Consider the following 72,089-nt stretch of genomic DNA (forward strand, 5'->3'; position numbering starts at 1 on the left):
TTGAGTTTGGGTGAAAACCTGAGAGTTTATTTATTATACACGATGAGTTTGGGGAGTCACTGGTGGTTTTTAAAGGCTCGGAGAGCCCATTAGTATAGATATCTTAAAAGCCTGTATCAGATAATTTGTTGACCTTCCCGGAGTTCCACCAAGGCCAATTTTGACATGATTTCCACTGTGGACCTAGACTGTCTACCTGTTGTACTGCCCAGGTTTGACCCATCAGACTTAGCTAAGATTTTCTTTCCTTGTAAGAATCCCTTGAGTAGATCTGATTTTCTTTCACTGAGGTAGCTCTTCCACTTGTCTGTAATCCAAACTGAGATCAACACTCGATGCAACCAAAATCACCTGGGCCTGGATCAGCAGCCTAAGGTCACTATGTTGCCATGGTATGACATCAAAGAAGAAAGGGACTTTACATGTCACCGGATAGTTACCGTACCATGATACCAAACTATGACTTGGAGCCAAAGGTCCAACCAAATCACTCCACCATGAGATTTGATGATTTGTGTGGTAGAGTGAAAGGAGTACTTGATGTGGAGCCCGACACACCTGTGAGTTCCAGCTCTGCTCTTAGCTGCTGGGTGACCGGACTTCTGTGAGCACTGTTCCATTATCTGTGCAGTGGTCATCTCAGCGGCAACTCCACAGTTCTGTTGAGAGGGTTAAAGGAGATCAAGCCTTTTAGAGCAACCTGTAAACTGTAAATCTTTACACCTACAAAAGGTGTCATTATGGTACTTTTAGAAAGATTCCCATGGAACATCAATTCACTTAGCAAGCAGTATTGAATGCTTACTATGTACAGACTCTCTGAGCCTAGGGGGATTACAAAGACCAATAAGGCACAGTTCCTGCCCTCAAGGAAGTCAAGATCTAGCAAGAAGCAGGCAAAACCAACCAACCAACTGATGAAAACAAAACTAAACCACCTTGTGCCAGGAAGCACTATAACTTTATGAAACTCTAACCCTTCTAACAAGTATTGGTGGAAAACTTGACTGTGTACACTGCACTGTGCTGAATATTTTGGTGGTGGTGGGAAATCCTGAGAAGTATGATGTAGTCATAAATACTTATAGTCTACCTGGGGAGGTAAGACATACACATATGAATTCCTTTACCTACTAACATAAGGCAGTAAAATATGAATGCCAGATGAACAAAGTGCAGAATAAATAAAAATGAGACAGCCATAATTCCCAGAGAAGATGAGATTTGAGTTGGCCAAGTCCGAGAACCCTTAGAAGTCTCATAGCACTTCATTTTATCTCCTTGAAGCACTTACTCTGTCTACTGTATGTTCATTATAAATAATATTATCATTATTACTGCTCCTGGTAAGCTCCCTGAAAGCAGGTTCTTATCTTACTTTTTTTTTTTATCTTCTCTGATGCTTAGTGAAATGCCTAACACAGAGTAGGAACTCATTATAATAATATTTGTTCAATGAATACAGGTTAGAGGTATGACTTAATAGACAGGATACTGGAGACTTTATTTCCATTTGCGTACCCTCAAATCATTATTCTGGTTCACCTCGGTATCTTTCAACGTGTCCAGAAGCTTTGAATGAGTAAGTACATGAATTGTGAATGAACACACCTGGAGCTTCTCTCTCTTCACAGGCTAACCAAATGCCTTGCCCACACCATTTTTACATCCCTTGAAATCCCGCTTCCTCAGTGAAACCTTTGTCTCTGGACCAGGAAGGTACTCACATCCCTCTTGCACTCCCCACCCCACTCCCCATAGAAAGCACAAGAGGGATTCTTTTGCCTTTTTCTGTTTTCCATTTCTCAAAGAAAAATTTTCCAAGGTATTTTCTCTGATCTCCATTCCAATAATACTCCTTTCCTAGTTCCATCTCTAAAATACTTTGATTTACTTTACCTAAGTAGGGATTTATGTAGTGGGCCAAAGTCTCCGTCTTGTAGCTTTCCCTCTCTACAAGGTGCTGACTGGTGATTCTAAGTTCCTGGAAGTCATTGGGGCCATTTAATTTACTTGTGATAACAAAAGTGCAGTGCTTGGTGCAGTTAGAAACTTAATAAATGTTTGGTTTTTTTTAATAATAAAATGAGTCATTTAATCAATTCTTCCTGAACATTTCTGAGAATGTTAAACTTATGACATTGCTGTAGCTTGAAAAGTTTGGTATTTTGCCTGGTTCCTTTTTTGCTGGAAACTTGCTATGGTGTTAGCAGTATGAATAGTTGACCACACTATGCTATTCTTTTCAAAACCTCTTCTGTGAATGGGACTGGGAGGTTTCTGGGTTATACAAGTTGTAGGTGGTATGCTAATGGCATAGAATCTTCTAGAATTATTTTGGAATGGTTTGTTAAGGTGGTTTATTATTCCCCTATTTACTTTCTCCTTCAGGTTACTCTACGTGCTCAACCTGAAGCAGGCTGACAGGCTGGGAATGATTAATGTAAACAACTCATGCCAGTCAGTGGCCTGTGCTGGTTCATTTAGAACTCAGTAAACACTTTTCTTTGAGTGCCACTGCTCTGCTACAACAAAGTTGACTCTATCGCAGCCTTTGCTGTCTCTGTAATGTAAAAATGTCTCTCTTTGTATGTCTGTTTTTATTTCTCTTGTATTTCTGTTGTCTTCTATCTAGGACACTGTATTTTATCAGACTTGATTTTCTAAAAACTTCTAAGTTACCAGTAATATATGTTAATATCAATGCTAAATAATGGTCACTGAAGTCTGAAACAGTGAACATTATTTTGAGGGGAAAAGAACAAATATCTAACACAACTAGTTCCAAATTCCCTGGCTGGTCTGAGAACTGTGTCAAGCTGTGATGAAACCCCCAGGAGATGGCAAGATGATGTTTAATTGAGAAAGAAAGGCACTTAAGCACTGGGTAAAGGAAAAGGGAAAAGAAATAATGCTGCAAAAAGAGAGCTTGAGGAAGCACTTAGACACTTAAGTATCTTTCATAGACTCTCCATGATGCAGGTCACTAAGACTGCATTCACTGTCACTGTGGGTCTACTGCTCTTGGACCACAGGCAAGGAGGACTGGGCCACAGGCATTTTTGATATTATTAAAAAGAATTGAAAGCCAGCAGGATCAAAACGCCCTAGAATAGTTGTTAGACAGTTACTGCTTATGTAGTTTGGATACAGTGGTCATCCTTTTGGGACTGCTCAGGGCAGAGGTGTTGCAAACCCATGCATGTTGTCAGCTGTGCCTTTGCCACACGTGATCCTCTGGGATTAAGTTTTGCCACGCATGATCCCTTGGGGTTTAGTTTATCACTCAAAATGTGGGTGAGTTTATTAAATTTGATTGGAATGAGGGAACTTAAAGTGCATTGATGTTGGTGATGGAATATATTTCTTTAATTTTTAGTAAAGAATCTAAACAATATGCTAACTTTTATTTTATTTATTTATTTTTAAAATGTTGATTTATTTAGTTGGTTGCATCAGGTCTTAGATGCGGCAGGCAGGCTCCTTAGTTGCGTCATGTGAGCTCCTTAGTTGTGGCATGTGAACTCTTAGTTGAGGTATGCATGCATGTGGGATCTAGTTCCCAGACCAGGGATTGAACCTGGGCCCCCTGCATTGGGAGTGCGGAATCTTAACCACTGTGCCACCAGGGAAGTCCCCTATGCTAACTTTTAAAAGACAAGTTTAGAAGATGAATTGGATGAGTGATTAGTTCAAAACTTTAATCTGTAAGGACAGGGGCTGACCCTCATCCAGTTTTGTACCCTTAGCCTAGAGCACAGGTCCAGCAAAAAGAAGATGCCTGATAAATACTCGATGATTTACATTACATTTGTCTGCTTTGATTTTAACAGAAAAATACCTAGAGGGAAAATGATATGACTACCCATCTGGCATAAAGTGACTTATTTTGGTGAACTTATTAGCAACTGGAATAATTTGGAGCTTTTGGCCAATGAGGGTGAAAGAAGCAGCTGACTCGAGAGCATGATGTGATGGGAGGCTCCCCTGCCCTATTGTTTGAAATTCTCACGATTAACTATGTGCATTTGAGTTAAGGCATAGATTTTAGAAAGCTTTTGTTAAAATGCACATGTGTTATCTGGGATGGGGAATACATTAATTTGTGCACACCCTGTACAGATTAAGTAGAGGAGAGCAATTCCTTGAGTGATCAGGACCCAGAACAGATAGGTTTTGACTGGAGCTATGGGTGAGGAAAGGAGACATGAAATGTATGGCACCATTCACCTTGAAAGCTACTGCATTAGACAACCAGGATACAGACCTGGATGATATAAGGGGTAGGTTTTGGATGCTACGTACCTCAGATTCTGTTTACTCTTTTGATGCTGCACAATTGTGATGTTAACCTTGTAGCCTGAATTCTAAGAACCTAACAGACTTGTCCTTAAACATGCTCCACCACTTTTGATCTAGTTTGTGTTAAATTCAAGAATTTTGACTTTTCTGATAGAGTAAGGGGGGATGAGTCAGACCAGGCGGCAGCCCAACACTATTCCAGTCAGGTTGATTGTGTGTTGTTCTCAGTGACTCTACGTCTTTTTGTTTTGGTGAAATACCATAGAAAAAAGCTGTTACAACACCTATTACAATATTTCCAGAGTGGCCCAGCAGGAGAAAAAACATTCAGGAGAGGGAGATTGGAATGTAGAGACAAAATAGCTGGGTCTAAGAAGGGTTGTAAAAAAATGAGGGGAAAAGGAGCTAAATGTAGCAATTACGTGAAAATCATAGTACCTGTACTGGACTTTGGAGTTCCCACCCTTGCTGGAGTATCAACATTTAGTGGTCCATTAACCTTTGTGAGAGGCAGCAGGGGACGATATGGTTTGAACCTGACACATGAACAGTTAAGACCGTACACTCACTGAAGATTTGAAGAGTTCTGAATAGTCACTCTAATGGCTGCAAGCTGAAAGGTTATGCTTTCTCCCAGTTCCCTCTCTTCTTGAGGTCTAATGGACTCATAGCATAATTGAAAGTGTATACTTTCTCTGCAACAGATTGCTTTACCGATGGAGGAGAAGCGGTGGACTCATATAAGCAAGTATTTATTGAACATCTCTCTAGGTCTGCGTTAGGAGGGGAAGGAGAAGTCTCACTACTCTCAAATTAAGGTGGTGTGGTGTCAGGGAAAGAGCAACAGATTCCGGGTCGGGAGATTGGCTTTGATTCCCAACTCTCCACGTCATGAATACTGTTGTGTCAATAACATCTTCAGCCTCAGTATCCTCATCTGTGAAATCCACAAAGTTCGACGTGGTATATCTACCTCAGTGGGCCATAGTGGAGATAGAGTGAGATAGTGTGTATGGACGTGCTGAAATATCATACAACTATAATATTATTTTTTTATTTATAAGACTGATGTGCATGAAAGAAAAACTAATACTTTTTATACAGTGTGTATAATTAAATATTTAATGTAGTTGGGTATTGTAATAAGTGCAGTAGGAAGTCAGAATAGGGAGATGTTGGTATGAATTGCAGAGGCCAGGAAAGTTTTTAGATTATTTCCATTTTGCTACGTGCACTTATGCATTCCTCATCTTTCTGAATGTCTTCTTACCCTTGAACAAAGCAGACGTAGTTAGCACTGGCTGCCTTTGTTCCCTGACAGTAGTTAAAGCTTCAATTAGGCTGGTATCCATTGAAAGTTGACATACCCATTTCTTTTACGTATTTGTACAGACACAGAATCAAGTCTGTATTTGGGTTGTGTTGTGGCAGGGTTTGAAGTCATGTTCAAAGATCTAAAAGAATTGAATGACTGAGGACACAGAGTAGAATTCTAACCTTCCGCTTATGTGCAAAATCAAAAACATGCAAAGTTTGTGGTATCTGAGCTTCATCTGATCGTTCGAACATGAAAGTATAAAAAGAAGGCCCAGAAATAGGAGTCTTGTCTGTTTGGATGTTAGTTAAGTAAGTACATAAGATAAACAGTTCATGGAAGGTTATGCAGCTGAATTTTCAATCAGAATGCACAGGAGACTATTGCAGTACCGTCTCCTGATAACCAGAGCCTGCTGGGTTTGTTGCTTATCCTACTTAGGCAGACAAGGTTGTGAGTTCTAATGCTGTGAGCTTTAGTACACCCATATCTTCCTCTCTGTGAAACTTTGTTAGATCTGCCGACTCACACCCCACTTTTCTCTGTCTTAACATTGTTTAGGATTTAAGTAACAACACCTTAGTTCAGCCACGCCTCTGCCTCCTTGATATTGTTCCTTTCACAAATTTTCCCCCATGAGTGCTGGAATCAGTTGGATTTCTTGGACAGCTCTTCCCTTCTTAGGGAGAAGAGGGATTTAATCAGAAAGTGAAGGTTCCTGGTGGTCATAGAGTAGGAAGGGATGCTGGACACTGGGGTATTTATGGACTAAACATAGGGAGTCCTGAGAAGTGTCCCTATCTTATGCTCTCCATAATAAGAAAAGGGATCATGAGTACAGTGGTGTTCTTAAGTCCACTGATCTTCAGGTAGTAGGTACCCTGCAAATGTTTGTGGAGTGGGACAGTTTGTGGAGTGGGGAAAAGCAATGGCTCCAGAGTCAGAAAGACCTCAGTTTGAATCCTGTTTCTTCCACTTGCTTGTTGCATGACCCTGGGAAAGTTATTTCACCTTGGTGAGTCCGGCTATTCTATTTTTACAGAGGAAGCAACTTAAGATCTACCATTTGTGGTTGTTGTGAGAGTTCAGTAGTGTGGTGTTGGTAAAGAGCTTTGAGAAATCACTGCTTGTCAGAGATTCAGCGTGCAGTAAATGGCAACTTATCACCATCATAATCATGAATAAATGGAAAATTCTAGCCTGCTGCATTTTCTCAGTTTTAATTTGAGTTCTTCGCTTTTGCCTTGTAAGTATCCAGGAACACCACCCTTGGGAATGAGTCTGTGCTGATTTCAGAAGACAAGGGCTAAGGTCTCTCCCTCTGCAGCTCCTGCCTCAGTGGTTCTGACAGCTGCCTTGTTGCAGTGAAATCCTCTTCCCTACCTTGGGCCTGTCCCAATCTTTATCTTTGTTCTTATTTTTGTTAACCTGTTTCTATCTATCCTTTTCACCCTTCCATCTTTACATACATGCTCTATTAACTCAAGTGCCACTATTATGAACGTACAAAGAAAAAGAATACAAAGTCAGATAATAGGCAAAAAAAACCCCAAACCCCAGAGTGAAATAACCATAACAAACAAAACTTTCCCAAGCACCAAAATGTTTAATAAAAAGATTGCATAAATTATCTGTTTTATTTTTCTGTGTTAAGTTCTTTCATGCCTTTGATATTACAAAGTGAACATCTGCCTCAAAAATTTCTGTACTGTATGATGTCCTAAATATCCATAATAATTATTATTATACGCATTCATGTATACACACATAAACATATACATTTAAAAAACAATTATTAAAGGAAAGCGCAGTAAGAACCTATAGATAAGAGAATTTAAAAAGTAGCTGAACCATACCTAAAATATGCTCCAATTGTTGAATCTGCTTCTAATCCCGCCCCAACTGTGAAGGGATTGCCCATTCCCTAGACATGTTTAGAGACCAATAAATTAGTGGAACAGCTGCCTAAATGGGGCATTCTTTAGATAATGTGATTTTAAAGAGTTTCAGTAAATATCAGTGATAAATGAGAGATTTGGGTTGCAAGTATTAGACACGAATATTGTAGAATGTGAAAGTTGGAAGAGACCTTAAAGATGTTTTAGTCCAATCACCTGTTGTTATGTCTGAGTCACCATTTTGATAATATTTTTGCCACGTGGTTGGCTAGCCCATGCTGGCACACATTCAGTGATGGGGAACTCACTGCCTTCCAAGGAAGCCCATTCCATTCTTAGACAATTGTGAGTATTAGAAAGCTCTTCCCTATATACTGAGACAGTATATTTTTCTCCAGGGATTCTTCTTCTAACCAAGGCATGGATTTTATCTTTCCAGATTTATTGAGATATAATTTTTAAACCATAAAATTTGATCATTGTGTTAAAATTTGACGATTTTAGTAAATATATTAAACTGTGCAGCCATCACCATGATCCAGGTGATGGAGTTTTTCAACCATCACCCCCTAAAATCCCCTTGTGCCTGACTGAGGTCAATCCTTGCTTCCATCCCCAGCCCTAGGGAACCACTGATCTGCTTTCTGTCTCTGTTGTTTTGCTATTGCTAATCATTTTGCATAAGTGGAATATACAACGTATAGTCGTTTGTGTCTGGCTTTTGTCATTCAGCATAATGTTTTTGAGGTTTATCTGTGTTATTACATTTAACAGTGGTAGTTCATTCCTTTTTGTTACTGAGTGGTATTTTATTCTACAGATGTACCACATTTTGTTTATCCATTCACTAATTGATGGATATTTGAGTTGTCTCTAGTGTTTGCCTGTTATAAATAATGCTGTTATGAACATCCATGTAGAAAGCTTTGTGTGCACATTCATTTTGTTTTCTCTTTGATAGATGCCTAAGAATGGAATTGCTGTTGTATGGTAGATTTATGTTTAATTGAAAAAAAAATAACTGTTTTCCAAATTGGTAGTGCCATTTTACATTCCCAGCACCGGTATGTGAGGGCTCCAGTTTCTTCACATCCCTGCTAACATTTCACACCATTATACTTTTTGACTACAGCCATTCTAATGGATGTGCAGTGGCATCTTGTTGTGGTTTTTATTTGTCTAATGATTAATAATGTTGAGCATTTTTCATGTGCTTGTTAGCCATCCCTTTATCTTCTTTAGTGAAATGTCTCTTTAAATCTTTTGCCCATTTTAAAATTGGTGGGGGGTTTTCTTGTCTTCTTGTTATTGAATTGTTCTTTATATATTCTTGATGAAGATTCGTTATCAGCTATAGCATTTGCAAAAACCTGCCTATCTGTGAGTTGATTTTTATTTTATTAATGGTATCTTTTGGGAACTAAAAGTTTTCAGGTTTTTTTTTTTTTTCTTGTGTCACGCGGGCCTCTCGCTGTTGTGGCCTCTCCCGTTGCGGAGCACAGGCTCCGGACGTGCAGGCGCAGCGGCCATGGCTCACGGGCCCAGCCCCTCGCGGCATGTGGGATCTTCCTGGACCGGGGCACGAACCCGTGTCCCCTGCATCGGCAGGCGGACTCTCAACCACTGCGCCACCAGGGAAGCCCAAGTTTTCAGTTTTGGTGAGGTCTAATTTGTTTATTTTTTAAATGGATTTTGCTTTTGGTGTTATATTTAAGAAAGCTTTGCCTGTGTCAACGTTGCAAACATTTGCTCCTATCTTTTCTTTAATAAATTTTAGTTGTAATTCTTATATTTAGGTCTGAAATCCATTTTGAATTAATTTTTGTGTGTGCTGTGACATAAAGGTCTAAGTTCTTCTCTTCATCCTCCTCTTTCTTCTTCAAAAAGATAGCAGTTCTTTGTCGTATATAGATATCCAATTGTTCTGGCACTATTTGTGGCAAAGACTATCCTTTCCACGTTGAATTGCCTTGGCACCTTTGTAGAAATTCAGTTGAACATAGATGTGAAAGTCTATTTCTGGACTCTCTATTCTCTTCCACTGATCTATACATCTGTCTTCATGCTAATACTACACTATCTTGATTGCTGTAACTTTATAATAAGTTTGCAGTCAGGTAGTATAACTCTCCTAGCTTTGCTCTGCTTTTTCAGAGTTGTTTTGTCTGACCTTGGTTCTCCATATTTCTATCTAAATTAACCTTGTCAATTTCTGTAAAAACTTCTGCTGGTATTTGGTTGGGGATACGTCACATTTATAGATCAGTCTGGGGACAATTGCCATCTTAGTGATATTGATTCTTATGATCCATGAAAATGATATCTCCATTCATTCAGATCTTTAAAAAATTCTTAGCAATATTTTGTAGTTTTCATATATTTCACGTCTTTTGTTAAATATACTCATGAATATTTTATTCTTTTTGATGCTATTGTGAATGAAATTGTTTTCTTAAGTTTATTTTAAAATAGTTAATTGCTATTATATAAAATAGATTTTTTTTTGGTATATTGTTCTTGTGTCCTGTGACCTTACAAAGCTTGCTTATTATTTCCTGTAGATTTTTTTTTAAGTTCCTTAGGGTTTTCTATACAAGTTCATTTCATCCATGAAAAAAGACAGGTTTTACTTCTTCCATTCCAATCTGAGACCTTTAATTTCTTTTTTTTTCTTTTTGCCTAATTGCACTGGCTAGAACCTCTAGTACAAAGTTAAATAAAAGTAATGAGAGTAAACATCTTTGCCTTGTTTCTGATCTTAGGGGGAAACCATTCAGTCTTTCACCATTAAGTGTGATTTAACTGTGGATTTTTCATAGATAACTTTTTAAAAAAATTGTATATATTTGACACATAACATTGTATAAGTTTAAGGTGTACATTGTGGTAGTTTGATACATTTATATATTGTAATATGATTGCTGTTGTAGTGATACTTATCACATATGTAACCACCCTTTTACTCTCTGTTTTTTATGAGTTTGGCTTTTTTAGATTCCACATATAAGTAATATCATACAGTACTTGTCTTTGTCTGATTTATCTCATTTAGCATAATGTGCTCAAGGTCCATCGTGTTGCTGCAAATGGCAGAATATCCTCCTTTCTCATGGTTAAGTAGTACTCCATTATGTTATACCACATCTTTTTTATCTATTCATTTGTTGATGGGTATTTGGGTTGTTTCCATATCTTGACTATTGTGGACGATGCTGTAACAAACATGGGAGTGCATAAATCTTCAAAATTCTGTTTTCATTTCCTCTGGGTATAATTGTTGATTGTATGGTAGTTCTATTTTTAATTTTTTGAGGAAACTCCATATTGTTTTCCATAGTGGTTGGGCCATTTACATTCCCATCAACAGTATATAAGTGTTCCCTTTTTACTACATAAGGGTTTTGGAAGCATCCTTCTAGTCTTTGTTGAGTTTTTTTTGTTTGTTTTTGATTTTTGTTTTTTGTTTTTAATTATGAATGAGTTTTGTAAGTGCTTTTTTTTTGTCAATGTAAATAATCATGTTTTTGTTCTTTATTCTATTAATATAGTGTACTCGTTAATTGATGTTTGGATCAATTAAAGCAACCTTTTCTTGGATAAATCCTATTTAGTTATGGTGTGTAACCTACTTTATGTATTGTGGGATGTGGTGAACTAATACTTTCTGAAGAATTTTTGCATCTAAAGTTATGAGGACTATTAAACTGCTATCTGTTGTTTAATTTTCTTGTGATGTCTTTGGCTTTGGCATCAGGGTAATACAGGCCTCATAAAATGAATAGAGAAATTCTTTCTCTGTTTTCTGAAAGGATTTATATTATTTCTCTAATTTTTAGAACTTAACCAGTGAAACCTTTTGGAATTTTTTTGTGTCTGTGTGTGGAAAGATTTTTAAATTCCTTATTCATATTCTTTATTTGATATATGTTGATTCAGATATTCTATTTCTTCTTTCCCATCTTCATTGTTATAATTGATAGATATAAATGTATATGTTTAATGTGTGCAATGTGATGGTTTGATACAAATATACATTATGAAATGATTACTGCAATCAAGTTAATTAACACACTCCATCACCTCACAAAGTTACCCTTTTTTTTTTTTTTTTGGAGTCGTAAGAATACATAAGCTCTTAAAATCTACTCTCTCAGCAATCTATGTATTTCTTCTATCAAGACAGTTTGATAATTTACATTTTTCTAAGAATTTATGTATTTCATCTAGTTTGTCTGATTCGTTGCCATAAAGTTGTTCTCCTATAATCCTTTTTCATTTCTGTCATGTCTGTAATGATTCCCCACAGCTCTATAAAAAACTTTCTTTTGCAGACTCACAGATATAGAGAACAAAGTGGTGGTTACCAGTGGAGAGAGGGAAGGGGGAGGGGCAATATAGGGTTAGGGAGTTAAGAGGTACAGACAGTTATGTATAAAATAAGCTACAAGAATATATTGTACAGCACAGGGAATATAGCCAATATTTTTTCATAACTATAAATGGAGTATGGCCTTTAAAAATTGTGAATCATTATATTGTGTACCTGTAACTTATATAATATTGTACATCAACTATACTTCAATAAAAAATTAAAAAGTAAAAAAATAAGAACACATGAACAAGCAATAAATAAATAAAATAAGCTACAAGGATATATTGTGCAACACAGGGAATGTAGCCAATATTTTATAATAACGATAAATGGAGTATTACCTTTAAAAACTGTAAATCACTACTGTGCATCTGTAACTTACGTAATATTGTACATCAACTATGCTTCAATTAAAAATATAAAAAATTTGCTTTTGCATAGTTAGAAGCCTCTGTTAAGAAGAAAATTCTAATCTTTAAAGAGTAGAGGTTTGACTCATTTCAATGGGGTTAGCTCTTGCTGTGGGAAAGTTTACCAGGTAGTTAAGTTGTTCTTGCTAATCAGGGAGGAAAAAAGGTTTTTGAGCAAAAGCCAACTTAGGAAAACGGTTGCTTTTTAAATCGAAACTTCGATTGAGGAATTCAAAGGCACTACAGTAAGTGGGGGAAAAGGTAAATGGAGAGAACATGGTTATGCCTGATAATATTATAAACTTTTTCCAAAGCTTAGATCTGAACCTAAATCATAAGTTGGATTGAAGAAGCTCTTCTGTATCCTAGACTTGAATGCCTTTGATATGAGAATTATGAGCACAACTTTCACCCATGTAACGTTTTCCTTTATGAGCTCTCTGGCAAAAGCAAGTTTTGTGAAATATTATTGCATTGTTGTATAAATGAAAAATTGCATTATAGATTTGTTTCTCCTACTATAACTTAAAGTAAGAAAGGAAGCGATGCTCTTGACCTGGCTAATAGACCAGTTACGTGAGTTTTAGAGTTTGACTGGGACTATGAATAGATGGGACATAATAGAACAAATGTAAGCCCCCCTGGGGGAAAGGCTCTTCCCCTATTTTGTTCACTGTCCTATCTGCAGTGCCCAAGGCAGTGCCTGGCCTATGAATGAATGAATGTTTATAGCAAATAATAAACATAGGCATGAACTAAGAGCCATGAACATACAGAGGAAAGAGCAATCTATTCAGCCTAGAGTGATGAGAGAAGGTATCCAAAGGAGGTGGTAGAAACTTTTCACTCTGGGCTTGAGCTGGGCAGACCTTCATGGGGGAGAAGCATTTAGGCAGATCAAGTATGAGAAGAGGCACACTGCATCATTATGCCAGGGCCCCCTCCATGTGCTCCTACAGTGTTCTGAACCTATTTCTGTCCCTGAACATATTACACTGCAGTTCTCTTTACCTGAGTAGAGAGATGGCTCAATCATGGCATCCTGGCAACCTTGCACATCTCCACTTAGGCCAAGCAGGCAAGACCTGACCGTGACCTGATCAGAGTCATGGTGAAATAATTCCTCCTGGGGTAATGGGAGATGAGCCAGATGAGGAGGCACCACGTGGCAGTTCCTTACATCTTGTGGGAGACTGCCACAGGGTATTCATCTCCTGAGTTTCACTTGAACACAGGACTTTCCATCTCAGTTCCCGTCCTGCTCCCCTTCGAGCACACATGCAGGCTTCTGTGCAGGTCTCTCAAACTGCTTGTCTGTAATCTAGAGCTGGCTCCTCCACGGCAGAGTGACCTACCACTCGTGCCATCTGTTGTCTGGCCCCTTCAGCTTACTGTCATCCTGCGGGAATAGGGATGCAGGAGCTGACACCATGCTCTTCTTGCTTTAGCTGTCTGTCTACGTGATAAAGTGTCTGAACTCATTTGGGCTTCATACCTCCTTACTCTATGTGTTACCGAGTACAAGCTCGCTCTGCTCGCCACACGACAGGCCAGTGAATCGGAGACGAGGTGTTGAGGCAAGGAATACGACTTTATTCGGAAAGCCAGCAGACTGGGAAGATGACAGACTAGTGTCTCTGAAAAACCATCTTATCGGGGTTTGGACGCCAGTTTCTTTTATAGCACAGAGACGGGGAGGAGATGAGGAAGTAAAGTAAAAAGCCCATAAGTTTTGCAAATATCCCCTGGAATGGCCAGCCTTGGGGAGGGGATGTGTTAATTTTTTCTTCTTCTTTTTTTTTTTTTTTTGTGGTACGCGGGCCTCTCACTGTTGTGGCCTCTCCCGTTGCGGAGCACAGGCTCCGGACGCGCGCAGGCTCAGCGGCCATGGCTCACGGGCCCAGCCGCTCCGCGGCATGTGGGATCTTCCCGGACCGGGGCACGAACCTGTGTCCCCTGCATCGGCAGGCGGACTCTCAACCACTGCGCCACCAGGGAAGCCCAATTTCTTCTTTCTTGTAGCCATCCACAGGTGGAGCAGGGTCCCTGATGTTTCTCTGATCAATGCCACTTTGGTTTAACATTCAGGCAGAGGGGCAGGGTTCCCCGGGGCAGGGCGTTATGTATAGACAGTATCTTTTTAGTGAACAAAATCAGCAGAAAGCAAAGGTTAAAGTAAGAGAAACAGATCCAACGTGTAGTCCGATTTGGCTCTTCTCTGTTACCTGAGCAAGCCAGCCTAGCAGTGGCATTCGTTGCTGCTGCTAATGACTGCTTTCCCATCAGACAACTTCTCTGTCCCCACCACTACACTATGAGCTTATCTGTATTCCCAATGCTTAGCAAAAGGTTTTGCACAGTTGCTTAATGTGTATTTTTTGACAGAATGAATCAAAAAGTGAGTACACCAGCAAGTTTACTTTGTCTGAACTAGAGGGGGAATGTGAGTGTGTAGGGATGGGTAGGAGAAGAAGATACAACAACTGGGTCTGACTGTGGAGGATCTCATATGCCATTCAATGGAGTAGGTAGGGCAGTGCCCTGAAGACTTTAAAGTAAGAGAATAACGTGATTATATCTGTCTTTTAAGAAACTTTCATAGTAAAACGAAGATTGAAGATAGGGAGATCAATTAACCAGCTAATGGACTAAAAATTCATATGAGAAATGATGAGGGTCTAAATTAAGAACACAGTAATGAGACTGAAAGTAAGGAACTAGATTACAGAGGATTGTATTTATTTTTGTTTGTGTTTACTTCTTTGTTTTTTGTCTTTTTATTTATTTATTTTTGGGTATAAGCAGTAGAACTGGTGCTGATTTGCTATAAAGAAAAAACCAGAAAACAAAGATCAATAAATGTAATTTCATAGATGTTCATTTTATTTTATTTTTTGTTGGTTTTACTCTAAGTGCTTACTGTTTAATTCCTTGATTTTTTTTCATAATATTAAAAACAATTTTGTATTTAAATAATTATATCTAAGCATCCTGAACTGTTCTGTTTTAAAATCTGGATTAAACATTTCTGAGGTGACCAAGATATTTAATCATTCCATTAACTTGTACCTGATCACATCTGACAGTAGCAAAATCTACCATTGGATACTACAAGATTACAAGCACCTTGAGGACAGGAATCAAGCATTATTTAAAATTTTGTATTATTTATAGCACCTATTATGGCATTGGACCCGTAGTAGATGTTTAATATTAACTGAATGACCAAATTCACCTATTTAATTATGTAAAAGTCTGACCTGAAAATATCAACTTCTTTAAAACAAATCACAAATATAAAAGTAATTTAAGTATAGAAGTCACGCCTCATAAAGTCTTTGATCTTCATTTTCATCTTCTCAAATAACAGTTATAATATACCTAATCTATTCTCAAACATATCATAAGCAATTCAGATTTAAATGAAATAAAAAAGATCCCTTTCGTTTAGAAACATGGCATTTAGTTAGGGAGGGAAGATATAGCCTTACATGAAGCTGCTAAACGACAAAGCAGAATGAATCTTACTACCTGCTGAAAGCTCTCCAAAGGGAAAGGACATTGTGGGATGATTTCTTAGGGATAGATTTTGCAAAAAGGTGGATCTTTATAATATTTTTATTAAACTGAGCTTTGCATTAGGTATGGATTTTTTCCAGTTTATTTTGGAGGGAAGTAAAAATGCCCTTTAGGTGAGGAAACATCTGAGCAAACATCCACAGAAGGTAAGAAGAGGGAAAGTTTAGAGGCCAAATTTTATATTCAGAGAAGCGAAATCACTGTAGTGAGAACTGTTTGAGAGCTATGTATATAAAATCTACGACGAAAAAGTGTGTGTTGTTTTTAATGATTCACAGTGCATTTACAGTTGTCATGTAAATTACTGAGGAGCACCCAAATTGCATCCACCCTCAGCATCTCAAGAAAACAGGATGTTCTTGAAGGAAGAATCATTGAAACCTCCTTTAAGAGCCTCCTAGAAGAGACTATTAAACTCATGCATTGGGCTTCAAGTAAATGAAAGCTCACTCACTGGACAGTTTAAACTAATTGATAGTTTTCTAGTAATCACAGTGTATTACTGACAATCTCAGGGCACTTTATCTCTTATTCTAGGGATCAAAAGTTGGCACATATGTACCTAGCATTGGAAAAGTGGTTTTAGTAAAACTAATTGTGGTTTTGGGAGAGTGTTCAAGCACTAGCCATGTAATTTTTTTACCTTCGAAGAGCTTATCTTCTTATCTGTATAATGGACTATTACTGATATAGTCCTCTGTCCCCTGGTTTCTCCAAAGCCCAATAAACTTTGTCTTTTCTTATTTTGTTAGTAGCTTCATCCCACATCATTAGATTATTGTTGGCTACTTGAGGCAGAAATGCATTATATGCTTATATGTTACCCATACTGTTTAGGTGCCTGATAAATACGCCTTGACTGACCAACTGACCAAAAAGCCAGCTCTTTTCTCCTTTTTCTCAGTGGAATCCACAGCTGCGCGCAGATGCCTGTTCTTCTGGACGTTGTGTTAAAATGGTTTGTGCTCTTTGTAGAAAGTGGACAGGTGGCAAATCCAAGATGACTACTATTGAAATTGTACCATTATGTAGTGGCTCTGGTTTTATATATGATAAGTTTCTCAATGTATAGAATTAATGCCTATTCTACTTCTGAAAAATATGTCAGGTTTCTTAATATAATATAGAACAATTAAATAGAAATAACCTAAAAACTAGTTAATGGCAGCAGAGGCTCTAGTTTCTAGGGTATTTGGATACAGAAGCTCAAGTTTCTTAATATTGAATGAGAGGTTAAAAATCTGCTTAAGTCCTTATTGGTACAAGTAAACAGAAATATAGGGCATTGTAAAATTGGTCTGTGATGCATTTAAATTCTGAGATGGCTGGAGGGTCTGAGCTGGAAGAAGCAGAAATTTTCTTGGTAGCCTTTTCCTTTTGATTGTGACCCCTCATCCTGGGGAAATGTACCCTGGCCTGAAGGTGGCACGTGCCATGCAGTTTCCACATAAAGAGTGTTTGTTGTTTCAAATCCCTACAAGGTTCTGAATTTTCTCATAACTAGATCAGAATTGTAAAAATGTAAAAATATGCCCAGTGGTTGTTATGATGGACTAGATCAGTTATATCTTATTGTTATTTAAAATACCCAAAGGAAGATATTGAAAAATACTTAAAGTTGGGTTGGTTGCTCTAGCAACAAAGCCAAGCTTCTGAAGATTATCCTTAGTGACTGCAGTTTTGGCGGCAGAGCAGCAGAAAGGAAAAGTAATTAGTCCTGCAACTTTGCTTTCAAAACTTGGCTTTAAGTAACTAGACGAGCAGCAGATAGCAATGTTTATAAGCTTTGAAATAAAGCTTGGAAATCATTTTAGTTTTCAATAGAAATGCAGAACATGTTCTTCATGTAATTTCTGTTTATAGCAAGAAAAATTTCACTGGTATTCAGCCCAAAGAGACGAGTGGCTGTGAACACTAGGTTACTGGGTACCAAATGAAATAGACATGAAGTTGGGGAGGATATGAGTTTGACCATATCAGGTATTTTTACGTAAAGAAGAATCTTTTTTTTCTGCCTGTTAGCAACTTGTTTATGTACCTTTGAACAAAGAACAACTTAAGGCAATTGAATTGTAAACAGTGGTGATTTTTATTGATTATACTCTAAATAATCTAAATTATGGACAATATAAGGAGAAAGCTGGCTAGTGAAAAAAAAAAAAAGAAAAAGAAACAAATCTTTGCTTTAATCTGCAAGTTTAATTTAGTTAGGCCTTGATGGGAAGACTGGAATGTCTAGTGACTGTTAGAGTTATCCTGCTTCCTCCTTTCCCAAAATTGACTTATGGCATTTAAACAATAGACCAAACGTTTTAGCTGATGGATTTCATTTAAGTAAAGCAAGAAAAGGCTGGATTACAATTTGTATTTTTAAAAGTCTGAGAGAGCTGAAGAAAGTCTGATTCATATGATAAAGAATCCTCAGCATCTTGACTTAATGCGAGACATGATGAATTAGATGTTCAGGTTCTGAAGCTTTCTAGGCATTAACATTATGACCATAATCCTATGACTTTCGTTATCTGTTGGTTTGTTTGGTAATGCAGGAAGGTAATGCTTTCAGTCGTACTTTTAGTAAAGCTTCATTAGGTCCTTAGAAATGTTCTCTTTTATGGTTCTAGAATATGCTCCTAGGCACAAAAGATAACATTTGAAGTGTAGAAATGGTTTGAAATGCATTGACTTATATAGAACCTGAAAATCAATGGGAGAAACTGATATCATTTGACCTTGACTTTTTAATGTTGAGGTGAGTTTAATAAATAAACTTTTAGCCTTGGGAACTTTAAGTAATACGAAATGGTCCCCGGGTTTCTCTTCTTGGGGCCTGGGTTTTTACCATTCTATCTGCTACCTTTTCCTTTCCTAATCACAATTATCCAGGACTTAGTTCATCACAGTGGTAGACTTTAGTTCAGCTCATCTTAAACGAGCCACTTCTGTGCCCAGCAGTATGTTAGACACTGTGGGAGTGCAAAGATGAATAAAATAGCCCGTAAGGTGTTTGTAATGTAGCAGAGGAGGAGGAAAATCTGTGTAACTAATTATAATTAATACAAAATAGAAAACTTACAGGAAGTGGATTTTGAACCCTGCCTTGGCAAAGACGAAGCATTATGGCTGAGGGAACAGCAGGAACAAAGCTGTGGAGGCCAGCCATGTCTGAGGAACTGTGTAAATTGCCTATCTTGCCTACTCTATCTTACTATATTACGGTATACTACTCTATCTTATCTGCTATATCACAGTATAGTACTCTATCTTACCTGCTGAAATGCAGTATAGCTGAAGCACTGTGTTTATGGTTAAATGCAGTATTAGTAGAAGCTGGAAAAATAGGTTGAAGTCAGATCATGGAGAACCTTGGTGTGGAAGTCAAAGTTTTTTGAGTGACATAATAATAATGGTAATTTTAATGAGTGCTTTATAACCTGTAAATTTCTTCCACATTCGTGTGTTTTAGGATGATTATTCTGGAGGTAAAGAGTGGGAATAGATGGTAAACAGGAGAGCCAGTTATAAATCTATCTTACTCATAAACTAGCCCATGCTATCTTTCCAGCCTCATCTCCTACTGCTCCGTTTCTTTATTCACTAAATATTTATCACATGTTCACTTTGAGCCAGGTGCTATTTTAGGCACGGAGGACACACTGGTTAGGAAAGAGGACTCAGGCTCTGCCCAGTGGAGCATATGGAAAAATGGAGGAGGAGTTAGAAATTAATCAAATAATAACACACATAAATGTACAATTCCTGATGATTCACTTTGCTGTACACCTGAAACTAACACAACATTGTAAATCAATTATACGCCAGTAAATTTTTTTTAAAAAAGCCAAGAAATATGTATATAATTTTTGACTTTGACATGTTCTAAGAGGAAAACACCTATAGGGAATTCTCAGAATGTATAAGGGACCCTGACTCAGTCTGGGGTAGCATGGGGTGGAGTGGAGGGAGAGATGGTCAAGGGAATTTTCCCCATGGAAGTGATGCTTGAGTTGAAATATAAAGGATATGTAGAAATAAAATAGGACAGGGTGGGGATACTATTCTAGGAAGAGAGAACAGTGTGTACAGAGCTTCTAAGGCTGAGTGGGGGGAGCATTACAGGTGTAAGTAAGAGAAAGAAGGCTTAGCTGGAGAACTACAAATGAGACAGAAAGGGGCATGATATATGCTGAAGAGAGAAGCAAGGGCAAGATCAAGCATGACCTTGTTAAGGATTTTAGTCTTTGTCCCAAGAGCAGTGGGAAGCCTTTGAAGAGTTTTAAGTGGGAGATTAAGAAATGAGATTTGCATTTTAAAATATGATTTTTACTACTGTATAGGGAATTCATTGGGAAAGCTAGTTATGAGGGTACTGTAGACATCCATTGAGAGATAGCCTATCACGGCAACGGTGGTGAAAATAGCAGCAGACTGAAATGAAAGAGTGAAAGTATAGTTTGAGATAGATTGGATATTGGAGGTAAGATCGAGGTGTCAAACACATGTGCTAGGGTTCTTCTGGCTTGTCCAACTTGAAGGATGATGGTGTCATCCCTAGGATAGGGAACTGAAGGCAGGTCAGGGTGGAAACTGGGGCTCTGGGAATTTTAGACATATTGAATGAGAGGAGATATTCAAGTGGGGAAATGTATATATGTGTCCGGAACACCAAGCAAATATACTTTCTGGGAGTCATCAGATGTAACTAAAGCAGTGGAATTAGATATGTTTAGTTAGAGAGTGTACTAAACAAAGAACCAATTACTAAACCTTGCAGAACTCCAGGAGTTCATGCCTTTAGATGAAGATAGGCTTGCAAAGGAGGTTGAGAAAGGGCTGCCAGAAAAGATCAAAACCAAGGGCATCTAGAGCATCCTGGGAATCAAAGAAAGTACTTCTAGAGGAAGGGAGTGATGTGTTTGAATCTTTCAAAGGAGATATAGTAGGCAGTGTTTTTCAAACTTACATATCCATGGAGCCTTTTCTCCAATGAATATGAGGGCAGCACAATTCCAGTGCCATCCAGCCCTCCATTTCCCTACATAAATTCAGTAGGGAATTTATGGAGTGATAAGTAGCATTTATCTGAACAAAGTTTTACATAACACTACTACTAATTTTTAAAATAAAATACTTAGTGACAGAGTTATTGTAGCAGATACGAGAATCTTCTTAGATCTGTTAATAATATCTTTGGATGTGAGATATGTGTGACTTGGAGAGGAGATTAAAATTGAATTCTGATTTGAGAATAAATATTTTCGTAGTTAAGTAAAAATGTAAACCAGAAACCTTTCATTATTTCTATGTTTACTGAGTAAATATGAACAGTGGCTTTCTTATGAAGAAATACAGTTGTCCACTAAAATATTTTAGAGTACAAACGTAAAACTTAAACCCATTGTTGTAAATAATATATATTGTAGTAATATCCTAGATAGATGTAAGGAGTCTCCAGGAGATTTTATGATGTGCTTTCTTTGACTGCCTCTATTACTAGGTGGAATTCACACTATGTAGTGGCAACAACATACAAATGTGCATATGTGTGTTTTTCCCCATTTCCTTTACCGTGTAAAACTTGCATGTTCTCTGCAGAAATGTACACGGAGAGATTGTTGCTCTCATCTGTCCATTTTGCCATATAATTTTTACAGCTGTTCCTCAGTTGTTAATATATTTCTGTGGAATATGTGTAAATAGACATGAGCAAACTGTCTAAAAGTTATTCAGCTAGTCAGTGAACCATGTAATCTGTTGGTTCAGAGACAACAGATAATAGAGTGAGATATTTGCTTTACCATCCACACACTCCATGTAGCATCTAGGCTCCAAAAGTCAATTTGTGTTCTGTTGGGGCATGTCTCATCACACTATATTATCACATCAGGGGTAGGAAATTTGGATAATGACTATCTGATTTACAAAAAAAGGAGACTATTTAGTGAATTGAATATCTGTGAGATGGGAATTTTGAGCTTGAATTTTGTTCCATCCTTGGTTAATTTGATACTCTATATGTGTTTCAGCACTGTTTTCCTCTCTTTTAACAATGTAAGTTAGAAATAACCTTGTTAATTAGCATCTATTCTTAGGTTGATGACATGACACAGCCAAGACAGAGTGGGAACATTCCATTACGACCATAGCACAAGCAGTAAAACTCCTTTCTAAAGGGAAAAGCAACCGTGGACATGAAAATGAAGGGTACCCCTTATAGGGGTATACTTAGAGAATGTACCTGTTTTGAAGAGTCAAAGGAAGTGTTAGACAAGAAACTCACTGGGTAACCATCCTCTTGTTTGGCACATGCACCTAACAATTGGGTGGTAGCATGTCGATTCCCCTCCTTAGAAACTTTCATTTGCTCCCTGCTATCTCAACAATTAAGTCCAATTCCCTCTGCACTACGTTGCAAATTTACATTTGTGTCTTTAACTCTGAATCCCTGTCCTCCTACCAAATCGAGCTAGTCTAACTCCTGTGTGTGTGTTTATGTGCGTGTGTGTATAGCATTTTTAACCTTCTTTGATGGTCCTGTTTCCCCATCATTTCTACCTGTTCCATTCCCATCTATCTCATAAGGCAAAATCATATTCTTTCTTGTTGATGGAGCTCTTATTGACTTCTCCTGGCTAGAAGCTATCCCATAGCACTTCATCTGCACCTCTTATAAGGCAATTAACACCTTACTTTATTTTGATTATGTATATACATGTTTTATTTCTCCTTCTAGACTGAAATCTCCTATTTGTGGAATTGATGGCTGGTGTGCTGAATCAATGAAAGGATGGGATAAGGAGAAATTCTCAGACAGAAGGGAAGGTGTCTGTCCAAGGTAGAAGTCACAGTAGATTTGAACTTCTGGAATAACCTGGAATCCATCAGAATTTTCCCTGGAATCACCCTTAAATTAAGTGTGGTTATAGAGATGTGTTCTGCTTTTCTTTACTAGATTATAGCTTTCCTTGTGCAGGAAGGGCTCAATAGATTGGTTGATAAGTGGATTGAACTGGAGCAGTACTTGTCAGATTGGGTGGGCAGGAGTTGGGGGAAGACTGGCTGGTGGACATTGAGGATGTGGTCTTCGGTTAGAGAGCAGATCCTAGTTTAAAGTTGTTTTGTATTCCAGTCTATGCTTGTCTTTCTCTTCTCTGAATTTCTCTTTCAGTTACATCAATATGACACAGCTTAACACTTACTTGGCTCGTTTGCAATAGCTTTGCCTTCCCATCAGGTTGGCAGCTTCTTAAAACCAGAGACACTTTACCTTCTTTTTGTTGTTGTTGTTGTTGTTAAGATAAGACCTAGAACAATTTCTGGAGCATATGGACACTCAAACATCAGTTGATCTATTAATCAATATATCAATTTTTTTAGATGGTGTATTACTTGTATTTAATTAAAGAGTTATTTATAGAGCACCTATTATGTTCATGGCACTGTGCTTTATCCCTCAGCAAATACAGACAGCTGAGTTGTGGACTCTAAAAGTAGCTGCAATCTACTGGCAGTCTAGTAGCGCTAAGTCAAAGAACAGTATAATGTGTACCGTAAGAAAGGTACAGTCAGTCCACAGTCTTCTCTGTCAAACTTGGAACATTTGGATTCTGATTAAATTCCAGGCCTTGAGTTTTCTCAAGCTGGTATCGTCCATGGTACCACACTAGACCAACAGCTAGGTAGAGGTTAGATGCGCTAAACGTGCACTTGAATGTGAGTGTTTGAATGTGAGTGTGGCCAGGGAACTGGGTAGACTGAGGCTGATTGTGAGACAGTTTGAAGAAAGATACAGAAACATTTATTTGCAGGTTTTTCCAGGTCCAGTCACTTACATATTTTGTGCTTCAACTTTTTTTCAAGTAATTTCTCTCTGATTGTCAAAGTAATATGCAATCATTGTATAAAATTTGGAAACGAGGTAAAAGTCTAAAGAATGAAGTAAAATCTTCTGTTGTCTTACTCTCTATAAATAGCCATTGTTAACGCTTTTGTGTGTAATATTCTAGTTCTTTTTCTATGCATGCCTACCATATTGTATATACATTCTACATAATCATATATAACATGTATTTTAATGTATAATATATTATAGTATATATTAAAGTCATACTTGTATCCAGATTATGATAATCTCCTTCATTTACCAATATCTGTGTGAACGTTCCTCCATATCATTAAATATTCTACAGCATGATTTTAAGTGGCTGCTATATAGTCATCATACGTATATATCATAATTTATTTAACCAATACCTTACCATTGGACATTTTATTTATTTTCTTTTTAAAAATTTTCCCGAATACTATAACTAAATCTTGGGATAGATATGCTTAATGTTTTCTCTTCCTATAATTTTGATACAATTGTAGAATAATGGAAGTGACATTTAGAATTGGGAAACAGACCAATTATTTTTTATTGTTGAAGTATAATTGATTTCAACATTATATTAGTTTCAGGTGGACAACATAGCGATTCAATATTTTTATAGATTATACTCTATTTAAAGTTATTACAAAATAATAGCTCTATTTCCCTGTGCTGTACAGTAGATCCTCGTTGCTTATTTATTTTATACACAGTAGTTTGTGTCTCTTAATCCCCTCACCCTGTCTTGCCCCTTGCCCTTCCCTCTCCCCACTGGTAACCACTAGTTTGTTCTCTGTATCTGTGAGTGAAACAGACCTGTTCTGAAATTGCAGCTCTATTTCTTACCTTTGTGAGCTCCAGCTTTCTCATCTGTAGATGAGAGTGGCAAATGCCTCTGCAGTTCTCAAGGTTGCCGGGAGGAGTAAGTAAGAACATATGTGAAGATTCTTAGCTGGGTTATTAGTTGGGTTTGATGTAGCATAATAGAAGATGGCCTAGCTTAGGTTATCTATGTTCTCTTTCTTTGTCATTTAGAAGTCATCATGTGACCTTAGGTAGATGAACTAGTGCTATAGGTGTTGCTTCTGCTTACACTGGAGCAGTGGGTATACATGGTTGGTTGAGTATTAAGAGGGGCCAGTCTGTAAGGCTTCTGGGCTGTGAGGTGCAATCAGTTGATCCATAGAACTTGAGAATTAATTTAGAATTCATTGTACTTTTGGTATGGCTCATTGGCACACCAGAGCATAACACAGGGCTGACCACTGCACAGGAGCCTGTCCCAGTGCAGATCTAAGCGGGAACTCAAAGCAATGTACTCTGTGCCCTTCTAAAAAAATTTTTTTTATTCAACAATCATTTATCAAGCAACTGCTGTTTGCCAGGCAGAACGCTCAGGGCTGCAATGACAGGAAACTGCCCGGCCACAGTGGAGGAGACAGACAGGTGAACAGCCAGTTACAGAGGAGTGTGATCAGTGACACAGTAGAGATGTCACTCAGAGCACTGGGAGAATCCAGGCTAAGGGGATCAGGGAAGCCTTCTTGGAGGAGAAGCTGTCTAAGCGAAAGAATGAATAAAAGTTCTACAGGCAAAAGTTTTGCCATGGAAGCACTATGTACAAAGGCCTCGAAGCTAGATAACGCAAGGCAGGTTCTTGGAAATATAAATAGTTCAGTGAGGCCAAAGTATAGAGCATGAGGTTGGGCAGGGGAGGGGAACTGGGAGAGGAGAGGCATAGCAAGAAAGGAGATGGTAGAGGTGAGCAGAGCCCATATTTAGGAGTTGAACTTTATCCCAAGCATGATCAGGAGCCATGTAAGGGTCTTTAAGCAGTAGATTGACAAGATAAATTGTTTGTATTTTAAAATGTTTCGATTTTCAAAAGCATTTCATTGCCGATGGGCGTCGTGTGAAGATTCTATTTTGGTTGGTTAATGAGCAGATCAATTGAAATGAGGCAAAAGTCTCAGTCTTTAGCCACCTGGCAGCATAATCACATGGAAATGACTCATTGTGGGGTTTTTTGTCTGTCTGCAGCCAGATCTTCTCCATGCATAGTCTACCTATTCTAGAACTTAGCAGGTTGGAGATGGACCAATTTTCCAGGTCTATAGAAGAAGCAAAACTTTTTGCCAATTTTATGGAAGGGGCAGTGTTTGAGGGAAGAATGCATAGCTTCAAAATAGACTAGTTCCCCAGGAAATGTTTCACTAACATGAATGAATGTGTCTAAAGAATGTTTGGCTTGAGGGACAATTAAGGGCTCAGTCTTCTTCATTACATTACTGTAGCAAACAGTGTTGGCTGCCTACCAAAATGCATCCACTTTACATATGCGTTGGCTGAAATGGCCCTTACCTCCAGTTCCAGTGGGGTTTATCTTGATTGGTCCAGGCCAGTCGTGAGAAATCCATTCCCAAGCAACTGCTCTGTTTAGGGTTGCCTATTTAAGCTAGTTCTAGACAATGAAAATGAGTATGAAAGAAAATCTGCTAGAAACTTCCGGATAGTGGTGTATGAAGATGTGATACTTGCAAAAATGTGGCCTAGAGGTTTGCTTGCCAACATGCTGAGGATGGCAGATCAGGAAGGAAAACCTGGGAGCTTAATAACAAAATTGAGCCTCTGAATTAACCACCCAGGAGCCTCCCTGCCTCAGGACTTCCTGTTATGTTTAAGCATCCTTTTGTCGAGCTTTCTGTTATTCACAGGCAAAACTCCCCTATCTGATACCACCACCATGTCTGTTTATAAGTCTTCTTCAAGATTGGCAGCCCACAGCAGGCATAAGCTATGCATGTCTCATGCTTCTACAGTACTTGCAGTATTGTTGTCACAGTAATAAAACTTAGCATCTGGATAGCAATCAGTTTGCACAATGCTTTTATTTCATTTGGTTCTAACAACCATCTTGTAAGTTGCGGGTGTTAAAGTATATTACTAAGTATTTAAGGGTTCCCAGAACAGGTACTCATCTCATGCTCACCTTGGGGTATCTGAGCTGGGGAGTGTCCTATTTATTGAAACTTGATCGATTTCTTGAGAGTCAAGGAACCATAGATTGGAATTAATGGTTGGTCACTCATACCAGGTCATGGGAGCAAAGAGGACGAGAGGAAAGGCCATTTTCAGTTTCTCGGGGAGGGTCTGAGTGGGTAAGGCACTAACCGTGACTCCAGACAATGAAATGCCTGGCCTCTGTCCTAGGACACTGCTTCTCTGTGGGGTGGAATCCTTCAGGCACACGTGTGTATTACTTCATTGTTCTCCTCCCAGCCTGTTGGTATTTGCCCCCAAGTTGAGAGAAGGGGAGATAAGAAACTGAGTGTGTTTGATAAAGAGTCTTAAGACAAAAAAGTACTGTAAAATACCAAGGATATTGGGCTCCTTTTGGGGTATCTTGATAAAAGAGTTGCAACATTGGTAGAAAGGGAGAGCTTCTCTACTTCATGGAGAAGAGTGAGGACAGCTGAACAAATGCTGGGCAGTATCAGTGGCTCAAAGACTAGGTGATGTAATTAACTAATCCACAAACATTTATTGAACAGTGGTGAGTAAAACAAATATGGCTTTTTAAAGGTGAAAGGTACCTATACTCTAGTAGTGAAGACAGATAACAATGAAGTAAAAAAGGAAATAAAGGAATATATAATTATGAATTGTGATAACTGCTATTAAAGAGGAAGAATAGTATATGTGAGATAATAGTGGGGTGAAGGGGCTGCTTTATATGGGGGGTCAGTATAGGCCTCTGTGAATAGATTACACTCAAGGTGAGACCAGAAGCATAGGAAAGAGCCAGCCATTCAAAACGAGGGGATAGGACAGAGTGAGGGTAGCACATGGAGAGAGCAGGTACCGGGCGTAAAGGACAGCATGTGCAATGGTCCTAAGGTAAGAAATAGTTGATATGTTCAAGGAACTGATTTTCTAGTCAGGATTCTTTTATCATGCCAGGAGAGTTTATTGAACGTTTACCTTGTGTCTAGTTTTGTCCTAGGAATTGTGTAGGATAGATATATATGTATGTATGTATAGACTGGGTTGTTATAGAATACTTAATACTTGATGAGACTTAAACTGGAATGCAGAAAAGTGTGTGGGATTTAAATGGGTAGAGGGGAGAGGGTGGGAAGCATTATGTGGAAAGATAAGGAGTAGAAACGAACACGGGGTATTTGCAGGGCAATAACGAGAATGTTTCTGAGAGTGAGAATAGAGGATAATCTTGAATTAATTCTTCTTAATTGAGGGTTAACAAGCAACTATCTGAGATTCACAGGATATCGCAACTTCTCTCCCTTTTAAACTTTACTACTCCTGTCCATTTACTTAAATTAATTAGGTCAGCCCAGTGCTTCATAAAGAAAACATAAAGTAAATATCCTGCTACCGAGACTCGATTTCAAAGCACACGACTACTAAATTTTCAATGGCAAACGCTCCTGACCTCCATGTTTCCCCATCTTATAGTCTATCCTATTTTCATTGTGTGTGTTATCACGCTGCAGATCTTTTACAACGTTTTGCACTGTTTGAGCCGAGCACCGGCGAATGGCATTTTCAAACATAGGTCCTTCACTCTCACGGCTCCACGGAGGTGGGGAGGGGCAGGTAGCATTGTGTCTGTGGAATGAATGAGGAAGCAGAAGGGCAGAGAGGTTAAGTGACTTGTATAAATCACACAAGGGTCAGGGGCTGTGTGTGAATAGGACTCAGCCTCCAAACTTTCAGTCCAGGGCTCTGTCCACTAAGCCCCCTTTCCACTGCAGACAGCTCTGAATGCTAGAGGAAAAATGTAGTGTTTCAGCATTCCAGATGGAGAAATGAAAACGTGAGGTGGTGCATGGAGAAAATGTATTTCACTTTGGGTGAATGTTGCAGAATCATTTACCCTTTTATTTATTTATTTTAGAGCATCATACATCTTCCAGCACCCAAATTGTACCACATTACAGGCGATGTGGGCAGTTAGAACTTTCGGGAAGTAGAGGCTCAACCAATGAGTGGCATCACACTGCCACACCTGTCTTCCTATCCCTGTTCCTCACTCCTGTTCCAGAGAGCACTTGCCCTCGGGACCATCCCATCCAGACACATCACAGTGCTTGTTCTGTCAGTCCACAGGTCACCCTCCACCTTATTCCGGTAGTTGTGCTGCTTCCAGATCAATGTCGTTTGTGCTGTGCTACAACTTTGAGGGCTAAAAACTGTAGAAAGTGACACACTTGAGGTTTTCACCCTGGATGGGCATGTGTTGCTCTTCACTCTGTCTTCCTATTTGGATGCAAAGCGTCCTAAGTAGGGCCTGCCTGCTGCCTTTGCTGCCGCTTCTCCTCCTCCTACCCCAGCACTCAAAGCCCAGCAAGACCTGTGTTCACAAAACCTTTTCTAGCAACTTAGTCTTGGAATCAAGTCTTGAGTACAACCTTCTCTGAAATAATCACTTTCCCAGCGAGTTGGAAGAGTCTGAAAAGTAGTTACAAATGAAAAGTGCGTCGTTCCAGCCTAAGCTATTATCCTACAGTTGCATCACTCTACAGTTGGAACTTTTTTTTTTTATCTTGACCCTGCATTTTCTTTAAATCTTGACCCTACGGGGGAGTTCTAATGAAATGGTGAATTGGTTTCTGCCCCACTAGAGAGAGACAATTGAATATAAGTTGTATTAAATTCAGAGAAACTAAGACCTATCCTGTGTGGGGTTTTCTAGATAAATCTGCGTCTGCCCTATACATTTTTAATGACAACGTGGTTTCAAACTCAGTGTTATTCAGTACCAAATCAAAGCTGACTCACGGAGAAAAATACTGTTTGATTCTATTTAGTCCACATTTCCCTCCCCACTTTCGGGTGTCTGCCTGTGCAGTTGGGGGTGGGGTGGTGTATAATACGGTCTGAATACATTCTTATAAGTATTAGAAGTATGGAAACACAGAGCCCTCCATGACCCCCAGAGCCCTCTGGTGATCACTGGTGTTTGTTGTTGGAAGAAGGCAAACATAAGCATAGAAGTGTTATTGAACAGAAACCCCTTCAAAAATGTCTCTGGGCTTTTGTTCTCGGGGTTGCATAGCGGTAGGGGGCCCCCTCCTCAGAAAGCATACTTATGCAAGTATTAAGAACTGGCTGAGATAAGAAGTAAAGCTTAAGAGACCTTCATCATTAGCTGCTAGTGGTAGAGATTAGTGATCCAACTACAGGATTACAGACGGAAAGAGTGCCAGTGTTGGTTAATTGTTCATTAATGCTTGTAAAATAAGCCAGCTGGAGGAAAACTGACCATTGTCTGCTCTCTCAGAGTGAAACTAAATTGGATCTGCTCATCAATGGCGGTATTGATGTCAGGAAAAAAATAAACTACACATGTAAACTTCTTCCCTATGACTCCCACTCAATTTAAAATATTTAATTAAAAACTGTTATCCTAACAATGACTGAGTTGTCAGTGCATCTTTCTCTCTGCGGCTGACCTTTATCTCAACTAAGAACACCTTCCTTCCCATGCATTTGCTCTTTTAGTTTTGCTGTGAAACAAAATAAAACAGATTTCCTAAAACAGCCGGTAGAGATACAAATAAACCTTATGATTTATGGTTATAACTTTGAGATGTAGTGGGCATGCTACTTAAAAATCCCAGAGAAATTTAGGCCCTCCTTTTCCCCTGCCTCCCTACTTTGTCCGTTCCCTCCCCAACTCCAAACCTGCCCCGCCGTGGTAAGGCTCCCCTTCCCGCCCCCGGGGCCCAGGCCCGGGCAAGGTTAAATGATTTGCCCAAAGTCACGAGTCAGGAAAAGAGCCAAGTACGTTTGCCTTCTTTGGCCTTATTCTAGAAAACGTCATTGTAAGGTCAGAGACAATATAGGTAACTCTTCCTGAATCCCAAAGTAGGAAAAATTTAAACGTGTTTCCTCCAGTCTTTGTATTTAAGGTAAGTTTATTCACTCAGAAAATATTGAGTTCCCAGCACGTGCAACAGTGATGAACAGATCGACACAGTTCCTGCTCTCATGTGCTCACAGGCTAGTGCGACCAGACAATATCCTACAAATAAAAATGGAGGATAAGTGTGACTCAGGGAAAGCAGTGGGTGCAGTGGGGGGGTTATCACAGAGGGATGTTTGGGGTGAGACGTGGCCTCGCTAAGACAGGAGCTGAGGGCTGAGTGAGGGGTAGTCAGGCAAATCTGGGGCAAAGGGATTACAGGCAGATGCTGGGGAGCTTGTGTGAAGACCCTGATGTGCGAAGGAATCTCAGTGTGTTGCAGACACAGTACAAAGGAGAGGATACTCGCACAGAATTTGGAAACAGGTGCAGGTAGCCATCTGCAGAGGTGACCCCCTTGACGAGTGGTTTATAAGTATGTGCTGCTGATGAGCCTAGGCTGTGAGTGTCTAACAAGAAACACTGTCCGACCCCTGCCTCCCCCTCCTACATCATCTCCTCCCACGTCTTTCTTGCTCATTATGCTCAAGCCACAATGGCTTTCCTTCTCTTTCTCTAATACCCAACCCCATGTTCCTGTGTTTGTCAGCCCTCTGCTCTCACACACATTTTATCGTTTGTGAACCCTTCTCTCTGTTCATTCTTTCACTCATTCATTCGACAGATGTTTATTGAGTGTTTACTAGCTACCAGCTCGAGGCACCATGGGTTTATCAGGAAACAAAACCCTCTTTCATTGTCAGTTCCAGTGTCACCTCCTCAGAAACATATTTCCTTCCTATTACATGGACCTTCTTTGTTACTTTCAGAGCAGGTTTCACACTCTGAGGTTGTCGTGTTTATTGCTTACGTATTTGTTGCATATTTCTCCCTTAAAATGCAGGCACCCAGAGGGCAGGGACAGTGCACCTCGGGTTCATCACTGCACCTCCAGGACCTAGAACAGTGCTGGACACACAGTCTGTAAATACTGAATGACCAAATATAGGACAAACCCCGCCCCGCCCCCAGATTACGTACAGATTAGACAGCGGCTGATGTAAAGTGCATTTCTGTGAAGTGCATTTCCTTTTGGGAAGTAACATTTAGAGAGCACTGATGGGCAATCCTTAATTGAATGCCAGGGTGGTGTGCTATTGCCACATTCTATAGCCACGCTGCTGTGCTAGCTTTTAAAACCTCACTTTTCTTTGTTTAGATACATTTTAAAAATGTACTGATTTGGTTGAATTTGTTGTATGTTTTGCTTTATAAAAATGCATTTATGTGGTCAGTGATAAAGACACTATTAAAACCTGAGATTTCCTTAACTTCCCTGGTTAAATAGCTATCATGCAGAATTGAAGGTCATCATCACAGAAAGGATGCTGGTAGTTGGTTGTTATTTTGTATTTCACCTAATGCTAGAATGAAATGTACAAAGTCCCTCATTTTATATCTTGCGCTCTAAGCATTTCATAGGCATTTATTTATCTTCAAAGCACACAATCGAGCAGATTAGAGGTAGACTTTCATGATGATTCCCTCTTTTTATTAATCAGTAAATTGTGATGCAGGGACAGTAAATGACTCTACTGTTATGCCATTTCAGGGTAGACTGCATATGACAAGTTGAGGTTCTGCATCAGACCTGTACCAGGGATTATGGGGTGAGGTGGCGTGTTCTATGGCAGACTTGCCATTGTTGGTGTTGGTTATTGCAGCAGGAAGTGCATATTAGCTTAAGTAGAAGGTAAATTTGGTATCTAGGATCCCTTGTTATCGTGTAGCTATTCTTTTGGCCTTTTCTGTGGTTCCTACTAATTCCTGATTTCTGCCTACCTTGCTTCTGGCTTGAAAAGCCTGACACATTCAGCTGCCATTGGTTAGAAGCAAGGCAGCAAACTAAAAAATAGGCAGGTATTCAGACAGAAATAAGGATGGGCTCTCACCATGTTCTCTCTCCATGTTGCAGTGTGTTTGTTTATTGATATAAGAGATTTTTCAGGGTAATGTAATAAAATCCAGAACCTTGATTTCAGGTTGGTCCTGTTTTGAGTCATTTGAACTATAACTTTCAGTTGAACTGTCCACTGGTAGTTGTGAATGGCAGCAAGGTTTTCAGAGACCCAGAAGTGTAAGACAGTGTGCCAACACCCCTACAGCTGATTGCTTTGACTCCAATGTACTGTTTAAAATGGTTCTATTTTCGTTTAATAATATTATTCAGAAAATCTCTCTCTTGGCATTGGGGTTGCAAGATGAAAAGGAGAGATTCTACAGTTCAGACCAAAAGAGGACTGATGGAGAGAAAAAAAGAGAGAGAGAATGAGAGAGAGAGAGAGAATGAGAGAGAGAGAGAGAGAGAGCAAGAGACCACCAAGTGTGGGTTGTAATCCCAGGCTGACATGGCTCTAATTTGGAGAAAGAGGTCTGGGGGTGATGGGCCCTGGAGGGCTTGTGCAGGCCTTACAAATAGGGGTTTGGGGAGCAAGTTTATCAGTGCTGACCCAGCTCTCATTGCCAGTGATGGTGGGGTTGCGTGAGAGTCCAACAGATTGCAAGTGGCACTTTGTATGGTCAGAATCAGTTTTAGCAAGTTATAGGGATGATCTTAACTCCCTACACCCTGCATCTTAAAAACAGTTTTTAAAAAAGCTTTTCCTCACATCTTTATAGCAGTGACGAGCAAAATTCAGCTTCTGACCATCTAACTATATCAGATTCCCTATTGCATTGTCTGAGTCTTATTTTTATATCTTCATAACACTGGTGAAGAGGGCCAAAGAGTCTGCTTACTGTCTGTATTACTCTGTTCTGCACATTAGGCTCCACAGCAGAGGGCAAGGTCCTGGGGCGAAGGGAGTAGTTTTATAGGTAAATCTGTGGATTCACCTGGTCTTTGCCAAAGTGTGTCAGTTAAACCATTTTCTAAAGAGGTGCTTTCAAGTACAGAGTTCTTTCAGATGCAGAAACAAATAAAATAAAATAAAAAAACAGAGAGAGTCTAAAATCTGGAAGGTAGGATTTTCACATCTTAAAACAGACATGTTCATAAGTACATTAAGGTACATGGGCAGATTTAATATTTTAATATTGATGGTTTCTTAAGGGCTTTTCATCCTAATTTTTGGGGGGAATTAGTATGAAGGGGAAGAAATATATTCCTTGTATACAAAGCCATCCCGCTTTTATCATGTGAGGAAATTTAATAATATAGTTGAAGTTTATGAAGCTCTGGCACAGTAGCAAGTGTTCAGTCTTTCAGTAATCTACATATGGTCATAAGGGGATCTTAAAGCACAAATCAGGTCATAGCATTTATTTCCTTTAGAACAGCCTATTGACTTCTTACAAGCTGAAAAAGTTCAAGCCAACTTAGATAGATTGGAACTGTCAGGAAGTGGCTTTTTTTTTTTCCTACCTTGGCCATCACCCTTGATGATATTTTGGGCAGATTCCATTACTTTCTGTCACTTTTGGACATTAGAAAGCCTTCTTTTTCATTATTAATAATTTGTCTACTATATATCAAAACTTCTGTTTCCTATTTAATTCAAAGCATGACCCTTCTGTTTAGCTACGGTTCAGAACTAATCATGGAGAAGGGGGTCTGAGCCTTTTCTTTTTCTGACTCCAAATTCTCCCTTTCCCCCTTTGGATCCTCCGAGGTACAGGTGGAGAGGAAGGGAAGGAGGAAGGAGTACTATTTGCAGTTCTCTGAGAATTGTAATGCTCTGTTAAGGCAGCGTTCCAGTGTTAATGCCATCTTCAGGGCATACTCCTTGGGAGTACTCCTTGGGAGACGCTGTGTGGCCCTCTGCATTGCATCGTTCCCTGATTCAGGGGCTGCTTGCCCCCTCACTTCCTGCCTTCCTGTGGTAGACCTCTGCCCTTTTCCATGGAGTCTCCTCTCCCCAGCAGGGTCCTCTTGGGCATGGTCCATTAGAGATGACGGGAGCCGGGTTGCCTTCCTTAGCATCCGTGTGGCCCAGGGGAAGACAGACGTATCGTTGCCTTACCAAATGGGAGCACTTGATCAGCCACCTGCTCCTGGCTTCTTTCCTTGCCTTCACTGGCATCCCTTGCCAGCCTCAAGCAGGTACCTGCTTCTTTCTTCAACAGTTCATGCCCTAGACCCCTGGATACGTGCCTGAGGCTTGCCCAAGAACATTTTTGAGTTCTGCTCTGATGGTAGCCGTGGGAAGGCCTATTGGTTCCTGTCTCTAAATAGGCATCTGACTTGAATTTGACAATAAAATCTCTTCTCTCAGAGGTAATTCCAAGCCTTGTGAGTGTCCTCTTGGGGTCTCCTTCACTTGGCTTGAGATTGATGTAGGTGGGAGGAGAACTGTCACAGCACTCCCTATTCTTATTAATTCCCTCTTTTCCGAGGATCTTCTCAATAAATTTCTAGCTATGGTATGGGCTGTTGGTGGTGACAAAGTTTGGTTAGCTCTGAATAAATCTTACATCAGCACTTCTGTACCACACTTTAAAATGTGGCATGTTGATTACCATCCTTCTTAGCTTTAAGGTTTTAGCTGAAATTCAAAGGCAATAGGAAAGTTCCATTCCACTTTCAGTCCACTGGCATTTAAAGCCTTTAACAGTCTTGTCAGAACATTGTTTTTTTACCACATCTCTGAACACGCCTCTCCTGTCTCTTTGCATTTTCCCCCTCTGCTATGATTTAGCCATAACTTCCTTTTTACCTTCTTCTTCCAAATGCAAATGCTCTTCTTTTTTTTCTGTCTCAGTGCCTTTGCCCCATCTTTGCTTGTTGAAATTTTAATCATCCTTGAAGGTCTTTCTCAAATGTCATCTTCTCCATGAAGTCTTTGCAGATCTGCCTAATCTAACTAAATCTCATCTATCCCAATACTTGCTTATAGCACATTTTGTTCTATGGTCACATTCAATAATGCCCTCTGTTAACACTATAGTATTGTTACAGTCTTCTTTGTATTAGATTTATTTGTGTGTCTGTCTGCCACGATAGGTTGTAAATTTCACTCCGTTCATTTATTCCTTAATTCAAAACTATTCATTCACCTTCTCAGCACCAGAGAACATATTAAATGATGGGGATAAAAAGATGAGTAAGGTACAGTCACTGAGCTCAAGAAAGTTATTCTTGGAGGGCAGACAGAACCTAGAGGTGTGATATTTAAGTGTCAGTTCACTGAAATACACACTGGGAGTTGATTAAAAGATAAAACAGGCAAAAATATCTCCCCTGAAGGGGCCCACAGTTTAACTCAAGAGAGAAGGCAACAGTTGACACTTAGAAAATGTCAATTTAGTAATTCCACAAAGATTTATCCCACATTTTCTATGCATCCGTCACAGGAGTGGGCAATGAGAATATAGTTGAGAATAAGAAAAATCCACGTTCTCACATAGCTTAAATGCTAGCAAAGAAAAGAAGTAACAACAATTACGAGAGGTGAGTTTTATGAAATGGAAAGTATAGGGTCTAATAAAAGGGGTCAGAGGATACTTGAAATGCTGTTGAATTCGCATTTATTGAGATCACCTTAGGAATTTATTTAGGATGCATTTGTTTATTGCATTTATCGAGATCTTATTAGGAATTCTAGAAAATTGTTGTAGGGTTGGAAAATGAGCTTTACAGTTAGGTGACATATGCACAAGTGTCTCCTGACTCATCAACTTGCCCCACTGTCTTGAGGAGGTCTTTGAGACCATATCTGTATTGAATCAGAAAAGGTTATATAAACAATGCCTGTAAAGCTTTGAAGTCATCTCTTTCTAGCTCAGAAAAGTGAATATGTTGATAAGCACAGCCACCTTCAATCTCTGTACTGAACAACCTCATGGGAGCCAACACCACATTTTTAAAATATACATAGGATGACTTCAGCCTAAACACATTGTTGGTAAACAAAAAATAAGTATCCTTGTAGTCCTCATAGTACCATATAGAATCTTGCCAATAGTGGGCCCTCAGTAAATATATGTTAAGCTTAATTCATTCTTGATTCGAGTAGCCCTCCAGTGTTATAAAATTGGAAAACTGTCTTTTCCACTGATGAGGTGCTATCACACGTAAGTGCTGGAATAAGCTGAAGAGTGATTTTGACAGAAAATGCTAATTTTAGATAAAAAGAGAGAAAATGCTTAGATACACCAAATTAAACACCCTTAGGTGATTATTTTAATTTTGACAACTAATTTATAGGCAAGTAAAGGCATGCATATGTATGTATACCTGTACATGCTCTTGTGTCCATGAAGCAGAAACTGGTATCACACAGAACATTTCTTTGTGGTAAGTATGGATGTTTTTAGTGGGTGCATCTGACAGCACTCCGAATCTATAAACTCTCACCAAGAATGAATATGTTTCCACATATCTTATCATGAGTGGTAAGAATGAGCAGCTTTTGTTGGGAATAAAATTATTTTCCATGGATTCCCAGAGCACTTGAACAATGCCTGGAATGTAGTGATAGGAAACCTTAACCACAAAAACGTTTTCTTCTCTAAAACTGAAGTATTTGTCTTTTAGGGTAACCATTCTTTCATATGTCTATAGTCAAATCCATCAGGCTATTTCAGAAATAATCTTTATGAACAATAACTAAAGAAATAAGTTAGAGGAGCTCAAATAGTCCCTCAAGCAGAATCTGTCTCTGACTTTCCCAGCATGCATGTGAATGACTATTAGGATGACTTTGATTAATAATGCAGTGTATGGGCTTCCCTGGTGGCGCAGTGGTTGAGAGTCCGCTTGCCGATGCACGGGACACGGGTTCGTGCCCGGGTCCGGGAAGATCCCACATGCCGCGGAGCGGCTGGGCCTGTGAGCCATGGCTGCTGAGCCTGCGCGTCCGGAGCCTGTGCTCCGCAACGGGAGAGGCCACAACAGTGAGAGGCCCGCGTACCACAAAAATAATAATAATAATAATAATGCAGTGTTTCTGAAAGTATTTTCTGAGAAACACTAAGTCTGGGATATTAATAGATGATATCCCCACCCCACCTACCAAGAAAAAACAAGGATTAATTGGTCAAATGAATTAACTTAGGGAACACTGAGTTAAAGTAAACAAATGTGACTTCTTAGAGCCTTCCAAATTTAATACGCTTTGTGAATCTCCAAGTGTTTATATAGTATGAAGCATTTCCCAAATACATAGGAACACAGGATTCTGTGACCATATTAAGACCAGTGTTCTGAGGAGCACACTTTGGGAAAGATTAATGTGGTAGTTTCTTATATCTAGGATAAGCGCTATTTCATCTGAATTTACTCAAGCTAGAGACTTAAAGTAAGGAAATGCTAGCTAATGAAGGGAATGCCAGCATCAGCTATTGCACGTTAGTGGGTGTGGCATCGTGTTTATCACTTAGAGTTGTCACTGAGGCACCTTCAGTTTACTGTACTAGGCAATTGGGATGTAAATAAATATGACACCTTATATGTAAAGAGACTGTGGTCTAGTGTGGGGAAAAATACAAAAATCAGTCATTTCAATATAGTGATGTAATTGCCAGGACTGAGGCAGGTGCAAGATAGAACAGAAGCCCAGAGAAGGGACACTTAACCCAGCCTGGGCATTCAGGGAAGACTTTCTGGAGGAGGTGATGCCATCATAGACTCTTAATGAAAGAGTCAGAGTTAACTACATGGTGGAGGGTGGAGAGAGGCAGCTTCCAGGTAGAACATCATGACCATAAGCATAGGTGAGGGAAACTGGGGAGCTACAAGCATTTGATTTTTGGTATTACAGAGAGAGGAATTTGAAAAGGTATCACTATTGAAGAAGAGACTGTAACGGTTGGGAGAGGGGAGGACTGGTAGAGTGCCTGGGGTATGGCACAACCACTTCACTCAACCACACATATAACGTTCAGGCCACAACCAACACCAACCTTGAACGTCACCTTTAGATGGAGGAGAGTGTTTTTATTACATCAAAGCAAAACACACCTACAAGGGCCTCAAATAACTAAACTTGGGTCTGCGACAAAAGAGGAAAAGAACAGTGATGGTCTTCTAAAGCAAAGAGGGGCTTCTGAGAGGAAGATCACACCTCTCACTCTAGCTCATTATACTGTAGCTGGCGGACTGAACAGAGATGTGCTCAGTGTAGCAGCTCATTAGCAAAAGAAGAACTCTGACATTAGTTAAAATGTTGATAGATGTGACAGGTGGTGTGAAGACAAGATGGTGTTGTCAAATTGTAGTGGGAGCCCTCCAGCCTCGTGCCTTGCTTTATATAACCAGTTTATGCAGCATATATTAAACTGTTAAAAAACGGGTCTTTGTTGAGTAAAGCATACTGGGAAAGTACAGATTACTGTTTTGTGAACTGGACCAAAATCTGATATTCTATTTTTAAAAATTTCCTTACGCTTAGTGCTTATAAATATCCAAATCTATTATTTGACTTTATCTTATGTCATTTTGGTTATACGTAGCATAGTTATCCTCATTCTCTCTTATCTCCAGATTCTCTATTTGATCCCTTTTATCTGCCTAAAAGTGTGCCCTGGGCTCCTCTATTGGGGAACAATGAAAAATCAAAAACAAAGTAGAAACAATAAGAAAATCTTTCCTAGATCCAAGATCTTTTTGAATTTCCATACAGTCTTCTCTTTCTCTCATCACCGTGATTGGCTAAAAAAGGTTTTCATTCACTGCTCATCACTTCCAAACTATGCATTCACTTTAAACATTGGCAATATAGTTTTAGTTTCCAGCACTATAAGGAAACAACTCTTTCAGAGAGCCTCAGTGACTTCCTACTAAGCAAATCTGATAGCCATTTAGTTTTTTCTAAATTTTTCATTGTTTATTCTTCGTAATCTCTCCATGCCTGTAGCACCGCTGAAACTATAGTATTCCTGAAACGCTCTGCTTTTTTGTCTTTAATGGTATGTGTATATACACTTGGTTTTTTGTTTGTTTGTTTGTTTTTAATGTTTTAAAATGTGTATTGGTCAGAAATTGGAAAAATAATTATATATTTTAGACATAAGTTGTCAAAATGTAAAATATCTTTTTTTTGTTGCTGTTAGTTTCTGCTTTATAACAAAGTGAATCAGTTATACATATACATATGTTCCCATATCTCTTCCCTCTTGCGTCTCCCTCCCTCCCACCCTCCTTATCCCACCCCTCCAGGCGGTCACAAAGCACCGAGCTGATATCCCTGTGCTATGCGGCTGCTTCCCACTAGCTATCTACCTTACGTTTGTTAATGTATATATATCCATGCCTCTCTCTCGCCCTGTCACAGCGCACCCTTCCCCCTCCCCATATCCTCAAGTCCATTCTCTAGTAGGTCTGTGTCTTTATTCCTGTCTTACCCCTAGGTTCTTCATGACATTCTTTTTTCCTTAAATTCCATATATATGTGTTAGCATGCGGTATTTATCTTTCTCTTTCTGACTTACTTCACTCTGTATGACAGACTCTAGGTCTATCCACCTCATTACAAATAGCTCAATTTCGTTTCTTTTTATGGCTGAGTAATATTCCACTGTATATACGTGCCACATCTTCTTTATCTATTCATCCGATGATGGGCACTTAGGTTGTTTCCATCTCCTATACACTTGGTTTTCCTTCTAAGGACTTGGGTGGAAATCCCAGGTCTGCTACTTATTGTGTTACTTGGGGCATATTATTTAACTTTTCTGAGCCTCAGTTTTCTCACCTCTAAAGGGAAGAAGGATAATACCTACCTGATAGAGTTGACTCAAAGATTAAAATTAGGTAACCTGTGTAATATCATTAGCACAGTAGTAGGTACTCAACAACTATTAGTCCCCGCCTTCACCCATCTTGGAAATTTCACCAGTACTCATTGCCCTAAGTATTACTTCCATGATTGAGCCCCCGATGTGTATATTCTTAGCTTCTCTTCTTCTTGCTATTCATTACACACCTTCATGGGGATAGCCCACTGTCACCTCACAATTAGTGTATCTAAATGAATTCACATCTTCTCTCCTAAACTTGCCTTTCTCCCATATCTCTCATTTTTGTTAATAACACTATCATGTCCCTAATCCTCCGGTTAGAAATCCCAGTATTGTTTTTGATCTTTCCTCTCTTTTGTCTCTCTAACCAGTGGTCAAATCCCATAGATTTCAATTCTAAAACATCTCTCAAACTTCTTAACTTCTTTCCAACATATCTGCCGTTATCCTGTTGTAGGCCTTCATTATCATTGCTATTGTAGTAGGTACTTACCTAAGCTCCCTGTTTTCAGTATTTCCCCACTCCATCAGTGTACACACATATAAACAAATTGTATTACTATATGTTGTTGGTCTTGCCATTTATCCCTCTGTGCAAAAACCTTTCCTTGTTTTTCATCGCCTGAGTCCAGTTCCGTTATTTAATGACTTTCTTGTTCTGACCACAAATCAAATTTCCAACCTTACCTCCAACTTCTTGTACTGCTCCATTTAAATTGAGTTTTTTATTTCCCCCATGTGCTTTTCCGCTTTTGGGCTGACTCTTTGGTTTGTGTTGCCCATCCCTCTTTATATATATGACCTGTTCAAAAGTTTGGCCCTGATGGACCTTCCAGTTGGGGGATCCCAAAAGTCAACAAAGGCTTTACTGATTCGGACACCTAGATGTAATCTTTTCCTCCTCTAAAGGCCCATAGTACTTTATCTGTGTCTATTTTATGGCACTTTAAGTGTCATTCATTGAGAACCAGTGAAAGAATCCATAGGTATGGCTGTTGAGATATTAGGGACTCACTTGCTACCTATGTACACATTAGGTCAGGATTTGGCAAACTAATCTGGCCTACCACTTGTTTTTTATACAACCATGAACTAAGAATGGGTTTTACGTTAAAATAAATTTTTGTGTGGTAAAATACACATAACATAAAATTTACCATTTTAACTATTTAAAAATGTATACTTCAGTAGTGCTAAGTATATTTACATTGTTGTGCAACCAATCTCCAGGACTCTTTTTATCTAGGAAAACTTAAACTACACCCATCAAATAACTCCCCATTTCTCCATTCCCATCCTCTTCTGGATACCACCATCCTATTTTCTGTCTTTATGAATTTACTACTTTAGGTACCTCATACAAGGGAAGCCATATAGTATTTGTATATTTTTGTGAGTGGCATATTTCATAGCAGAATATCCTCAAGATTCATCCATGTTGTCATAAATGGCAGGATTTCCTTCTTTTTTAAAACTGAGTAAGATCCCATTTTAAGTATACACCCATTTTTTTAATCTGTCCATCCATTGATGGACACTTAGGTTGCTTCCACCCTTTGTCTATTACAAATAATGCTGCTATGAACACGAGTATACAACCACCTCTCCGAAACCCTGTCTTCAGTTTTTCGGGTATATACTTAGAAGTGGTATCACTAGATCATATGGTAGTTCTATTCTTAGAACAGTATGAGGAACCATCATACTGTTTTCCATAGTGGCTGCACCATCTTACATTCCTATTAACAATGCAAATGCTTCCAATTTTTCCACATACTCCCCAACACTTGCTATTTTCTGTTTGTTTGTTTTTTTCATAATAGCCATCCTAAAGGGTGTGAGGTAGTATCTCATTGTGGTTTTGATTTGCCTTTCTCTAATAATTAGTGATGCTGAGCATCTTTTCTTATGCTTGTTGGCCGTTTATTTATCTTCTTTGGAGAAATTTCTATTTAAGTCTTTTGCCCATTTTAAAAAATTGGGTCTTTTGTTGTTGTTACACAACATATTATAGTTATATTATATATATATATATGTATGTATACACACATATATGTATATAGACTCCTTATCAGATATATGACTTGTAAATATTTATCTCCCATTCCGTAGGTTGCCTTTCCACTCTGTTGAACGTGTCCTTTGATGCACTGAAGCTTTACATTTTGGTGTAGTACAGTTTATCTATTTTTACTTTTGTTGCCTGGGTACACTTTAAATAGTTAAAAATTCAAAAGAAGAATGATATTTTGTGATGGATGAAAATTATATGAAATTCAAATTTCAAAGTCCATAAATGAAGTTTATTAGAAAACAGCCATGTTCATTCATCTATGTATTGTTTGTGGCTGCTTTCATGCTACAAGGGCATAATTGAGCAGTCGGAACACAGACTGTCTGGCCTGGAAAACCTATTATATTTTCTATTCGGCCCTTTAAAGAAAAAGTTGACCCATCCCCGTGTTAGGCCATAGTTTGCATCCTTCTTTTGTTCAAAGGTCCAGTGTAGTATCTTAAATAGATTACGAATTGGTAAGAGGAGACCCACCTGCTTTTCTCCCTGATTTATTTAGGCAGTGATATAGAACTTAATAGACATGAAGAGGCTGCATGGGGTAGATACTGATGCCTTGAGGGTTGTCTTTTGCCCCAGTGGGGACACTGATTCTAGTGACTCTCAGCACAACAGATTTGGGCCCCCAGAGTTGAGAAAACTGCCAATTCTTGTTATAACACTACCTTTTTACATGCAGGGCTTATGTCATCATCTTGGAAGAACGCACATTAACAATCATTGTGCTTCTGTATAAGTAGTGTTTATAAGCAACAGAACTCCCCTGGCTCTTGACCTAACTCAGCATTTAAAAGACTGTATCCTAATTAACTGGAGGAAGCAGAGTCTGAGCCCCAGGCATCCCTGACCAAAGTTGTTGCCACCAGCTTTCCTGTGTCTTGGAGAGTGATTCCCAAAGGCCTGCCCCCTACCCCCTGCCCACATATCTGCCACCCCCCTAAAATCCTTTAGATAAAAGTTTCAATACTGAATGAAATCTGAGGCCCATAATCACAAACTACTTTCCTATATCTGAAAAATCCAATTCTTTCTTATTTCTAAGCAAATGTGTACTTGTGACAATGGGGCCAAATAGATTGCTTATCTAAAAAGTGAAGCAGAAACCTAACACATTAGCAAGGGTTGGTGGGTACAAGCCACATAATTAACTCTGGCTACTTAAAGCAGAAAAGGATTTGTTAAAATATATGATGTACCTCACAGGATCTCTGGGAAGGCCAGAGAACTGTGTAGGCTGGGAAAGTGCCCAACCACATCGTGAACTCTTCTAGCAAACTCCAGGGCAGAGCTGCCCTCCGGTTAACACTGACTGTTCTGAAACTGGACACCAGAAGTTCTGTCCCAGCCACCACGGAAGAATCAACTCTTTCTTTCACAGTACTTTTTGGGTGGTCATATCTTCCTGTGCATAGCCATCTCTTCCTGTTACTTGCTTCTGCATTTAGGTTTATCACATTGTTGAGACCAGTGTCACAACTCTGCACCACAGCTGCAAAGGAATCTGGGGAAGTACAGTTTTAGCTTTCCAGCCCTTGGAATAGAAGAATGAAAATGAAAAGGGGAGTGGATGGTTTTAGTTTAGGCAATTGACCTATCTGTCACATCTAATTTGGATTCTTTATCATTAAAGTTGTAGGATCAAATACAAAAATGATCTTAAATGTATAGGAGAGACTCACACAAGCACCAGCTCTGCTCTCTTGGCACTTTAAATCAAGACGTATAAACACTGATACAGGTAAGCACATATAGAAGCCACACAGACAGTAGGAGAAATGTAGCTTGCTGATAGATGATCTAACGTTATCAAGTATTAAGCGCATTTGAAAATTACGTTTAGAGACAGACTTGAGAGGAAATTTTTATCTCTTTTTGGAGTAGTTCTGGAAGAAACGTCTGTGGAGGCAGTGGGATTTCAGAAAATGTTTGGCTAAGGGAAGAGCACGCTGGAGAAGATGAGGGGTATATGAAAGAATGGAGCATATAACAAGCAGGACTCAGGAGACACCTCAGAGACTGGAGCTTGAGGTTTGGGCCAAAAATGCACTTGGCCTATGAGGAGCAGAGGGAAACGACTGGGGAAATAGATGGCCTGCAGGAAGCCTGGTCCTTTAAAATTTCTCAGAAGGATGCATATTACCTGTCCTCTCTGAGAACTGATCAAGTCAGGTAATTCTTCAGGGAACGAGTTCTCTAACAGTTGCGAGGGGTAACAATATGTGATGAATACTTCCCACGCATTCCTACTGAAGCAGCTCTGCGGGTTTGGGCTTCAAGACGTTTGTGTTTATCCAGTTTTGCCACCTGATGGGATGGAAGGAAGCATGATCTCATCACCTACCAGCTACTGCCAAGCAATCTCTTTTCCAGGTATTGTAGCCATATTTATCAAGCTCTTTGTGGCTTTCTGAATCAGCACTTTAGCTTGTCATGTTCAGCTCCATGGGGACAGTTTGGGCTTTATCTCCTGTTCAGTGCCATTTGGTGATAATTGAGCCTTCTGCTTGCCTGTAAGTGTACCAAGAGCAATGAGAAAACGTAAGGTGCAGATGCACTAGAAGAAATTCATAACTGCAGCACCTGCCTTGTTTGTTTTGTTCTTGGCCTGTTCTTTAAGTAAACCACCAAAGGTCCCCTTCTTCAGCAGCATCCCATTGAGGATGGTTAACATGTGTGATTTCATTCCCTGGATGTATAACAGAGCCCCTTTATTCCTTCTCAGTTTCCTATATTTCCTAACTTTTTCCCACAACGTCTACTCCTCGGTAATTTTTGCTTTGGTTTCTGTTTTCTGAATTTGCTATTCATTTTGCTCTAGATGATTATCAATCTAAGCTGGGTTGTGAAAAGTAGAGTCATTCAAAATATGGTTCATAGATAAGCTACCAGTCTTTAAACCATTTTGTTACTGACCTGAGTTGGAATAATCCAGAAATTACTAACCATACTGTTTAACTCAGCTGACATTTATTGTTTTGGCAGCAAAGCTTTCTTGATGAAGGAAGCAGTGCATTGATTTAATTTTTGATGCAAGTTCCTTGTCTTATTACAGACTGGCATTCTGAGTAGCACTGATATAGTGTAAATTGTTTTCCAGAATTTTCTATAAAAGTTAGGCCACTATAAATATGAAGTGACTATTTAGAACCCATATTAGCTATATTAATTACTTTGCACTCTGCAAAGCATCACTTTCTTTTAAAAGAGACTCAACCCGAAATACCCCTCAGAGAGAATGGAATAAAATGCCAAAGGAATCTCAATGTGTTGAGCAAAGATATTGAGTCTGTTGAGGTCGGGGATGCTTTTATTTTTTTTTTCATTTTTGCACACCCCACTCAACATAGCATCTCCTAGAGATGACTGCATAAGGTAGACACTCACAAATAGCTTATTGAATGGAATCTTCTCTTTCTCAAGTTAAACTTTTTCTGTGTCTTGTTTAAAGAAATTTAAACTGCTCAAGTTTCTGCTGGAGTTTCTGAAGAATGTCTGTGAGCATGCAGTGACTTGAATCCCTGACAACAGCTTCTCACCCATTGCGGGGGGAGCCCTGATGAGGCTCGTGCCCTTTGCAGAAGGCATCCTTGGTCTCATCATCTCCTCAGTGTAAGGGAGACTCTTCCATCAGAAAACTTTTCAGTTTCTGTTTCTGACATTTGACTTCCAAGCAGGAATCACAGGTGCCCTTAACCCCATGTTTTACATTTTCCCCAGTGATTTTTTTAAACTTAAAGTTAACATGCTGAGATTCTGGAAGTTCTTTTTTAAAAAAACCCAAACTCTAGCAGAGTGGGGAAACATAAAACTTGACAAAATAAAATAATCAATTGCAAGTTGGTGAACCTTCAAAGAGTATTAATTCATTTGGATAAACTGCAGTTAAGTAACTTGTATCAAGCGAACTGGGTTAGGTTGGTTAAAAGCAAGGAAAAAAAATTCTAAAAACTACAGTGGGTAGTAGTTTATGTGTCAAGAAAAACTGAGAGAATTTTTGAAGCTCTGATGTCTAGCAGATAGCACTTAAATCATTTTTCTCCAAACTTCAGTCATAATACTTCAAAGAGTTATAGCCATAATACAAATTTTTAGACTAAGAAGTGGTGTTTGAAGTTATTTTATAGGATTTTGCTGTAAGGGCTCCAATTGATTTGTAGTAAGATAAAAGAAGAAAAGTTTATTTTCAAAGCTTTGTCGGAAAAAGCTTACCCTCCATTGGTCGTTCTGCCAATATGCCTGCAGGGCGTGATGATGTAGACACTGATATTATATGCCTATATGAACTGAGTGGGGCTTACACCTCCTGCTGTTTGTGTTATGGTTGAAATCTGTCACAAAACTGGTGGTGATTTATTAAATGTTTAATGAAGTAAGACAAAAACTACAAACAAAAAGTAGAACATCACATTAAAATATAATAATACATATTACATTTCTATTTTTCTTCCCAATTTTCACTTGCTAAAAATGATAAGGGCACCTTTGGAAATCCAGACAGCATAAAAGGAATACTGAGAAGTACCTACTCATGTTGACAAAGGATATGCTTTAGTTTTATGCTTCGCTTTCTTTTTCTTCTCCATAAGAAAGAAAAAGCTCTGTCCCTAAAAAACAGAGAATATGCAAGCCTTGCTTACTAACAGCTTCTTTGTTAGATTTTCTATTAATAGTATACAAAATACTTCACTATCCATGTAGAACTAGATGACAGATTTGAAGCGTGGAGTTAAATGTGCTGCATCAATTTTATGGAATTCTATTTAAATATTGCTCTAGTGAACTTTCATAAAGTTCATAAACATGAAACAGTAAGACAATAAACAATCATAGGCATGTCTGAAATTTGTCTTTTTAAAATAGATTCTATTTTTCCCTCCACTACAGGATCTATGATACCATTTGAAATGAAAAAAGGGTGTTTTTACATTGCTCACCTAGCTGCCTGTATGTCTCAAGCTAATGTCTGTTGCGTGTGTGAGCACACGTGTGCGCGCCCAGGGTAGTTGCTATTTTCATTACATTATTATATTATGTTTGTTACTCTCTTCTTGCTATATATTTTACTCCTCTCCCTTATTCCCTCTCTCCTTCTCTCTCTCTCCTCTAAACTATTTAATGGATTTGTAGTATCAAGTGATTCCTTATGTTATTGATTCTGATTTACTTAATCCTTGTAATGGAGATTTATAGACTAAGTGAAGATGGAATTTTGAAAATGCAGAAATATTGATTTTATAAGCATAAAATTATATGCATATAATTTATAAGCATAAAATTCCAATATAACTGTATGAACATCTTGTTTGCGTTAAAATTTCTAAAAGGTCTTGCCATTTATGTTATCTGATATAGCCTGGCTTACTAGAGGATCATTTCTCTATAGACTTGGTTGATATGAACTCGACGATATCATCCAATAAAATAATTGAATGATTTATTTGGAAGAGGGATGACCTAACAGTTAGTTGATTGGCTGACTTTTTCACTTTTTAACTATCCTTCCCCACATTTAATAGATATAGATGACCTGGTGAATCTATATAGTTTTAGCTTCTAAAGTTTTGCTTCATTCACTCATTCATCCATCCATCCATTCATTCATTCATATTCATTCACAAAACATTAACTGAACCCTACTCTGCATGTTCTGTAGAAAACACTGGGAAAATAGCAATGAGAAAAACAGATATGGTCCCTGCCTTCATGGAATTTGTAGTCTTGTTAAGGAGACAACAAAAACAAAACAAAAAATTGCAATAAATTCTATGAAAGAAATAGTGCTTTTGTTATAAAAACTTGGAATTCTTTCAGATCAGTTGAAATAGGATGACTCGTAAGGGCTGATTGAACAACAAAGTGAATCATCACACAATTACATCTGACCAAATAACTCAAGTAATTTTTATGAGTCTGATTATTTCAGTTATCTGGGCATATCAAATAAAATTAACCATGGGGCAGTCTGACCAGTTCATCACTTATTGATCTAAGAACTATTGGTCTGGTATAAACTTTTTTTAAAAACAGATTTTTTAACTGTTTCTTGCTGGATTCAGTATTTCTTGATATTTCTAAGTTTCACCATTTTAAACAATTTGACTTTAACCAAAATTACTGTTACTTAAAAATTAGAACTTGAACTATTTTACATTTAAAAATGAACATTGTCCACTGTTCATAGGAATGTAAATTGGTACAAGCAGTATGGAAAACAGTATGAAGCTTCCTTAAAAACCTAAAAATAGAGCTATCATATGATCCAGCAATTCCACTCCTGGGTATATATTCAAAAAAAACAAGAACAGTAATTTGAAAAGATACATGTACCCCAATTGTGCGTAGCAACATTATTTACAATTGCCAAGATATGGAGGCAACTTAAGATATGGAGGCCATCCACAGGTGAATCGAAAAGAAGATGTGGTATATATATGCCAGTGTGTGTGTGTGTGTGTGTGTGTGTGAGTGTGTGTATACACACACACTCACACACACACACACATACTGGAATGTTACTTAGCCATAAAAAAGAATGAAAATTTTGCCATTTGCAACAACATGGATGGACCTTGAGGATATTATGCTTAGTGAAATAAGTCAGACAGAGAAAGACAAATACTGTATGTTTTAACTTACATATGGAATTAAAAAAATAAAATGAACAAATGGCTATAACAAAACAGGACCAGACTCACAGGTACAGAGAACAAACTAGTGGTTACCACTGCGGGGAGAGTGGTTAGGGGAGTGGCAAGATGGGGGAAGGAGATTAAGAGGTACAAACTCCTAGGCATACAATAAATAAGATACAAGATGTAATAATATACAGCACAGGGAATATAGCCAATATTTTATAATAACTTTATATGGAGAATAATCTATAAAAATATCAAAGCACTATGTTGTATACCTGAAAATAATATAATATTGTAATTATTGAAAATAAGTATATTTTCAACTATACTTAAAGAAATGGACCTTAGGTATCACTTTAAAGTTTGTAATAATGAATTATTATATTCTTTCCTTTAATTCTTCCCCAAAGACAGAGCTATGTACTATTTATAGATAGTTTGGATATAATCTAGTATATTTAGATGTACATAACTCTCACATTTGGAAAAATGCTTTGGTCATCATGTTAAATAGTTAGTTTACATATCAACTGAGGAACAGAGTGATAGAGTAGGCCAGACTGCCTGTAGGCCTGGTTTCCAGCTTTGAGTTTTCTACAGCTTTGTAAAACTGTAAAGAAGCAAATTCACGCAACTCAACAAATACTCAACAAGAGTTTATTTAGTCCAAGCCATTCAAATCTTTATAAAAATTGAACTATCTTTAAGAAAATTACCATTTATTTTTGCGGGGAAAAGCAATTTCAGTAGTAAGAAACATATGATGGAATAAAATCAGAGTCATAAAGAAGAATCAACTAGGAACTAGCATTGTTCAAATGATATATAAATCATAGGGAGAAAAATCAATCTGAAAAAGCTCCACACAGGAGCTGGCATGCAGAATGGGTCTTCAAAGTAGATAAAATTTCAGTGAGCAAAGATGGATAAATGGAGGTTTCCAGGGAGATAGCTCACCACGAACAAAGGAACAGAGGCAGGAAAGTATGTGTCAACCTCACTGACTTGGAACTGTACACACAGCAGAATAAAACAGTTTTAACCTCTCTTCTCCCCTAGTATTTCAGTATTCTCTCTTCCTCCTCGTGTGATCAAATTTTAAAATTGCTTTTTGGATTCTCCTGAGTCTAGCTGTCCTACCCCAATGCAAGGGAGTGCAGAATCAACTTTGATAAAATGCCCTACGCATAGGTGGTCAATAAATATTTGTCCAATAAATGAATAAAAGAATGAATCTCTGCTCTCCATCCCCTCCTCCCCTGCCTTCCAATCTCTTCTCTTTGGTCCTGAGAAATCATCAGCTCAAAGGGCTTAGAAATAGAAAAATGATTCAGAAAGTCATTTTTAAGCAGGACCTCTTAGCTCTCAGTCCCAGGGGAAGGTACCTAATTTGTGGCAACCACGGGTTATGCTAGAGGAGGATCACCCCCTTATCCTTGAGGTGCTTCTCAGTGAAGCCGAGAAGGTTTGCAGTTCATCACTCTCTTTCCTTTGTCACTGCCTGTGGCTACCTTGGAGATAGTTGAGAGTGCTACAGCACAAGCAGGCTATCCAAGGGGGAAAACAAAGGCAGTTGTCTTGGGAGAGTTCTAATCCACTCATTTAAGAAAAAAGACACCTCTGGCTTCCTGGGGTTGCAGGGTTACTTTCACCTGGAATCTCATTCTGTCAGCTTGGTTTCATGTCCTCCACGTAACTCATCGGATAATTCTGCACCAGTCCCAGCAGACACATGCCCAGAGAGGCCAATGGGGTTTGTTAAAATCATTTTTTTGTAATACCATGTTGCAATGTTTCTAAAATTTTTAAATCATCTTAATTTGCTTTTAATCTTCCACTCAAAAAGGGTTTTCACCACATTTAATCAAATTCCAAAAAGAGTAGACTTGAGGAATTGACCTTGGGGATGGTTATCCTTAGCCTTGGCTAGGGATACCATGTCAAGGTTCCTGTCCTGCCAGCATGTCACAGTGCTGCCAGGGAAGGCATTTGCTGTTTGTCATTCTCTCTATGGGGTTCTCACCAAGCACCACTGAGAACAGCTTATTCCTCCATTTCCTTTTCTGACAACACTGGGGATTTGAACGCAGCATTGCCGGCTTTCCCCATACCGAGTGCCATACTAAAACGATTGGAACTAAAGACACCCTTTCACATTACACTTTGGCACACATTATTGGTATCTGCAGGTACTTTTATGCCTTGTTAAGAGGTGGAATTTTAGAAAGGCGTCACACTGCTTTTAAATACCTTCTGTACTTCACAGATTCATCATAATAATCACCCAAATTGACAGACAGTAAAATTTCAACTTTAATTTGCTTAGCAGTCATGGAAGATAACACAGTGTGAACAGATCCTCTGAATAAGCTATAATTGTTCTGTTATACCCATGTATTACCCTTCTCAGAAAAGGAAAGAATCTATAACAAGACAGCCTGTTGAGCCTGCTAACTTAGAAAAATGAAGCTTAATTAAAAGATCTATCTTTGCAATAAGGGAATTATATTTGTGTGTGTGTGTGTGTGTGTGTGTATTCTTTCCTCATTATAAAAGATTCTGAGGTACATATTCCAATCATACTTTTATAATTATCTGCAAGCACAACACATGGCATACTGGGCTTCATTACCCACATCGCTGTATTTTACTTTGCCTCTGTCAATAGGAAATGCAGCAGAAAATGGTTAACCAGTTATTTTGGAAATCCAGAGCTACATTAAAATCAGAAACATCCTTTGCTGAGATAAGAATGCAAATCTATGTACCAGTGTTCTTCTTGCTTAGTCCACAGGACATCTAGTGGTAAGCTGTGCAGTAGCAGCAACTCACTGAGGCCCCTGTTAGCATTTTCCACGGCCAATACCTTTCTTTAGGGATGCCAGTCTTTTCTTTATTGCACTTCTGCGGAAGCAGAAAATGGGCTGTCTGTCCCAACTGCAATTTTTTTTTTTCATGGAAAACAAGCACAAGCTCATCAGTCAGGTTCAAACAATCAAACGACATCTCTATACTTTGAGTGGAAAGAGAATTTCAAAAGAAATGTGTACATAAACTACAGATCATTACTAAGGCAGTGAGTTTTAAATTTTGGTGATGTTGTATGATTCTCATGGGTAACTTCTCTTTCTAGACATTGTGATGAACTTTCTAAGTGATCTCATTTTTCTTTATACTGTTCTCAGAGTTTTGTTTTCAAAACTTTCTACTCCTACTTGGGCAGGATTTTTTTTTAATAAGGTAATATAAAATAATAAATACATTTTATGTAGTTACTACAAGTTATTTAGCTTTTGCACTCAAATATTCATGAATATTTCCTTACTAATTTTCCTCTCAACATGCACTTTCAGTATTTAATATGTAGATAAAAATGGGAACTCTAAAAAATGACTGACGTGCTGCAACAAACACTATACAACAGGCAGGGCATTTTGCTCTGTATAGATTGCAAGAATTTGATTTCCCAAATAGATTTTTGGGAATCAATATGATCACATTCTTTAATTGCTTTTAAAACCAATATCTAAAATATAGACACAAACTCCTGTGATGTGGCTATTCGTAGGTTAATTAGGTAGTAATGAATGAGGTGCCGTAGGTTAGCATAGAGTTAGCACAGCAGGATTTGTTTCAGCATGAAATGATGTTGAGTGTTAAAAATTTAATCTTTATGTGCTAATATGCATGGCATACCTTGTTAATTATTGCCAAAAGATTCTTTCTACTTCTGAACACTAACAAATGGGTAATTCAGAAATAGATTGTTTTGTAGCTGTCCGCACAGATTAGTTTGACAAAGTCTATAAGACATGTGAAAATTATGTAGCCTTTTAGTGTGAATACTTACAATATATAACACACCAGTTGTAAGCATTGTAGTGTGGGACACTGACGCCTTAAATAAATTAAGTAGAGATAATTTTCAGTTTTTAAACTTATTTTCTTTTAAAGCATTCATATCTGAATATGAAAGTATACTTACTGTGTATAAAAGCATATGCTTCTTACTGTTGTTGCCTTCTCAATTTCTGTTTTCCTTCACCATTGAAGGAAAGTCTCATTTACTTTTGATATCAGTAGTTCTGATTAAGCTAATGATGTTGGATTTCAGAAATAGTGTTAAATACATAAAATATTAAATTAGGTGTGCAAATACAATTACTGAAGTAACATCTAAATTTCATGACATTTTGGTATCATCCACATCTATAAAACAAATAGTAAAAGTGAGTTTCATTATCTGCTTCATTATTTGTAACTCTAATTTAAAATCAGTAGCCAAATATGAAACAAGCTGGTTCATTAGAGATTAAATAATTACTTAATCATCTGTTTTGTGAAAATAAAACAATGAATTTCACAAAGTAATTTTCTTTAATTGAGGCATAATTGATATATAACATTGTATTAGTTTTAGATGTTAGATATAATGATTTGTTATATGTACATATTGCAAAATGATTACCACAATAAGTTTACTTAACATCCATCACCACACATAGTTACAAAGTTTTTTTGGTGATGAGAACTTCTAAGATCTATTCTCCTAGAACTTTCAAATATATATTACAGTATACATTACAGCATTGTTTACTATAGTCATCATGCTCTACATTACACCCCCAGGACTTATTTATTTTATAACTGGAAGTTTGTATCTTTTGACCATTTTGTATCAAGTTTGCATCATTTGACCATTTTGACCAGCCATTTTGCCCTGGCTGCCTATGGCAACCATCAATCTGTTCTATAAGTTTAGGTTTTTTGTTTTGTTTGTTTGTTTGTTTTAGATTCCACATATAAGTGACATCATACAGCATTTGTCTTTCTCTGTCTGACTTACTTCACTGAGCATAATGCCCTCAAAGTCCATCTATGTTCTTGCAAATGGCAGGGTTTTCTTCTTTTTAATGGCTGAGTAATATTCCATTGTATTTATATTTTTTCTTTATCCATTTCCTTTATCCACTCATCTATTGATGGACACATAGGTTATTTTCATGTCTTGGTTATTATAAGTAATGCTGCAATAAACATGGGGGTGCAGATATCTTTTTGAGTTGGTGATTTTGTTTTCTTTGGATGACTACCCAGAAGTGCAATTGCTGGATCTTATGGAAGTTCTATTTTTAATTTTTTGAGGAATCTCCATACTCTTTTCCATAGTGGCTGCACCAATTTACATTCCCACCAACAGTGCACAATGGTTCCCTTTTCTTCACATCGTTGCCAACACTTCTTATTTCTTGTTTTTTATTTCTTGTCTTGTTATTTCTTTCTCTTTCTGAAAGTTTGTTATTGCCGTATAGAAATACAACTGATTTTTGTGTATTGATTTTGTATCCTACGATTTTATTGAATTCGTTTAATAGTTCTAACAGTTTTTTGGTCGAGTCTTTAGGGTTTCCTATATATAATATCATGTCATCAGCAAATAGAGACAGTTTACATCTTCCAATCCAATTCCAATGCCTTTAGCTTCTTTTCTTTGTGCCTAATTGCTCTGGCTGGGACTTCCACGACTATGTGAATAAAAGTAGCAAGAATGGGCATCCTTGTCTTGTTCACAAAACCATTTTTGGTAAAATCCTATTTAAATGTTTTGCAGCAGCGTGATTTCCAAGAACTACTCAATTATACTGTCTTGTACATATTATATTATGTAACAGGTGAGATATGCAAATATGATTTTATGGCACTAGGAGGCCCAAATAGTACATCTTTTCTCCACTCAGATTGAGAACTTCTTGAGAGATAAGCACAGGGATCAGGCAGAGTGAGATCAAAACCATACCTTTTAAAAAGGGCTTCCCTGGTGGCGCAGTGGTTGAGAGTCTGCCTGCCGATGCAGGGGACATGGGTTCGTGCCCCGGTCCGGGAGGATCCCACATGCCGCGGAGCGGCTGGGCCCGTGAGCCATGGCTGCTGAGCCTGCGCGTCCGGAGCCTGTGCTCCACAACGGGAGAGGCCACAACAGTGAGAGGCCTGCGTACCGCAAAAAAAAAAAAATAAATAAATAAATAAATAAAAATAATTAACTGATAATACTTTATTAAGGAGAGCTTTTGGCACAGTGGATTTGCTAATATTTTACCCTGATTTAATCAGGCTTCTCTATCTGGTCACAAAGGTGACCAACACGTGCACCTCTGTCTAAATGAGGAGAGACTGTCTTGCTAAATTTACCACTTGGGCAACAGAACTGGTGAGAATGCACCTTCCTTGCAGATAGGCAGAACTGAAGAACAGAGAAAAGTAGGGCTGAGCTGAGCGATACTTGCTCAGTACTTCTTTGAAACTCACTGGTCAGTCTTCTTCTAGGGTAGCTTTTATGGACTGCATTGTGTTCCTCTCCCTCAACACTCCATTCATAGTTTGAAGCCCTAACCCTCCATGTGACTGTATTTGGAGACAGGACCTTTAAGGAGATAATTAAAGTTAAATGAGGCCATAAGGATGGTGTTCTAATCCAATAGGACTGGTGTCCTAATAAGTAGAGAGACCACAGGGATACATGTACACAGAAGACAGGTCATGTGAGAACACAGGGAGAAGAGAGGCTTGGGAGAAACCAACCCTGATCTTGACTTCCACTCTCTAGAAAATGCATTTCTGTTGTCTAAGCCACTCAGTCTGTGGTCTTTTATTATGACAGCCTGAGCTGACTGATACTGTGGCCCAGCATTGCTCTAGTGGACGGTTCTTCATGTGGAAATAAGATTCACTCGAACACGAGCTGGGGAGTAAGATTCACTTTAACACGAGCTGTTGTTTCACAGTATTCATCCTGTCTCCTGGACTAGATTATAAAGGTCTCAGGTTCAAAGACCATGTATTCTACTTCTTTATCTTGGCAAGGTAATTAGCACATTTGTACTAGATAAATACTTGTATATTAATAATGCTTTTGCATTTTATAGACTGTTCTGCCTTTTAAGTTTTATTATTTTCTTCTTCCCCCTAAATTCTGTGCATGACACTAACTGACCATCTTCATTACTAGTGCAAGAGAGCTAAATCTCCAACTAGAAAGCTCTGCTTCTGTGTGAGGATGTTAATTATTGTGTATTAATAGTATATCACCCTGATGAATGTAAAACTTTCAGCTAAAGAGTCACAAAGTGAAAGTTAGATAATCTCATTGCAGTTGTCATGAAAATATAGTTGCTTGAGGGTTTGTGTTCAATCTATGCGTGAGCTGCTTTACATTTTTTAAAGAACTTTTTGGAAATATTTTTTAGCTTAAAAACAGTTACAAAAATAGTACAGACAGTTCCCACATTGCCCTCACTCAGATTCCCCTAATGTTAACATATCATATGGCCTTAGGGAAACTACAGAAACCAGGAAATTAATATTGATACAATTTATCAATGAATCTACAGACCTTGTTAGAATTTTGCCAATTGTCCCAGTACTGTCCTTCTTCTGAACAATTGCCACATTGCTCTTAGCTGTTCTTAATTTCCCCCAATTGTTAACAGTTGTTCAGTCTTTGTCTTTTATGACCTTGATATTTTTGAAGAGTACCAGTCAATCATTTTGGAGAATATTCCTCAATTTCTGTTTGAAGTCTTCTCATGATTAGATTAAGGTTATATATTTTTGGCTAGAAAACCGCAAGTAATGTGACATTCTCAGTGCATCATATCAGGAGATGTGATGTCAGTGTAGCTTATTACTGATGATTGTAACTTAGATCATTTGGTAAAGATGCTGTCTGCCAGGTTTATCCATTGTAAAGTTACTGTTTTCCCTTTTTAATTAATAAGTGAGGCAATACTCTGGGACTCAAAGTATTCCGTTACTCATCACACTTTTGCCTACTAATTTTAGCATTCATTGATGATTCTTGCCTACAAGAATTATTTCTGTGGTGTCTGCCTAATGATAATTTTCTACTTCCATCATTCCTTTTAATTTATTAACTGGAATTCTATAGTAAGAATGAACTGCCCTTTCTCCTTTCTTTTTCTTCCTTCCTTTCTTTCTCTTTCTTCCTTTCTCTCTCCCTCTCTCTCTCCATTCGTTCTTTCTTTCTTTCTTTCTTTCTTCCATGGATATAAATATAGATTCATGGATATTTCTTTTATTCTATTTGTATACAAATTTTATAAATCAATAAAGTCACTCTTCTAGCACCAATTAATATTAGACTTGGACTTGGAATGATGAGGCTGGTACGTTCTGATGTGTGTTAGTTGTGAAAAATAGAAATGGTACACGGCAATCTATGCCCTCAAGGCGTTAGTAGAATAACTGGGGAGACGGAGAGACACGCCAAAAGATACAATGATACTATATTTGTATAAAAGCTCAAGACGACAAGAGAAGACACAGTAAGATGCATAAACACAGTCTATGTTTGATTGCCAAATGAGGTAGTAAATGTTAACGCACTAAATGTTAAAGCTGACCACCTATGTTCTGCATAGGCCTGTTTCATGCTGCTCTGACTTGGAAGAAATCATAAAGCAAGTGCCATATTTTCCAGAAAGAAAAAATACCTCCTCATACCTATTTTCCTCATAGGTGAATACTGACCATTTATTTATGCATGAAAGTACAAGGAAGTCAATTAACTTGAGGTATAAAATCTCATAATCAGATTTGAGCTGCCTCTTTGGCCCTATATTAAAATTTTCTTCCTTAAAATCCACACCCCCATCTCATTCCAGGCACATGGAACTTAATTTTCCAGACTTAACACATTTCCGTGCCTCTGTACACACTATTCCCACAATCTGGAATGCCTTTCAATATGTCTGGAAAATTTATTCTCATCCTTTAAAACCAATCTCAAAAATCACCATCTCTCAGAAACAGTAAACTCCTCAATGCACACTTGTTTTCTGTCTCAGTACCCCCATGGTTCATTCATGGTTCATTCATAGATCTTACTGGTCAGTTGCAGTTTACCTGTCTCCTCCATGGCACTGAGACTTCACCAAGGGAGTAGCTCTGTCTTATGCTGTGCTATGCCTCAACATCTAGCTGAAACAGTATCTGCAACAGAGCAAGTACTTGGTAAATGCTTGTTGAATGAATGAATGAATGATTCACAGTTGAATAATAAAACATTTTACAGATATACCAACTTTCTTCCAAAGACAATATTTCAACATATTTTCATGAATTGGCAACATCATAATTTCCCTTATTGGTGAGGTGCTTTGTCTTAGCCCACCTAGTCAGATCATTGAGGAAATTTCTTCCTGCTTATGAATGTTAGTTCTGGAAATGGTTGAATTGAATATCCACCTAGCCACCACTTCTCAATGTTATAAGAATTAGCACAGGACACAGGCTCTTAGCATATTGAGAATGCCAAAAATGCAGCATGTAGCCTTTCAGGCTGTTTCGGATTGTATCAAATCTGCTGCTGTATTTAATACTACAACCTCTGAGTATGGGAAGAAGTCAATAGATATGTGTACTTTATTTGTAAAAATACTTAGAGCCTGAAAATATCTTGCTCTAGGATTAAAATTTCATAATACCAAATTTAAATGCTTTTAGAGTCAACTTTAAGGGGTGTTATTTTGCCAAATGAAAATTTTTTTATAATTCAAATATCCTTTAATATATCCAGGTTAAAACCCTTAATATTCCAGGTTTTCTTAAAATGTGCTTGCCTAAATTGCCTAAACTGCCTGAAACAGTTATTTGATATGTCTCTAGAAGTAGAAACCATAATGTAGAAGAATTCTGATGAGAACAGTCAATAGAATTTTTAAAACATTGAGATAATTGGGAAAGTCAAATTTTAAACTGTTTTAATGAAGACAAATTTAGGATTTAAGTCTCATTCATAAGTACCAGGAACCCACAATCTCCACCTGTAGGAAAACATTTTGTTCTTGATTAATTGATCCATTTTCCATAAATCGACAGCTTCATTCCTTAGTCTCCATGAAGAAATAAAAACAGAACAGATAGGGTATTAAAGAGCTTTCAGTACCCCAGGTACAACTTTATTTGAAAAGGAAATATTTTCTACAAATTGCCCAGCATTTGCTTCAAGTACCTTGAATCTTTATGATTATATGTACTATTGAATTTTTGTCAAAAAAATTTTAACTGATGTCTGTGTTCAGTTATATTGTTTCATGACTAAGGCTGATGGCAAATGATCTTGCTTATTAATACCTTCATTAGAGTAAACTTGTAAAGCTTCTCCTTGCAGTTTACTGAGCTAACCAGGCTTCAAAAAAAAAATAAAACTATCCTCTTCAAATATTGTACATGGGTCTGTTTCCACAACCAGAAAAATCTGACAGTTCCTCGCCAGCATCTCGCCTTTGTGCACTTGCACTTTTGAATTTAATGAATACCAATGGTGAGTTCCCACACAAGGAAAAAATCTATTTAATACATCTTGTCATAGAGGAATAGGTCTGTTTGGTTCAGGGACTGGATGCCATATTCTGAGCTTGATACTTGAAAGGAAATTGCATTTTTTTGTCAGACATTCACAAAAATTGAACTTTCTTAAAGATATAGGACTTCTATTGAAGCTGTGTCTGAGAGGCCTGGGCAGTGTCCACGAGGTCCCTGCATCCCCTCTGGTCTGTTTGCACCTGAGGTCCCATGGCTGCACTGTTTGTGGGAGGGTGAGTAAGTGGAATATGAGACTGTGACTCTGAGTAAGCCACACCAAATACAAATGACTTGCCCATTTTCATCATCTGGTACTGTCTGCATCCCTTTTTTCCTGAAGATGTGACTAGTTAACTATTTTCCAGAGCTACTTAGGATGAACTATGAATGCAATGAATGCTATGATCAAGAATTTTAAGAATTACAAAGGGAGAGCTAATGTATATATATGTGTGTGTATATATATATCATATAGATTATATATACACACATATATATACTTATACATTCTGTGTTTAGATAATTAGAAGAGGCATGTATAGGCCATGCTTATGAATACATACACAAATATATACACACACATATAGACCTTCAAAATATATGTATACATACATAAATATTTGTGTGTGTTACACGTGGGGTGTGTGTGTGTGTCTGTGTAGATGAGACCAACTAGTCTAGAGTTCTGGAGAAGGCGTAGGACATTATATCAAAAGATCTAGATTCCAGTGTCAGTTCTGCCACTTATAAACCAGGTTGCTCTGGGTAAATGACTTCATTTACTGAAGTCAGTTCTGAGCCCAAGTTTAATGTAATATAAAACTAGCGTTGTTATGTCTAGCTCAGCTGCATTCTCTGACAGAATTATAAAAATCAAATGGGATTTTACGTGTGAAATAATTTTGTCAAGTGTAAAGCACTTACGTCAATGTGAGTTAACATTCACTGATTCATTTTTTAAGCAACAACTATGTACCATACTAAAGATAGGTACATGATACAGTTCTTACAGACTCTCCCTCAATAATTTAGTCTAAATGGAAGTGGGTCAAAATTCAGAAACTTATGTGTAGTGTGATAAGCCTGATATTAAATTCTCATTTGTGTAAGTTATTTTGGAAACCACAGAGAAGGGGCTCTTGGCCCAGTGTGTTGGGGGGAAGGAGGTTTCTTGAAGGAAATGTTGCATGGGCTCAGCCTTAAAGAGTGAAGAGGAGTTAAAATAGTGAAGGAGAGCAGGAGAACAAAGGGTATTTCAGAGAAACAGCGCGAGCACAGGTAGAAAAGCCGCAGACTGAGTGGGATGTCAGAAGCATTTGGGTATCGTTGGGTAGCAAGAGGTAAGGGGGGGGTCAGAGAGTGTTGCGACATAAGTAAGGGTGCTCAGGGTGAGCCGCATCCAAGGGGAGAATGGGAACTACGGAGGGGTTGCAAGCAGGCCAGCTGTGTGGACAGATTTCCATTTTAGATAAATCACTCTAGGGCTGTGTGCATGATAGACTTAAAGGGGATAAAACTGAGGGAAGAGAGACCTGCTGAGAAGCTGCTTCCATAGACAAGGCAGAGGTGTCTTGGCCTTGGCACTGTTAACATTTGGAGCCAGACGATTCTTTGTGATTTTTGGGGGGTGGGTGTGGTCTGTGCACTGTAGGATGTTTTGCAGCATCTCTGGCTTCTAACCAGTAGATAGCAGAAGAATCCACTTCCTACCCCTAGATATGACAACTAAAAATGTCTTCAGAGTTTCCAGGTTTCCCCTGGGAGGTACCATTGCCTTGGTAGAGTATCATTGGCCTGGGTAAAAGTTGTGAAGGGTCGTTCTAGCACTTTGGTAATTGGCAACAGGACAGACTCCAGAAGACTTTAGGAGGTAGCATTGACAATTCTCAATGATTGGTTTGTTGGAGAGGAAGAAGGAGGGGGAAGAGTCAAGAATGATCCAAACTTTTGGCTTTGTTGACTGGTTATGTCTCCAATTAAGATGAATAATAAAAGCGGATGGGCATTTAATTGGATATGGCCTCTTTCAGTATTTTGGCAGCAAAAAGGTAACTGGTCCTTCCTTATGTTCAATATCAGTAGATTTGACAAATATTAAAAGTTTATCTTACATGTCAATTAGAGTGAAGGTGAGGGGAATTTACTGGGAGAAGGGGAGAAAGAATGAATGGCTATCTCTGTTTAACAGATAAGTAAATCTTAGGGTCATAGAAGGATGTGAAATTGTCTGATCCTAGGGAATCAGGAGATATTTGCATAAACCTTCAACTTAAATGGGAACCCAATATATTTCTAATTCTAGACCTCTTCTCTATAACAGAGAGTTGTGTAGAATCAGCAGAGCAGTGGGCTGAGATGCCCTGGTGATACACTTGGTTGCTTTGGGGAAAGAATTTTCAGCAGTGAACTTGGGGAAGGGAAACTATACAATTGCAATGAGTTGAGTGTAAATTTAAGTTATGGTAACTGTAGATTAGATTTTTCTTTACGTATTTAATTAATTAATTAAATATAGTGGCTACACAGTATTCTATAAGTTATAGGTGTACAATATAGTTATTCACAATTTTTAAAGGTTATACTTATTTATAGTTCTTATAAAATATTGGCTATATTCCCCATGCTGTACAGTATATCCTTGTAGCTTATTTTATATATAATAGTTTGTTCCTCTTATTCCTCCACTCCTTACTGCACCTCCCCTCTTCTCTTTCTCCGCTGGTAACCATTAGTTTGTTCACTGTATCTGAGAGTCTGCTTCTCTTTTGTTATATTCACTAGTTTGCTGTATTTTTTAGATTATGCATATAAGTGATATCATACAGAATTTATCTTTCTGTCTGACTCGTTTCATTTAGCATAATGCCCTCCAAGTCCATCCATGTTGCTGCAAATGGCAAAATTTCATTCTTTTTAATGGCAGAGTAATATGCCATCATAGGTATATACCACATCTTCTCTATCCAGTCATCTGTCGATAGGTTGTTTCCATATCTTTGCAATTGTAAATAATGCTGCTGTAACATTTGGGTGCACGTATCTTTTTGAATTAGTGTTTTTGTTTTTTTCAGATGTATACCCAGGAGTGGGATTGCTGGATCAAATGGTAGTTGTATTTTTAGTTTTTCATGAAACCTCCATACTGTTTTCCACAGTAGCTGCACCAATTTACATTCCCACTAATAGTGTACTGGTGTTCCCTTTTCTCCACATCCTCACCAACATTTGTTATTTATGTTCTTTTTGATGATAGCCATTGTGACAGGTGTGAGGTGATACCTCATTGTGGTTTTGATTTGCATTTCCCTGATGATTAGCAATGTTGAACATCTTTTCACATGCCTGTTGGCCATTTGCATTTCCTCTTTGGAAAAATGTCTGTTCAGTTCTTCTGCCCATTTTAAAATGGGTTGTTTGTTTTTTTGATGTTGAGTTGTATGAGCTGTTTATATATGTTGGATATTAATCCCTTATTGGTCATATCATTTGCAAATATTGTCTCCCATTCAGCAGGTTGTCTTTTTGTTTTGTTGATGGTTGCCTTTGCTGTACAAAAACTTTTAAGTTTTTGTTTGTTTGTTTTCTGTTTTCTTTTTTTGTTGAAGTATAGTCAATTTACAGTGTTGTGTTAGTTTCAGCTGTACAGCAAAGTGATTCAGTTATATATACATAAATATCTATTTTTTTCAGATTCTTTTCCCTTATAGGTTATTACAAAATATTGAGCATAGTTCCCTGTGCTATATAGCAGGTCCTTGTTGGTTATCTATTTTATAGTAGTGTGTATATGTTAATTCCAAACTCCTAATTTATACCTCCTTTTCCCTTTGGTAACCATAAGTTTGTTTTCTGTGTCTGTGGGTCTATTTCTATTTTGTATATAAGTTAATTTGTATCATTTTTTTAAGATTCCACATAGGAGTGATATCATATGATATTTGTCTTCCTCTCTCTGGCTTACTTCACTTAGCATGATAAGCTCTAGGTCCATCCATGTTGCTGCAAATGGCATTATTTCATTCTTTTTTATGGCTGAGTATTATTCCATTGGATAAATACACGACATCTTCTTTATTCATTCCTCTGTTGGTGGACATTTAGGTTGCTTCCATGTCTTGACTATTGTAGATGGTGCTGCAATGAACACTGGGGTGCATGTATCTTTTCAAATTACGGTTTTCTCCGGATATATGCCCAGGAGTGGGATTGCAGGATCATATGGTAGCTCTATTTGTAGTCTTTTTAAATACTGTTTTCCACAGTGGCTGCACCAATTTACATTCCCACCAACAGTGTAGGAGGGTTCCCTTTTCTCCACACCCTCTTCAGCATATATTAGTTGTAGACTTTTTGATGATGGGCATTCTGACTAGTGTGAGGTGATACTTCACTGTAGTTTTGCTTTGCATTTCTCTAATAAGTAGTAATGTTGAGAATCTTTTCATGTGGTTTCTGTCCATCTGTATGTCTCCTTTGGAGAAGTGTCTATTTAGGTCTTCCACCCATTTTTTGACTGGATTATTTGTTTTTTTCATATTGAGGTGCATGAGCTGTTTGTGTATTTTGGAGATCAAACCCTTGTCAGTTGCTTCATTTGCAAATATTTTCTCCTATCCTGATAGTTGTCTTTTTATTTTGTTTATGGTTTCCTTTGCTGTGCAAAAACTTTTAAGTTTAATTAGGTCCCATTTGTTTATTTTTGTTTTTATTATCATTACTCTAGGAGGTGGATCCAAAAAGATATTGCTGCAATTTATGTCAGACAGTGTTCTGCCTATATTTTCCTCTAACAGTTTTATAGTGTCTGGTCTTACATTTAGGTCTTTAATCCATTTTGAGTTTATTTTTGTGTGTGGTGTTAGAGAACGTTCTAGTTTAATTCTTTTACATAGCTGTCCAGTTTTCCCAGCACCATTTATTGAAGAGACTGTTTTTTCTCAATTGTGTATTCTAGCCTCCTTTGTCATAGATTAATGGACCATAGTGTGGGGGGTTATTTTGGGGCTCTATCCTGTTCCATTGATCTATATGTCTGTTTTTGTGCCAGTAACATACTGTTTTGATTACTGTAGTTTTGTAGTATAGTCTGAAGTCAGGGAGCATGATTACTTCAGTTCTGTTCTTCTTTATCAAGATTGTTTTGGCTATTCAAGGTCTTTTGTGTTTCCATACAATTTTTAAACTTATTTGTTCTAGTTTTGTGAAGAATGTCATTGGTAATTTGATAGGGATTGCATTGAATCTGTATATTGCCTTGGGTGGTATAGTCACTTTAACAATATTGATTTTTTCCATTCCAAGACCACAGTATTTCTTTCCATCTATTTGTGTTGTTTTTAATTTCTTTCATCAGTGTAGTTTTATTTCTAGGTATTTTTTTCTTTTTGATGTGATGGTAAATGAGATTGTTTCCTTAATTTCTCTTTCTGATACTTCATTGGTCGTGTACAGAAATGCAACAGATTTCTGTGTATTAATTTTGTATCCTGCAACTTTATGGAATTCATTGATGAGCTTTAGTAGTCTTCTGGTGGCATCTTTAGGATTTTCTATGCATAGTATCATGTCATCTGCAAACAGTGACAGTTCTACTTCTTCTTTCCCAATTTGGATTCCTTTTATTTCTTTTTCTTCTCTGATTGTTGTGGCTAGGACTTCCAAAACTATGTTGAATAAAAGTGGTGAGAGTGGGCATTTTTGCTTTTTTTTATAGTTTGGTTAGCAAGAGGGAAAAGGGGATTTATGGTAACAAGAGGAATCTTGAGGGTAAGAGGAGTACATTTTTCTCAAAATGTGAGAGATCTGAGCTTGTTTGGGGCCTAAGGCATTAGGGTGTGTGGTGGGGTAAAATGACAGATCCCAGAAATTCTGAAAATAAGGATGGGTCAAAAGAACAAGTGAATTTATTCTAGAATAGGAAGAGGGACACATTCTTTGAGACTGAAGGAAGAAAGGAAGGAGAGAGGCATTTTATTATGATTAAATTTGTAGTTAGACATTCTGGAAGCTGAGGCTTTTGTGATGAAAAGGGCCTCTGATTATCTGCTAAGAGTGAAAGCAATGTGAGTCATGAAGAATGGAATAACTGTGGAAGAGAACTGAGGAGGTACTGACCAAGAATGAATGAAAGAGACAGGGCAAAGCTGCATTTAGACAAAATGAATTTGTAGCTGTGTGGTTTTTCTCAAAGCAACAACCTGATGCCTAAGTATAGAAGCACAGAAAGTAAATTACAAGAGTGATATAAGCTGTGTTTTTCTAAGTGAATATGATGGAAGTACTAGAGTGTAAGGAGATTCAAAGGTGTTGATGAGACAGTAATTCAGATGATCAGTCATGAGGTTCGGGATGGGGGAAGAAAGAAGTGTCCAGTTCCATATTTACTAGCAGTTGGAATCTGGGCAAGTTGCTGAAGATGATGTGTGTGAAAAGTTTCTAACCAGGTACCTAATACATAATAGATCCTCACCAAATTTTAGTTTCCGCTCTCTCTTTTCCCTTCTAGGAGAAGTAATAAAGGTAGAGAGGCCAGTGCCACCAAGTAAATGACACATTCAGAGTCTCAATCTTTTTAACTGTTAAATTGACATGATAATAATAATTGCTCTCTTTCCTCTATCTCAGGGAGTCATTGTAAGTTGTAATATAATGTGAAATTATAATCAGTATAAATTGTAAAGTATTAGAGAAATGTAAGTTATTATGATTACAAATCCACATTATAGAGTAGTCATGTAAATTTCATGGTCTTAATTATAAGATACAGTTCAGTGATACCTGTGAGTGAAAATATATTCTGCCATGTCATATCTTATTTTCAGAAATTGTATCCATGGTGGAAATAATAAAAGTAGCATGTTTTATTCCAGAATGATGGAAAAAGTATTATGATCATGTCATGAAGCTATTAATATAATGATTATACTATATGGTAGAAAGTGCAAAATATGATTTGGGAAATAGATAATAATGAGGATTGGTGGAAAGCTGACTTTTTTTTTAACATCTTTATTGGAGTATAATTGCTTTACAATGGTGTGTTTCTGCTTTATAACAAATTGAAGCAGCTATACGTATATATATATATCCCCATATCTCCTGCCTCTTGCGTCTCCCTCCCACCCTCCCTATCCCACCCTTCTAGGTGGTCACAAAGCACGGAGCTGATCTCCTGTGCTATGCAACTGCTTCCCACTAGCTATCTATTTTACATTTGGCAGTATACATAAGTCCATGCCTCACTCTCACTTCATCCCAGCTTACCCTTCCCCCTCCCCGTGTCCTCAAGTCCATTCTCAACATCTGCCTCTTTATTCCTCTCCTGCCCCTCGGTTCTTCTTAATCTTTCTTTTTTTTTTTTTTAGATTCCATATATATGTGTTAGAACCTGGTATTTGTTTTTCTCTTTCTGACTTACTTCACTCTGTATGACAGACTCTAGGTCCATCCACCTCATTACAAATAACTCAATTTCATTACTTTTTATGGTGGAGCAATATTCCATTGTATATATGTGCCACATCTTCTTTATCCATTCATCTGTCGATGGACACTTAGGTTGCTTCCATGTCCTGGCTATTGTAAACAGTTGCAATGAACATTGTGGTACATGACTCTTTCTGAATTATGGTTTTCTCAGGGTATATGCCCAGTAGTGGGATTGCTGGGTCATATGGTAGTTCTATTTTTAGTTTTATGAGGAACCTCCATACTGTTCTCCATAGTGGCTGTATCAATTTACATTCCCACCAACAGTGCAAGAAGGTTCCCTTTTCTATACACCCTCTCCAGCATTTACTGTTTGTACATTTTTTCATGATGGTCATTCTGACTGGTGTGAGGTGATAGCTCATTGTAGTTTTGATTTGCATTTCCCTAATGATTAGTGATGTTGAGCATCCTTTCATGTGTTTGTTGGCAACCTGTATATCTTCTTTGGACAAATGTCTGTTTAGGTCTTCCACCCATTTTTGGAGTGGGTTGTTTGTTTTTTTGATATTGAGCTGCATGAGCTGCTTTGTCAGTTGCTTCATTTGCAAATATTTTCTCCCATTCTGAGGGTTGTCTTTTCATCTTGTTTATGTTTTCCTTTGCTCTGCAAAAGGTTTTAAGTTTCATTAGGTCCCATTTGTTTATTTTTGTTTTTATTTCCATTGCTCTAGGAGGTGGGTCAAAAAGGATCTTGCTATGATTTATGTCATAGAGTGTTCTGCCTATGTTTTCCTCTAAGAGTTTGATAGTGTCTGACCTTACCTTTAGGCCTTTAATCCATTTTGAGTTTATTTTTGTGTATGGTGTTAGGGAGTGTTCTAATTTCATTCTTTTACATATAGCTGTCCAGTTCTCCCAGCACCACTTACCGAAGAGGCTGTCTTTTCTACACTGTATATTCTTGCCTCCTTTATCAAAAAATGTGGTGACCATATGTGCGTGGGTTTATCTTTGGGCTTTGTATCCTGTTCCACTGATCTATATTTCCGTTTGGTGGCAGTATCATACTGTTTTGATTACTGTAGCTTTGTAGTATAGTGTGGAGTCCAGGAGCCTGATTCCTCCAGCTCCGTTTTTCTTTCTCAAGATTGCTTTGGCTATCTGGGGTCTTTTGTGTTTCCATACAAATTGTGAAAGGTTTTGTTCTTGCTCTGTGAAAAATGCCAGTGGTAGTTTGATAGGGATTGCATTGAATCTATAGATTGCTTTGGGAAGCATAGTAGTTTCACAATGTTGATTCTTCCAGTCCAAGAACATGGTATATCTCTCCATCTGTTTGTATCATCTTTAATTTCTTTCATCAGTGTCTTATAGTTTTCTGCTACAGGTCTTTTGTCTCCCTAGGTAGGTTTATTCCTAGGTATTTTATTCTTTTTGTTTCAATGGTAAGTGGGAGTGTTTCCTTAATTTCACTTTCAGATTTTTCATCATTAGTGTATAGGAATGCAAGAGATTTCTTTGCATTAATTTTGTATCCTGCTACTTTACCAAATTCATTGATTAGCTCTAGTAGTTTTCTGATAGCATCTTTAGGATTCTCTATGAGTAGTATCATGTCATCTGCAAACAGTGACAGCTTTATTTCTTCTTTTCTGATTTGTATTCCTTTTATTTCTTTTTCTTCTCTGATTGCTGTGGCTAAAACTTCCAAAACTATGTAGAATAACAGTGGTGAGAGTGGGCAACCTTGTCTTGTTCCTGATCCTAGTGGAAATGGTTTCAGTTTTTCACCATTGAGGATGATGTTTGCTGTGGGTTTGTCCATATATGGCCTTTATTATATTGAGGTAACTTCCCTCTATGCCTACTTTCTGGAGGGTTTTTTATCATAAATGGGTGTTGAATTTTGTCAAAAGCTTTTTCTGCATCTATTGAGCTGATCATATGGTTTTTCTCTTCAATTTGTTAATATGGTGTATCACATTGATTGATTTGCCTATATTGAAGAGTCCTTGCATTCCTGGGGTAAACCCCACTTGATCATGGTGTATGATCCTTTTAATGTGCTGTTGGATACTGTTTGCTAGTACTTTGTTGAGGATTTTTGCATCTATGTTCATCAGTGATATTGGCCTGTAGTTTTCTTTCTTTGTGACATCTTTGTCTGGTTTTGGTATCAAGGTGATGGTGGCCTTGTAGAATGAGTTTGGGAGTGTTCCTCCCGCTGGCATATTTTGGAAGAGGTTGAGAAGGATAGGTGTTAGCCCTTCTCTAAATGTTTGATAGAATTTGCCTGTGAAGCATCTGGTCCTGGGCTTTTGTTTGTTGGAAGATTTTTAATCACAGTCTCAATTTCAGTGCTTGTGGTTGGTTTGTTTATATTTTCTATTTCTTCCTGGTTCAGTCTTGGAAGTTTGTGCTTTTCTACGAATTTGTCCATTTCTTCCAGGTTGTCAATTTTTTTGGTATATGGTTGCTTATAGTAATCTCTCATGATCCTTTGTATTTCTGCAGTGTCAGTTGTTATTTCCCCTTTTTCATTTCTCATTCTATTGATTTGAGTCTTCTTCCTTTTTTTCTTGATGAGTCTGGCTAATGGTTTATCAATTTTGTTTATCTTCCAAAGAACCAGATTTTAGTTTTATTGATCTTTGCTACTGTTTTCTTCATTTATTTTTCATTTATTTCTGATCTGATCTTTATGATTTCTTTCCTTCTGCCAATTTTGAAGGCTTTTGTTCTTCTTTCTCTAATTACTTCTGGTGTAAGTTTAGGTTGTTTATTTGAGATGTTTCTTGAGGTAGGATTATATTGCTATAACCTTCCCTCTTAGAACTGCTTTTGCTGCATCCCATAGGTTTTGGGTCATTGTGTTTTCATTGTCATTTGTTTATAGGTATTTTTTGATTTCCTCTGATTTCTTCAGTGATCTCTTGGTTAGTAAGAAGTATATTGTTTAACCTCCATGTTTTTGTATTTTTTACAGATTTTTTCCTGTAATTAATATCTAGTCTCATAGCATTGTGATCGGAAAAGATACTTGATACGATTTCAATTTTCTTAAATTTACCAAGGCTTGATTTGTGACCCAAGATATGATCTATCCTGGAGAGTGTTCCATGAGCACTTGAGAAGAAACTGTATTCTGTTGATTTTGGATGGAATTTCCTGTAAATATCAATTAAGTCCATCTCATTTTTAATGTATCATTTAAAGTTTGTGTTTCCTTATTTATTTTCATTTTGGATGATCTGTCCATTGGTGGAAGTGGGGTGTTAAAGTCCCCTACTACTATTGTGTTACTGTCAATTTCCCTTTTTATGGCTGTTAGAATTTGCCTTATTTATTGAGGTGCTCCTATGTTGGGTCCATAAATATTTACAATTGTTATATCTTCTTCTTGGATTGATCCCTTGATCATTATGTAATGTCCTTCTTTGTCTCTTGTAATGGTCTTTATTTTAAAGTCTATTTTGTCTGATATGAGAATTGCTACTCCAGCTTTCTTTTGATTTCCATTTGCATGGAATATCTTTTTCCATCCCCTCACTTTCAGTCTGTATGTGTCCCTAGGTCTGAAGTGGGTCTCTTGTAGACAGCATACGTATGGGTTTTGTTTTTGTATCCATTCAGCCAGTCTATGTCTTTTGGTTGGAGCATTTAATCCATTTATATTTAAGGTAGTTATCGATATGTGTGTTCCTATTACCATTTTTTAAATTGTTTTGGGTTTGTTATTGTAGGTCTTTTCTTTTATGTTTCCTGCCTAGAGTAGTTCCTTTAGCATTTGTTGTAAAGCTGCTTTGGTGGTACTGAATTCTCTTAGCTTTTGCTTGTCTGTAAATCTTTTAATTTCTCCATCAAATCTGAATGAGATCCTTGCTGGGTAGAGTAGTCTTGGTTGTAGGTTTTTCTCCTTCATCACTTTTAATAGTTCCTGCCATTCCCTTCTGGCTTGCAGAGTTTCTGCTGAAAGATCTGCTGTTAACCTTATGGGGATTCCCTTATGTGTTATTTGTTGTTTTTCCCTTGCTGCTTTTAATATTTTTTCTTTGTATTTAATTTTTGATAGTTTGATTAATATGTGTCTTGGCGTGTTTCTCCTTGGATTTATCCTGTATGGGACTCTCTGTGCTTCCTGGACTTGGTTAACTATTTCCTTTTCCTTAGTAGGGCAGTTTTCAACTATAATCTCTTCAAATATTTTCTCAGTCCCTTTCTTTTTTTCTTCTTCTTCTGGGACTCCTATAATTCGAATGTTGGTGTGTTTAATGTTGTCCCAGAGGTCTCTGAGACTGTCCTCAGTTCCTTCTAGAGAATTTTTAATTTCCTTTATTGTGTTCTTCATCATTGTTTGTTTGCTCTTTACTTCTTCTAGGTCCTTGTTAAGCATTTCTTGTATTTTCTCCATTCTCTTTCCAAGATTTTGGATCATCTTTACTATCGTTACTCTGAATTCTTTTTCAGGTAGACTGCCTATTTCCTCTTCATTTGTTTGGTCTGGTGTGTTTTTACCTTGCTCCTTCATCTGCTGTGTGCTTCTCTGTCTTCTCATTTTGCTTAACTTACTGTGTTTGAGATCTCCTTTTTGCAGGCTGCAGTTTCTTAGTTCCCGTTGTTTTTGGTGTCTGCCCCCAGTGGCTAAGGTTAGTTCAGTGGGTTGTGTAGGCTTCCTGGTGGAGGGGACTAGTGCCTGTGTTCTTGTGGATGAGGCTGGGTTTTTTCTTTCTGGTGGGCCGGACCGCGTCTGGTGGTGTGTTTTGCGGTGTCTGTGACCTTATTATGATTTTCGGCAGCCTCTCTTCTAATGGATGGAGTTGTGTTCCTGTCTTGCTAATTGTTTGGAATAGGGTGTCCTGCAGTGTAGCTTGCTGGTCGTTGAGTGCAGCTGTGTCTTGCTGGTCTTGAGTGCAGCTGAGTGCAGAGTATAATAGCGTTGAGATGGAGATCTCTGGGAGAGCTTTTGCCGCTTGATATTGTGTGGAGCCGGAAGGTCTCTGGTGGATCAGTGTCCTGAATTTAGCTCTCCCACCTCAGAGGCACAGGCCTGACACCCGACCAGAGCACCAAGACCCTGTCAGCCGCACAGCTAAATCAGTGCCTCCCCATGTGATCCACGCCTAGAAATTACTTGGAGTATCTCGTCCAGCTGCTAGT

Source organism: Globicephala melas, chromosome 1, assembly GCF_963455315.2.
Source record: "Globicephala melas chromosome 1, mGloMel1.2, whole genome shotgun sequence".
Classification (NCBI taxonomy): Eukaryota; Metazoa; Chordata; class Mammalia; order Artiodactyla; family Delphinidae; genus Globicephala; species Globicephala melas.